Source organism: Chiloscyllium plagiosum, unplaced genomic scaffold, assembly GCF_037043375.1.
Source record: "Chiloscyllium plagiosum isolate Xiang-an unplaced genomic scaffold, Cpla_swu_hap1 HiC_scaffold_39, whole genome shotgun sequence".
NCBI classification, from domain to species: Eukaryota; Metazoa; Chordata; class Chondrichthyes; order Orectolobiformes; family Hemiscylliidae; genus Chiloscyllium; species Chiloscyllium plagiosum.
This window is the reverse complement of record NW_028270177.1, coordinates 36,155,645-36,227,733: the sequence shown is the minus strand read 5'-3', so window position 1 is coordinate 36,227,733 and position 72,089 is coordinate 36,155,645.

Sequence of the window (72,089 nt, the reverse complement as noted above, 5' to 3'; positions counted from 1 at the left end):
TCCTCCCCTCCTCCCCTCCTCCCCCTCATCCTCCCCCTCCTCCCCCTCCTCCCCCTCATCCTCACCCTCCTCCCACTCCTCCCCTCCTCCTCCCCTCCTCCCCCTCCTCCCCCTCATCCTCACCCTCCTCCCCTCCTCCACCTCCTCCTCCCCCTCCTCCCCTCCTTGCTCTCCTCCCCTCCTCCCCCTCCTCCCCTCATCCTCACTCTCCTCCCCTCTCCTCCCCTCCTCCACCTCCTCCTCCACCTCCTCCCCTCCTTGCCCTCCTCCCCTCCTCCTCCCCCTCCTCCCCTCCTCCTCCCCTCCTCCTCCCCTCCTCCCCCTCCTCCCCTCCTTGCCCTCCTCCCCTCCTCCTCCCCCTCCTCCCCTCCTCCTCCCCTCCTCCTCCCCTCCTCCCCCTCCTCCCCCTCATCCTCACCCTCTCCTCCCCCTCATCCTCACCCTCCTCCCCTCCTCCACCTCCTCCTCCCCTCCTCTGCCTCCGCCCCCTCCTCCCCTCCTCCCCCTCCTCCTCCCCTGCTCCCCCTCCTCCCCCTCCTCCCCTCCTCCCCCTCCTCCTCCCCTGCTCCCCCTCCTCCTCCCCTCCCCTTCCTCCCCCTCCTCTCCCTCCTCCACCTCCAACTCCCCTCCTCCTCTCCTCCTCCCCTCCTCCGCTCCTCCCCACCTCCTCCCCCTCCTCCCCTACTCCCCCTCCTTCTCCCCTCCTCCCCTCCTCCTCTCCCTCCTCCTCTCCCTCCTCCCCCCTTCCTCCCCTCCTCCTCCCCCCTCCCCTCCTCCTCACACTCCTCCCCTCCTCGTCCTCGTCACTCTCCTCCTCCCCTCCTCCTCCCCTCCTCCCCCTCCTCCCCCTCATCCTCACCCTCTCCTCCCCCTCATCCTCACCCTCCTCCCCTCCTCCACCTCCTCCTCCCCTCCTCTGCCTCCGCCCCCTCCTCCCCTCCTCCCCCTCCTCCTCCCCTGCTCCCCCTCCTCCCCCTCCTCCCCTCCTCCCCCTCCTCCTCCCCTGCTCCCCCTCCTCCTCCCCTCCCCTTCCTCCCCCTCCTCTCCCTCCTCCACCTCCAACTCCCCTCCTCCTCTCCTCCTCCCCTCCTCCGCTCCTCCCCACCTCCTCCCCCTCCTCCCCTACTCCCCCTCCTTCTCCCCTCCTCCCCTCCTCCTCTCCCTCCTCCTCTCCCTCCTCCCCCCTTCCTCCCCTCCTCCTCCCCCCTCCCCTCCTCCTCACACTCCTCCCCTCCTCGTCCTCGTCACTCTCCTCCTCCCCTCCTCCCCCTCCTTGTTCCCCCTCCCCCCTTCTCCCCCCTCCTCCCACTCCTCTTCCTCCTCCTCCCCTCCTCCTCTCCTCCTCCCCTCCTCCCCTCCTCATCCTCCCCTCCTCCTCCTTTCCTCCCCTCCTCGTCCTCCCCTCCGCCTCCCCCTCCTTCTCCCCTCCTCCTCTCCTTCTCACCCCCCTCACCTCCCTGCTTGATAGGGTTTCCCTTCTAATCCTCAAACACCCACCTCACTATTCTATTCCTATTTTCAGCCCTTGGCCCATAGCCCTGTACACATTGGCATCTTAATACTTCTTCAACATTATGAGGGTTTCTGCCTCTCCCACCCTAACAGTCAGTCAGTTCCAGATTCCCCACCACCCTCTGGTTGAAAATGAAACCCTCACATTCCCTCTAAACCTCTAGCTCTTTACCTTAAGTCTCTGCTCCCTGATTGACTCATACACCAGTTGGAAAACTTCCTTTCTGTCTACACCCTTCATCATCTCATACATCTCCATCTACCTCCATTTGGAATGACAAGCTGTGCGTACATGGGATACCACCACTTCCAAGTTCCCTTTCATGTCATACCCCATCCCGATGTGGAATTATTTTGATGTGGAATTATTTTGCTATTCCTTCGCAGTAGCTGGGTCAAAATCCTGGTTATCCCTGCCCAAGGGCATTGTGGGTCTAGTTTACAGCACATGGACCCCCACCTTCTCAAGGGGCACCTGGGCCCACCCAGCGACGCCTACATCCTATGAGTGAAAAAAGAGGTGACAGGACATATTGATGAAATGGTTGTTAAAAAAAACATACAAGCTTTACAGAGGCCAAGGAAGTGTTACAATGCTGACAGAAGGAGTCAGGTGGTAACCAAGTCCATGAGGTGTCCTGAAGTATTGAAGCCAATTGAAACACCAAAATAGTTAAGTGACTTGGCATTTACTTTTAACTAGGACAGGAAAAAAAAGATATTTCCACCTGGTTTCATCAATAAACACAAAACCCTATTTATTATGAGCAGACATAGTCTTTATCAACTGGTAAAATGGGTTACTAACTGCTGCAATGGAAAATTAAACTATATCCCAAATGCGCACATGTTCAAACACAGACAGGCCTAATGGCAAACATGTAACTACAGATAACGGTCTGGAAAACCCATGTAATCCACTGGTAGCCTTTGGGAAAGGACATCTGCTATCTTTACCCGGACTCTCCTGCACCAAGAGCGGTCTCTCCAATCTCTTACCTGAGGTGTTCCCGAGCTCTCTGACCAGCCTCAGCAGCACTCACCTCTCCTGCGTAACTCCAAAGCTGCCAGGCCACTGGAGGGTCTGAAAGATCTGCCCACAGTATTTCATTGGCTTGGAGACCCAGCGACACCCAATTCAGACGGCATCCTATGGATAGCAAGTAAAGACTGTGAGCTCATTTTATTGTCTCGGTGTCAGGGTGCTGAAGCCTGTGGGAAACTTCGACCCAACCAGTAGCCCCCAAATGTAAAAGATATTCTCCACCATCAGATGATGTTAAAAAGGTATTTGGTGTAACAAACTTTGTTTTAACTGGCACCTTATGAACCAGCACTCTTTATGTTAATTACGTGAACCTCTTGATCAACAGGAATATTTGGTCAACCGCTACACTCCTGGTCCATAGGTGCCAGATAATAAAAAGTTTGTTGTAAGTATTTCATGAATGGAAAATATGCAATCAGAAATGGTGATGTTGTGGTAATATCACAGGCCAGCTATCCAGAGACCCAGGGTGAAACACTGGGGACATGAGATTGAATTCCACCAGGTCACTTGATGAAATTTCAATTTGATAAGTAAGTCTGGAATTGAGAGTTGGTCTTGATAATAGTGACCGTGCAATTAGCACTCATGGAAAGAAAGCCCACCCAGTTCACTAATGTCATTTGAGACGGAAATCTCCATCTTTACCAGCCTGGTCTCAATGTGATTCCAGACCCATAGCAATGTGGTTCACTCTTAACTAACCTCTGAAAGTTGCCACACAGGTGGATAGAGTTTGTAAGAAGGCCTATGGTGTATTAGCGTTCATTAGCAGAGGGATTGAATTCAAGAGTCGTGGGGTGGTGTTGCAGCTGTACAGGACCTTGGTTAGGCCACATTTGGAGTACTGTGTGCAGTTCTGGTCGCCTCACTTTAGGAAAGATGTGGAAGCTTTGGAGAGGGTGCAGAGAAGATTTACCAGGATGTTGCCTGGAATGGAGAATAGGTCGTACGAGGATAGGTTGAGAGTGCTAGGCCTTTTCTCGTTGGAACGGCGAAGGATGAGGGGTGACTTGATAGAGGTTTATAAGATGATCAGAGGAATAGATAGAGTAGACAGTCAGAGACTTTTTCCCCGGATACAACAGAGTGTTACAAGGGGACATAAATTTAACGTGAAGGGTGGAAGGTATAGGGGGGATGTCAGGGGTAGGTTCTTTACTCAGAGAGTGGTGGGGGCATGGAATGCGCTGCCTGTGGGAGTGGTAGAGTCAGAATCATTGGTGACCTTTAAGTGGCAATTGGATAGGTACATGGATGGGTGCTTAAGCTAGGACAAATGTTCGGCACAACATCGTGGGCCGAAGGGCCTGTTCTGTGCTGTATTGTTCTATGTTCTAAATGGCCAAGCAAGCAATTTGCTTTAAGGGGCACCTAGCGTTAGGCAATTGAATGAAGAAAGTTGTGATGTCCAGGATTGTACACATTGCTCCAGATATTCAAGCCTTTGTATAATTCCCTTTACATTCCAATTTATACTCGAACTGTCTAATCAGATAAACATTGGGCTTTTGAATTATGCTTTATACCCGACCAATACATTTTCAAGATTGCTATGTACATGGCTTCTAAAGTTCCTTGATTTTCGCTGTATAAAAAGAATTTGAATGCATCCATTTTTTCTACAAAATAATGGTCTTACACCAACCAAGGAGGTAAAAACAATGACTGCAGATGCTGGAAACCAGATTCTGGTTTCCTGATGAAGGGCTTTTGCCCGAAACGTCGATTTTGCCTGTCCTCGGATTTTGCCTGTCCTCGGATGCTGCCTGAATTGCTGTGCTCTTCCAGCACTCTTACACCAACCAAGCTTAGGGACCTGTTTGCTTCAGTGTGTTACACAAAAAATATTCTGTCAGTGTCAATCTCTAATGTCACATACCCAACTGTTCTAACCAATTGAAGGTCATTGTCAAATGGGACATAAAGGCTCTCAATTTACCGAAATTGTTAATGAACCCAGTGAATAATTGAGGGGCGTCCTCATGGAATGCCAGGAGTCACATTTCCGATTTGAGGTGGGATCCTTGCTCTTTGATCTCTACTGCCAACCAATCTGTAATTTGCTTTCATTTTCATGAGTTTTAGCATATTGTTTAAAACTTATTTTAAATCAACCAGTTAGGATGTATGATGACACAGCTCCATGGCAGGTGGGATTTGAACCTGACCTCCTGGCCCTGAGTTGGGACACTAGACCCTCTTAATCACATACTTCATGTGATACCTCCCCTGATGGTCTGTGGGAGATGGTGGAGGTGACAATGCTCAGAGGTCACGACTGATTGATTGATTGATCCATCCCCCCATTTAATAGAAACCAATTTACCAATTGATGAAGATCTCTGAATAAACATAGTGTTGGTGACTAGGCTTTTAGGAAGTTTTGTCTCAGTCAGTACATTAGTATATTTATAATTCATTCCTAAACATTTCAAGTCAGAATACAGCACTCTGAGATTCAGCAATACTTGCCAATCTTTGATTCGCGATGGGGAGGAATGTGGGCAGATTATAAACTTCAGTGCTCAGTATTTATTGCTTTGTTTCAGTCCCTTTGAAAAGGCGTTCTGTCCTATTTTTCTCTGTTTTATTTAATTATTCTCATTCTCATGATACTAAGGCTTTCAACATACGGTATGTGACTGGAGTGAGGTATAGGTCAGAGATATAAGGCCAGCTCTCCTTCCTTGCTTCATTAATGAAGCAGCTGGAATCGTGAGAGAATCCAACAGATGAACAATCACTTTGGTGTTTAATGGATCGACAGACCTTTATTTCAAACTTTTTATGATCAACTTCATCCACTCTGACTGCTGTGTTGGAGTTTGATTCGTGCATCATTCCCCTCAGTCTGGTGATTCCGAGTTTCAATGACAGAGCCATTACTGTTGGCTGACACAATCAGTCACAAGGCATTGTAGAGCAAGAACACAAACGAGTGAGGGGAACAGGACCAACTCAATCAGTCAAATCCTCTAACACCTTCCCACCACACCCTCATCCAGCTGGAAACATCTTATGAATCTACAGTAGAGTCAAACATTACCAGTCCAGGACGAGTTGCCAGTCCAGACCTCCTGCAGCAACCATTACAATCTGAGTCTTTTTCCATGTTATGTTGTGGTTAAGAGCAGAGGTTACACCAGGAGCCATTCAGTGGTTACACCAGGAGACATTCAGTGGTTACACCAGGAGCCATTCAGTGGTTACACCAGGAGACATTCAGTGGTTACACCAGGAGCCATTCAGTGGTTACACCAGGAGCCATTCAGTGGTTACACCAGGAGCCATTCAGTGGCTACACCAGGAGCCATTCAGTGGTTACACCAGGAGCCATTCAGTGGTTACACCAGGAGCCATTCAGTGGCTACACCAGGAGCCATTCAGGTGGTTACACCAGGAGCCATTCAGTGGCTACACCAGGAGCCATTCAGTGGTTACACCAGGAGCCATTCAGGTGGTTACACCAGGAGACATTCAGGTGGTTACACCAGGAGCCATTCAGTGGCTACACCAGGAGCCATTCAGTGGTTACACCAGGAGCCATTCAGTGGTTACACCAGGAGCCATTCAGTGGCTACACCAGGAGCCATTCAGTGGTTACACCAGGAGCCATTCAGTGGTTACACCAGGAGCCATTCAGTGGCTACACCAGGAGCCATTCAGTGGTTACACCAGGAGCCATTCAGTGGTTACACCAGGAGCCATTCAGTGGCTACACCAGGAGCCATTCAGGTGGTTACACCAGGAGCCATTCAGTGGCTACACCAGGAGCCATTCAGTGGTTACACCAGGAGCCATTCAGGTGGTTACACCAGGAGACATTCAGGTGGTTACACCAGGAGCCATTCAGTGGCTACACCAGGAGCCATTCAGTGGTTACACCAGGAGCCATTCAGTGGTTACACCAGGAGCCATTCAGTGGCTACACCAAGAGCCATTCAGGTGGTTACACCAGGAGCCATTCAGTGGCTACACCAGGAGCCATTCAGTGGTTACACCCGGAGCCATTCAGTGGTTACACCAGGAGCCATTCAGTGGCTACACCAGGAGCCATTCAGTGGTTACACCAGGAGACATTCAGGTGGTTACACCAGGAGCCATTCAGTGGTTACACCAGGAGACATTCAGTGGTTACACCAGGAGACATTCAGGTGGTTACACCAGGAGACATTCAGGTGGTTACACCAGGAGACATTCAGTGGCTACACCAGGAGCCATTCAGTGGTTACACCAGGAGACATTCAGTGGTTACACCAGGAGACATTCAGGTGGTTACACCAGGAGCCATTCAGTGGTTACACCAGGAGACATTCAGTGATTACACCAGGAGCCATTCAGTGGTTACACCAGGAGCCATTCAGTGGTTACACAAGGAGCCATTCAGTGGTTACACCAGGAGCCATTCAGTGGTTACACCAGGAGACATTCAGTGGTTACACCAGGAGACATTCAGGTGGTTACACCAGGAGCCATTCAGTGGCTACACCAGGAGCCATTCAGTGGTTACACCAGGAGCCATTCAGTGGTTACACCAGGAGCCATTTAGTGGTTACACCAGGAGACATTCAGGTGGTTACACCAGGAGCCATTTAGTGGTTACACCAGGAGACATTCAGTGGTTACACCAGGAGCCATTCAGTGGTTACACCAGGAGCCATTCAGTGGTTACACCAGGAGACATTCAGTGGTTACACCAGGAGACATTCAGGTGGTTACACCAGGAGACATTCAGTGGATACACCAGGAGACATTCAGTGGTTACACCAGGAGCCATTCAGTGGTTACACCAGGAGACATTCAGGTGGTTACACCAGGAGCCATTTAGTGGTTACACCAGGAGACATTCAGGTGGTTACACCAGGAGCCATTCAGTGGCTACACCAGGAGCCATTCAGTGGCTACACCAGGAGACATTCAGTGGTTACACCAGGAGCCATTCAGTGGCTACACCAGGAGCCATTCAGTGGTTACACCAGGAGCCATTCAGTGGCTACACCAGGAGCCATTCAGTGGTTACACCCGGAGACATTCAGTGGTTACACCAGGAGACATTCAGGTGGTTACACCAGGAGCCATTCAGTGGGTACACCAGGAGCCATTCAGGTGGTTACACCAGGAGACATTCAGTGGTTACACCAGGAGCCATTCAGTGGTTACACCAGGAGCCATTCAGGTGGTTACACCAGGAGACATTCAGTGGTTACACCAGGAGCCATTCAGGTGGTTACACCAGGAGACATTCAGTGGCTACACCAGGAGACATTCAGTGGTTACACCAGGAGCCATTCAGTGGCTACACCAGGAGCCATTCAGTGGCTACACCAGGAGCCATTCAGTGGTTACACCAGGAGCCATTCAGTGGTTACACCAGGAGACATTCAGTGGTTACACCAGGAGCCATTCAGTGGCTACACCAGGAGACATTCAGTGGCTACACCAGGAGCCATTCAGGTGGTTACACCAGGAGCCATTCAGTGGTTACACCAGGAGCCATTCAGTGGTTACACCAGGAGCCATTCAGTGGCTACACCAGGAGCCATTCAGTGGCTACACCAGGAGCCATTCAGTGGTTACACCAGGAGCCATTCAGTGGTTACACCAGGAGACATTCAGTGGTTACACCAGGAGACATTCAGTGGTTACACCAGGACACATTCAGTGGCTACACCAGGAGCCATTCAGTGGTTACACCAGGAGCCATTCAGTGGCTACACCAGGAGCCATTCAGTGGCTACACCAGGAGCCATTCAGTGGTTACACCAGGAGCCATTCAGTGGTTACACCAGGAGACATTCAGTGGTTACACCAGGAGCCATTCAGTGGCTACACCAGGAGACATTCAGTGGCTACACCAGGAGCCATTCAGGTGGTTACACCAGGAGCCATTCAGTGGTTACACCAGGAGCCATTCAGTGGTTACACCAGGAGCCATTCAGTGGTTACACCAGGAGCCATTCAGTGGCTACACCAGGAGCCATTCAGTGGTTACACCAGGAGCCATTCAGTGGTTACACCAGGAGACATTCAGTGGTTACACCAGGAGACATTCAGTGGTTACACCAGGAGCCATTCAGTGGCTACACCAGGAGCCATTCAGTGGTTACACCAGGAGACATTCAGTGGTTACACCAGGAGACATTCAGTGGTTACACCAGGAGACATTCAGGTGGTTACACCAGGAGCCATTCAGGTGGTTACACCAGGAGACATTCAGGTGGTTACACCAGGAGACATTCAGTGGTTACACCAGGAGCCATTCAGTGGCTACACCAGGAGACATTCAGGTGGTTACACCAGGAGCCATTCAGTGGCTACACCAGGAGCCATTCAGTGGCTACACCAGGAGACATTCAGTGGTTACACCAGGAGCCATTCAGTGGTTACACCAGGAGACATTCAGTGGTTACACCAGGAGCCATTCAGTGGTTACACCAGGAGACATTCAGTGGTTACACCAGGAGACATTCAGTGGTTACACCAGGAGACATTCAGTGGTTACACCAGGAGACATTCAGGTGGTTACACCAGGAGCCATTCAGTGGCTACACCAGGAGCCATTCAGTGGTTACACCAGGAGCCATTCAGTGGTTACACCAGGAGCCATTCAGTGGTTACACCAGGAGACATTCAGTGGTTACACCAGGAGACATTCAGTGGTTACACCAGGAGCCATTCAGTGGCTACACCAGGAGACATTCAGGTGGTTACACCAGGAGCCATTCAGTGGCTACACCAGGAGCCATTCAGTGGTTACACCAGGAGACATTCAGTGGTTACACCAGGAGACATTCAGTGGTTACACCAGGAGCCATTCAGTGGTTACACCAGGAGCCATTAATTTGTTACACCAGGAGCCATTCAGTGGTTACACCAGGAGACATTCAGGTGGTTACACCAGGAGACATTCAGGTGGTTACACCAGGAGCCATTCTCTGGTTACACCAGGAGACATTCAGTGGTTACACCAGGAGACATTCAGTGGTTACACCAGGAGACATTCAGTGGTTACACCAGGAGCCATTCAGTGGTTACACCAGGAGACATTCAGTGGTTACACCAGGAGACATTCAGTGGTTACACCAGGAGACATTCAGTGGTTACACCAGGAGCCATTCAGTGGCTACACCAGGAGACATTCAGTGGTTACACCAGGAGCCATTCAGTGGTTACACCAGGAGCCATTCAGTGTCTACACCAGGAGCCATTCAGTGGTTACACCAGGAGACATTCAGTGGTTACACCAGGAGACATTCAGGTGGTTACACCAGGAGCCATTCAGTGGTTACACCAGGAGCCATTCAGTGGTTACACCAGGAGACATTCAGTGGTTACACCAGGAGCCATTCAGGTGGTTACACCAGAAGACATTCAGTGGTTACACCAGGAGACATTCAGGTGGTTACACCAGGAGCCTTTCAGTGGTTACACCAGGAGACATTCAGTGGCTACACCAGGAGCCATTCAGTGGTTACACCAGGAGCCATTCAGTGGTTACACCAGGAGACATTCAGTGGTTACACCAGGAGACATTCAGGTGGTTACACCAGGAGCCATTCAGTGGTTACACCAGGAGCCATTCAGTGGTTACACCAGGAGACATTCAGTGGTTACACCAGGAGCCATTCAGGTGGTTACACCAGGAGACATTCAGTGGTTACACCAGGAGACATTCAGTGGTTACACCAGGAGCCATTCAGTGGTTACACCAGGAGCCATTCAGTGGTTACACCAGGGGACATTCAGGTGGTTACACCAGGAGACATTCAGTGGCTACACCAGGGGACATTCAGTGGTTACACCAGGAGACATTCAGTGGTTACACCAGGAGCCATTCAGTGGTTACACCAGGAGCCATTCAGTGGTTACACCAGGAGACATTCAGGTGGTTACACCAGGAGACATTCAGTGGCTACACCAGGAGTCATTAAGTTGTTACACCAGGAGCCATTCAGTGGTTACACCAGGAGCCATTCAGTGGCTACACCAGGAGCCATTCAGTGGTTACACCAGGAGCCATTCAGTGGTTACACCAGGAACCATTCACTGGTTACACCAGGAGCCTTTCAGTGGTTACACCAGGAGACATTCAGTGGCTACACCAGGAGCCATTCAGTGGTTACACCAGGAGACATTCAGTGGTTACACCAGGAGACATTCAGTGGTTACACCAGGAGACATTCAGTGGCTACACCAGGAGACATTCAGTGGTTACACCAGGGGACATTCAGGTGGTTACACCAGGAGCCATTCAGTGGTTACACCAGGAGCCATTCATTGGTTACACCAGGAGACATTCAGTGGTTACACCAGGAGCCATTCAGGTGGTTACACCAGGAGCCATTCAGTGGTTACACCAGGGGACATTCAGTGGTTACACCAGGAGCCATTCAGGTGGTTACACCAGGAGACATTCAGTGGTTACACCAGGAGACATTCAGGTGGTTACACCAGGAGCCATTCAGTGGTTACACCAGGAGCCATTCAGTGGTTACACCAGGAGACATTCAGTGGTTACACCAGGAAACATTCAGTGGTTACACCAGGAGACATTCAGTGGTTACACCAGGAGCCATTCAGTGGTTACACCAGGGGACATTCAGGTGGTTACACCAGGAGACATTCAGTGGCTACACCAGGGGACATTCAGTGGTTACACCAGGAGACATTCAGTGGTTACACCAGGAGCCATTCAGTGGTTACACCAGGAGCCATTCAGTGGTTACACCAGGAGACATTCAGGTGGTTACACCAGGAGCCATTCAGTGGTTACACCAGGAGCCATTCAGTGGTTACACCAGGAGCCATTCAGTGGTTACACCAGGAGCCATTCAGTGGTTACACCAGGAGACATTCAGGTGGTTACACCAGGAGACATTCAGTGGTTACACCAGGAGCCATTCAGTGGTTACACCAGGAGACATTCAGTGGTTACACCAGGAGACATTCAGTGGTTACACCAGGAGCCATTCAGTGGTTACACCAGGGGACATTCAGTGGTTACACCAGGGGACATTCAGTGGTTACACCAAGAGACATTCAGTGGTTACACCAGGAGACATTCAGTGGTTACACCAGGGGACATTCAGTGGTTACACCAGGAGCCATTCAGTGGTTACACCAGGAGACATTCAGTGGTTACACCAGGAGCCATTCAGTGGCTACACCAGGAGACATTCAGTGGTTAAACCAGGAGACATTCAGTGGCTACACCAGGAGCCATTCAGTGGTTACACCAGGAGCCATTCAGTGGTTACACCAGGGGACATTCAGGTGGTTACACCAGGAGACATTCAGTGGCTACACCAGGGGACATTCAGTGGTTACACCAGGAGCCATTCAGTGGTTACACCAGGAGCCATTCAGGTGGTTACACCAGGAGCCAGTCAGTGGTTAAACCAGGAGACATTCAGTGGTTACACCAGGAGCCATTCAGTGGTTACACCAGGAGCCATTCAGTGGCTACACCAGGAGACATTCAGTGGTTAAACCAGGAGACATTCAGTGGCTACACCAGGAGCCATTCAGTGGTTACACCAGGAGCCATTCAGTGGTTACACCAGGAGCCATTCAGGTGGTTACACCAGGAGCCAGTCAGTGGTTAAACCAGGAGACATTCAGTGGTTACACCAGGAGCCATTCAGTGGTTACACCAGGAGACATTCAGTGGCTACACCAGGAGCCATTCAGTGGTTACACCAGGAGACATTCAGGTGGTTACACCGGGAGCCATTCAATGGTTACACCAGGAGACATTTAGTGGTTACACCAGGAGACATTCAGTGGCTACACCAGGAGCCATTCAATGGTTACACCAGGAGACATTTAGTGGTTACACCAGGAGACATTCAGTGGTTACACCAGGAGCCATTCAGTGGTTACACCAGGAGACATTCAGTGGTTACACCAGGAGCCATTCAGTGGTTACACCAGGAGACATTCAATGGTTACACCAGGAGCCATTCAGTGGTTACACCAGGAGCCATTCAGTGGTTACACCAGGAGACATTCAGTGGTTACACCAGGAAACATTCAGTGGTTACACCAGGAGACATTCAGTGGTTACACCAGGAGACATTCAGTGGTTACACCAGGGGACATTCAGGTGGTTACACCAGGAGACATTCAGTGGCTACACCAGGGGACATTCAGTGGTTACACCAGGAGACATTCAGTGGTTACACCAGGAGCCATTCAGTGGTTACACCAGGAGCCATTCAATGGTTACACCAGGAAACATTCAGTGGCTACACCAGGGGACATTCAGTGGTTACACCAGGAGACATTCAGTGGTTACACCAGGAGCCATTCAGTGGTTACACCAGGAGACATTCAATGGTTACACCAGGAAACATTCAGTGGTTACACCAGGAGACATTCAGTGGTTACACCAGGAGCCATTCAGTGGTTACACCAGGGGACATTCAGGTGGTTACACCAGGAGACATTCAGTGGCTACACCAGGGGACATTCAGTGGTTACACCAGGAGACATTCAGTGGTTACACCAGGAGCCATTCAGTGGTTACACCAGGAGCCATTCAGTGGTTACACCAGGAGACATTCAGGTGGTTACACCAGGAGACATTCAGTGGCTACACCAGGAGCCATTCAGTGGCTACACCAGGAGCCATTCAGTGGTTACACCAGGAGCCATTCAGTGGTTACACCAGGAGACATTCAGGTGGTTACACCAGGAGCCATTCAGTGGTTACACCAGGAGCCATTCAGTGGTTACACCAGGAGCCATTCAGTGGTTACACCAGGAGACATTCAGTGGTTACACCAGGAGCCATTCAGTGGTTACACCAGGAGACATTCAGGTGGTTACACCAGGAGACATTCAGTGGTTACACCAGGAGCCATTCAGTGGTTACACCAGGAGCCATTCAGTGGTTACACCAGGAGACATTCAGTGGTTACACCAGGAGACATTCAGTGGTTACACCAGGAGCCATTCAGTGGTTACACCAGGGGACATTCAGTGGTTACACCAGGGGACATTCAGTGGTTACACCAAGAGACATTCAGTGGTTACACCAGGAGCCATTCAGTGGCTACACCAGGAGACATTCAGTGGTTAAACCAGGAGACATTCAGTGGTTACACCAGGAGACATTCAGTGGTTAAACCAGGAGACATTCAGGTGGTTACACCAGGAGCCATTCAGTGGTTACACCAGGAGACATTCAGTGGTTACACCAGGAGACATTCAGTGGTTACACCAGGGGACATTCAGTGGTTACACCAGGAGCCATTCAGTGGTTACACCAGGAGACATTCAGTGGTTACACCAGGAGCCATTCAGTGGCTACACCAGGAGACATTCAGTGGTTAAACCAGGAGACATTCAGTGGCTACACCAGGAGCCATTCAGTGGTTACACCAGGAGCCATTCCGTGGTTACACCAGGAGCCATTCAGGTGGTTACACCAGGAGCCAGTCAGTGGTTAAACCAGGAGACATTCAGTGGTTACACCAGGAGCCATTCAGTGGTTACACCAGGAGACATTCAGTGGCTACACCAGGAGCCATTCAGTGGTTACACCAGGAGACATTCAGGTGGTTACACCAGGAGCCATTCAATGGTTACACCAGGAGACATTTAGTGGTTACACCAGGAGACATTCAGTGGCTACACCAGGAGCCATTCAATGGTTACACCAGGAGCCATTCAGTGGATACACCAGGAGACATTCAGTGGTTACACCAGGAGACATTTAGTGATTACACCAGGAGCCATTCAGTGGTTACACCAGGAGCCATTCAGTGGTTACACCAGGAGACATTCAGTGGTTACACCAGGAGCCATTCAGTGGTTACACCAGGAGACATTCAGTGGTTACACCAGGAGCCATTCAGTGGTTACACCAGGAGACATTCAATGGTTACACCAGGAGACATTCAGTGGTTACACCAGGAGACATTCAGTGGTTACACCAGGAGACATTCAGTGGTTACACCAGGAGCCATTCAGGTAGTTACTCCAGGAGACATTCAGTTGTTACACCAGGAGACATTCAGTGGTTACACCAGGAGCCATTCAGTGGTTACACCAGGAGACATTCAGTGGTTACACCAGGAGACATTCAGTGGTTACACCAGGAGACATTCAGTGGTTACACCAGGAGCCATTCAGGTGGTTACTCCAGGAGACATTCAGTGGTTACACCAGGAGCCATTCAGTGGTTACACCAGGAGCCATTCAGTGGTTACACCAGGAGACATTCAGTGGTTACACCAGGAGCCATTCAGGTGGTTACACCAGGAGCCGTTCAGGTGGTTACACCAGGAGCCATTCAGTGGTTACACCAGGAGCCATTCAGTGGTTAGACCAGGAGACATTCAGTTGTTACACCAGGAGACATTCAGTGGTTACACCAGGAGCCATTCAGTGGTTACACCAGGAGCCGTTCAGGTGGTTACACCAGGAGCCATTCAGTGGTTACACCAGGAGCCATTCAGTGGTTAGACCAGGAGACATTCAGTGGTTACACCAGGAGCCATTCAGTGGTTACACCAGGAGCCATTCAGTGGTTACACCAGGAGACATTCAATGGTTACACCAGGAGCCATTCAGTGGTTACACCAGGAGACATTCAGTGGTTACACCAGGAGCCATTCAGGTGGTTACTCCAGGAGACATTCAGTGGTTACACCAGGAGCCATTCAGTGGTTACACCAGGAGACATTCAATGGTTACACCAGGAGCCATTCAGTGGTTACACCAGGAGACATTCAGTGGTTACACCAGGAGACATTCAGTGGCTACACCAGGAGACATTCAATGGTTACACCAGGAGCCATTCAGTGGTTACACCAGGAGACATTCAGTGGCTACACCAGGAGCCATTCAGTGGTTACACCAGGAGCCATTCAGTGGTTACACCAGGAGCCATTCAGTGGTTACACCAGGAGACATTTAGTGGTTACACCAGGAGCCATTCAGTGGTTACACCAGGAGCCATTCAGTGGTTACACCAGGAGCCATTCAGTGGTTACACCAGGAGACATTCAGTGGTTACACCAGGAGCCATTCAGGTGGTTACACCAGGAGCCATTCAGTGGTTACACCAGGAGCCATTCAGGTGGTTACACCAGGAGACATTCAGTTGTTACACCTGACCCGCACATCTTTGGATTGTGGGAGGAAACTGGAGCACCCGGAGGAAACCCACACAGACACATAAAGAATGTAGAAAACTCCACACAGACAGTCGCCTGAGGCTGAATAGGACCACTGAGCCACCGTGCTGCCCTCAAATTGGCCAAGGTGAATTGACCATACTAAAATTGCCCATACTGTTCAGGAATGTGCAGATCAGATGCATTAGTCAGGGGAAATGTAGGGTATTAGGGTGGGGGAATGAGCCTGAGTGAATTACTCTTCAGAGGGTCGGTGTGGACTTGTTGGGCTGAATGGCCTGTTTCCATACTGTAGGGAATCTATGATTCTTCCTCAGAAAACAAGATGAAAACTGTTATCACCTGATGAATGACCGTCGCTCCAAAAGCTAGTGTGCTTCCAATTAAACCTGTTGGACTATAACCTGGTGTTGTGTGATTTTTAACACAATACTCCAGGTATGCTCTCACCAAGGCCCAGTACAATTGCAGCAAGACATCCTCACTCCTGTATACAAAACCTTCGACTATGAAGGTGAGGAGTCTACAGACATTGAAGCATAATCTATAACGATTGAGGCATGAGCAAGATGTACATTTTTCTTTATTTTATTTGACCAACAGAAAAATATTTGAACTAGGGGAGAAGTGCAGATTGAGTTTGCAAGGCTGTTATAAGGGAGATGTCATGTTATAAAACCTTGAGGTATATGTTCTTCATTGGAATAACGAATCTGAATCCACACTCTGAATGGGAATATTTACTCTTATGGAGCAGCTTGTTACCTCAAACAACCTAACATATTTCCCACAATGAATTATTTAGCTGATGCACATTCACTTGTTTTGGAAATTATATTTTGCACATGCATTTTTAATGGAATCCATAGGAAGTTCAAACGTTCAAATCCATTGAATATTTATTCATTCACATGTTGTTGCAGAATGTTGGGACAGAATCCATTAACCGACACTGAACTCCCAAACACTTTCAGAATTTAAGTAGTTTACAGGATAAAGTACTTTCTCAAGAGTTTTGGAAACAAGCCTACAGTTAGGATGCTGAATGATTGATAAATAATTTACCCTTTTTAGAGTTACATCTGCTGCAAATTAAAGACTATACTTCCCGCTGTAACCTCCTCACTGGACTAAGAATTGTCTCGTGTTTTGCTACTGCAAGCACTTTGACTTCATCTGAGATTGACAGAAAGGACATTAAAAAGTACAAGTAGCAGTTTGTTCGATTTGATACATTCCCTGTCCAATATCTGGGACTTGCTGAGCACGGATTCCTTCCAATTCAATAATGCGAAGATCAATCTCACAGGATGCAAGGGTCAGGCTGGTATGGGCTATGGTGAGATTCATGGCAGAGTCAAGTGAGAGGCTTATCGATGTCCAACTCAATTTTGGGAGCACTGCTTTCCATCCTTTAGGTTTTTTGCGAGTGGTCAGACGGGTTCCTCGTGAAGTGGTGGTGGGTTTCCAATTAAGGGGATTACAGCTTTTAAACGTCACGGCCCAATTCACCTCATTAATGTTTAGCTTTCCATGCTCCCAAGCAAGTTAAACATGGCAAAAACCTGATCTGGAAAGCAGACTAGTAACTAGCCATCCTGCTCGCTCCGAAGGATTTCCATGTTACTTTGGAGGAGAAGGCATAGAATCCCTATGGGGGTGGAAGCAGGCCATTCAGTCCATCTATTCTACACCGACCTTCCAAACAGCATCCAATCAGACCCACACTCCCAACCTATCCCTGTAACCCTGCATTTCCCCTGACTAATCCACCCAGCCTGCAGATCCCTGGGCACTATGGGCAATTTTGTATGGCCAGCTCACCTGACCTGCACATCTTTGGATCGTGGGAGGAAACTGGAGCACCTGGAGGAAACCCACGCAGACACAAACTCCCAAGACAGTCACCCAAGGCTGAAGTTGAACCACTGAGCCACCATGCCATCCAAAAAGGACACTAGCCTTGTGCACCCTTCATCCACAGATATTGGCATTCAGTACCTCATGACCCCTCATGGCCCTCAAAACCATTTGATGTGGGTCTGGGACAGGAATGGGTTCCAACCACAGGAGGCAGTACCTTTATGATGTGATGTGGCTGTCCCTCAGCTGACACAGCACCTTCACTAAGCTGGTACACTGGGTGTTACTGAGGCTGAGAGAATGATGGAAACATGGTCCTTGCCATCAGGGGACTACATGTCTCATTGTCTGCAGGAGTGTGCAACCCTCATCTTACTCTTGTGAGATCTAAAAACCTCTTTTGCTCCTTCTGTTTCCAATATCAGTCACTGAGAAACTTGTGCCCCTTTCTGGTCTCTGTGGCTACTTTCTGAAGGAAGATAAGGTGGATGCAGGAGGACCAGGGCTCAGGAAAAGCAGTAGATCCCAGAGAGGCATGAGGAGCATCCAACTCAGGGACTGAGGCCTTCACGATGTGAGGGATTCACAGGAGTTTCTTGGTCCACAGTCCATTGCCTGGGGATAAGTGAGGTGCCGAGTCAATGCAGGCTGTGTATGTCCCAGGACACTGTGCCCAATGCTGGAGTGTGAGACTGGGAAGTGAAGGAGTGGGAGGCCATCGTTTCCCGATTGTTGTGAAGGTAGCAACCATTTGGAGACTCTAAGCAATTGGCTCCTTTCAGAGAGTGATAGATGATCCTGTGTGGGATCTCTCAGTCGTGCTCCCACAATGCATCAGGACAGTGCCTGTTGCCATCTGTGTGAGGTCACTGGCTCATTCCGTTCCCACATGTCAAGATCAGTGCTGCAGCACGGGCAGCAGGATTTGGAAACATAGCTGGGCTCCACCAGGGGCAGCGTGCCATCAACTGCTCACACATGGCACTGAGGGGGGCTCTATCACATCACCATGAATTAATTAAAGGGGAGAGATTCTGTTTCGTTCATGTTCGGATGAACTGTGATCACTGTTACCTCTTCCTGAAGGGTATGTGCCCACTACCCTGGCAGCTGGCGTGACTCCCCCATCCTGGAGCACTCTGGTAGATGCGGTGTGTTTGAGATGCCTCATCAGGCTGGTCATTGTGGTCACCCGGGCTACCCGCTGTGACCATGTCTCATCACACCACTGTACAATCCCCTGAATAATGTAGATCACAGATACAATCCTGCCTAGGCCTTTGCCAGGGCTGAGGTGGAGCAGACAATAGGGCTTCTAAAGGTGTGGTTCCATTGCGTGGACCAGGTCTGTAGGGTGGAAGAGTTTCTCCAGTACGGACAGAGAGTGCTACATCTTGTCCTGTGCGCAATCAGAAGAGGCAGTGAGGTGCTGTGATAGACTCTGAGGAACTGGGGAATGGGAGTAGTCCTGAAGGAAGAGGATGGGACATTGGTTTGGAGGAAGCTCTACTTGACCATGGCAGAGCTCAGGGGTGTCGGGTGATACAAACCAGACAGGACCTGGTTCCGGCTGATGAGAGCTGGGTGCAGCAGACCGTCATGGAATGTACAATAGAGATTGGGCACCATGCCAGCATGTAGTTTGCACTGTTGGATAAACTCCAACCTCTACTGGTTTTGTTTTCGTTCTCTGTGAACAAAAGCTCATGACTGCATTTGTCTGAACACTTACCATCGTGGGTAAAGTTAAAAATCACCCAACACCAGGTTATAGTCCAACAGGTTTATTTGGAAGCACACTAGCTTTCGGAGTGTTGCTACTCTGTCAAGAAGAACTTACTTTAAACCAATGGCCCATCCTCCTCCTTGGAAGACTGCTCCCATTCCCCGGTTCCTCAGTGTCTATCACATCACCTCGCTGGCTGTTCTGATGGCACATAACACAGGATGCCAGAATGATTTAGCGTAGTCTGTCCATACCTGATGAAGGAGCAAAGCAGCTGTATAGGACACTAGTTAGGCCACTACTGGAGTACTGTATTCAGTGCTGGTGTCCATGCTGTGGGAAGGATGTTGTGAAACTTGAAAGGGTTTACAAGAATCTTGCCAGGGTTGGAGGGTTTTGAGCTATAGGGAGAGGCTGAATAGACTGGGGCTGTTTTCCCTGAAGCGTCAGAGGCTGAGGGCTGATCTTACAGAAGTTTATAAAATCATGAGGAACATGGATAGGGTGAATAGTCAAGATCTTTAAATCGCTAACATAACACCCCTGTTTAAAAAATGAGTAAGGCAGAAGACAGAAAATTACAGATCAATTAGCCTAACCTTGATCATAAGTAAGATCCTGGAATCCATTGTGAAGGATGAGATTTTTGAATACTTGGAAGTGTATGGTAAAATAGGGCAGTCTGCACGGTTTCATCAAGGACAGGTCATGCCTGACAAATCTGCTTGAATTCTTTGAGGAAGTAACAAGCAGATTAGACCAAGGAGAGCCAATGGATGTTATCTACCTGGACTTCAAGAAGGCCTTTGACAAGGTGCCACACAGGAGGCTACTGAGTAAGATAAGGGCCTATGGTATCAGAGGCCAGATACTAGCATGGACAGAAGTTTGGCTGTCTGACAGAAAGCAGAAAGTACAGATAAAAGGGTCCTTCTCAGGATGGCAGCCGGTGACAAGAGGTGTTCCACAAGGCTCAGTGTTGGGACCACAACGTTTCCCTTTATACATTAACAATCTAGATGAAGGAACTGAGGGCATTCTGGCTACATTTGCAGATGGTACAAAGATGGGTAGAGGGACAGGTAGCATTGAGGAGGTGGGGAGACTGCAGAAGGATTTGGACAGGTTCGGAGAATGGGCAAAGAGGTGTCAGATGGAGTACAATGTGGGAACATGTGAGATCATGCACTTTGGTAGGAAAAATAGAGGCATGGACCATTTTCTAAATGGCGAGAAAATTCAGAAGACTCAAGTACAAAGACACTTAAGAGTTCAATACCAAGATTCTCTCAAGGCAAACTTGTATGTTGAATCAGTAGGTAGGAAAACAATAACAATAATGGCATATATTTTGCTAGGACTTGAATATAAAAGCAGGGATGTACTTCTGAGGCTCTATAAGGCTCTGGTCAGGCCACATTTGGAGTATTGTGTGCAGTTTTGGGCCCCATATCTCTGGAAGGATGTACTGGTCTTGGAGCATGTTCAGAGGAGACTCACGAGAATGGTCCCAGGAATGAGCAGCTTACCCCGACCTCACTATCAAACCGGCAGACAAGGGAGGTGCGGTGGTAGTTTGGCGCACTGATCTTTACACCGCTGAGGCTAAACGCCAACTCGCGGACACCTCCTCCTACTGCCCTCTTGACCATGACCTCACCTCCCACCATCAAACCATCATCTCCCAGACCATCCATAACCTCATCACCTCAGGGGATCTCCCATCCACCGCCTCCAACCTCATAGTCCCACGACCCCGCACCGCCCGTTTCTACCTCCTGCCCAAAATCCACAAACCTGACTGCCCCGGACGACCCATTGTCTCAGCCTGCTCCTGGCCCACCAAACTCATCTCTACCTACCTCGACACTGTTCTGTCCCCCTTAGTCCAAGAACTCCCCACCTACGTTCAGGACACCACCCACGCACTCCACCTCCTCCATCATTTTCACTTCCCTGGCCCCCAACGCCTTATCTTCACCATGGACATCCAGTCCCTGCACACCTCCATCCCCCATCACGAAGGACTCAAAGCCCTCTGCTTCTTCCTTTCCCGCCGTACCAACCAGCACCCTTCCACTGACACCCTCCTTCGACTGACTGAACTGGTCCTCACCCTGAACAACTTCTCTTTCCAATCCTCCCACTTCCTCCAAACCAAAGGAGTAGCCATGGATACCTGCATGGGCCCCAGCTATGCCTGCCTCTTCGTAGGATATGTGGAACAGTCCAACTTCCGCAGCTACACTGGCACCACTCCCCACCTTTTCCTCCGCTACATCGATGACTGTATCGGTGCTACCTCGTGCTCCCACAAGGAGGTTGAACAGTTCATCCACTTTACTAACACCTTCCACCCTGATCTCAAATTCACCTGGACCGTCTCAGACTCCTCCCTCCCCTTCCTAGACCTCTCAATTTCTATCTCGGGCGACCGAATCAACACGGACATTTACTATAAACCGATCGACTCCCACAGCTACCTAGACTACACCTCCTCCCACCCTGCCCCCTGTAAAAACACCATCCCATATTCCCAATTCCTTTGCCTCCGCCACATCTGCTCCCAGGAGGACCAGTTCCAATACCGAACAACCCAGATGGCCTCCTTCTTCAAAGACCACAATTTCCCCTCAGATGTGGTTAACGATGCCCTCCACCGCATCTCCTCCACTTCCCGCTCCTCCGCCCTTGAGCCCCGCCCCTCCAATCGCCACCAGGACAGAACCCCACTGGTCCTCACCTACCACCCCACCAACCTCCATATACAGCGTATCATCCTTCGTCATTTCTGCCACCTCCAAACGGACCCCACCACCAGGGATATATTTCCCTCCCCTCCCCTATCAGTATTCCGAAAAGACCACTCCCTCCGTGACTCCCTCGTCAGGTCCACACCCCCCACCAACCCAACCTCCACTCCCGGCACCTTCCCCACAATCGCAAGAAATGCAAAACTTGCACCCACACCTCCTCCCTTAATTCCCTCCAAGGCCCCAAGGGATCCTTCCATATCCGCCACAAATTCACCTGCACCTCCACACACATCATCTATTGCATCCGCTGCACCCGATGTGGCCTCCTCTATATTGGGGAGACAGGCCGCCTACTTGCGGAGCGTTTCAGAGAACACCTCTGGGACACCCGGACCAACCAACCCAACCACCCCGTGGCTCAACACTTCAACTCCCCCTCCCACTCCACCAAGGACGTGCAGGTCCTTGGACTCCTCCATCGCCAGACCTTGGCAACACGACGGCTGGAGGAAGAGCGCCTCATCTTCCGCCTAGGAACCCTCCAACCACAAGGGATGAACTCAGATTTCTCCAGTTTCCTCATTTCCCCTCCCCTCATCTTGTCTCAGTCCCAACCTTCGAACTCAGCACCACCTTCCTAACTGCAATCTTCTTCCTGACCTCTCTGCCCCCACCCCCACTCTGGCCTATCACCCTCACCTTAACCTCCTTCCACCTATCGCATTTCCAACGCCCCTCCCCCAAGTCCCTCCTCCTTACCTTTTATCTTAGCCTGCTGGACACACTTTCCTCATTCCTGAAGAAGGGCTCATGCCCAAAACGTTGATTCTCCTGCTCCTTGGATGCTGCCTGACCTGCTGCGCTTTTCCAGCAACACATTTTCAGCTTAACATATGAAGGTTTGAGGACTCTGGGTCAATACTCGATGGAGATTAGAAGGATGAGGGGGGATCTAATTAAAACATACAGAATACTGAAAGGCCTGGACAGAGTAGATATTGGGAAGATGTTTCCATTGATAGGAGAGACTAGGACCCGAGGGCACAGCCTTAGGGTAAAGGGAAAACTCTTTAGAACAGAGATAAGGAGAGACCTCTTTAGCCAGAGAGTGATGAATCTTTGGAATTCACTGGCACAGAAGGCTGTGGAGGCCAGGTCATTGAATGTAATTAAGACAGAGATAGGTAGGTTCCTGAATATCAAGGGGATCAAGGATTACAGGGAGAAAGCTGGAGAATGGGGATGAGAAACTTATCAGCCATGATTGAATGGTGGAGCAGACTCAATGGGCTGAATGGCCTCATTTCTTATGTCTTATGGTTTTATGGCCTTTTCCCCTGGAATCCAAAACTAGAGGCCACAGGTTTAAGATAAGAGAGGAAAGATTTAAAAGGGATCTAGGGGGTAGCTTCTTCTCACAGAGGGTGGTATGTGTGTATGGAATGAGCTGCCAGAGGAAGTGGTGGAGGCTGGTACAATTACAGCATTCAAAAGGCATCAAAATGGATACATGATTAGGAAGGGTTTAGAAGGATATGGGTCAAGTGCTGGCAAATGGGACTAGATTAATTTAGGATATTTGATCAGCATGGATGAGTTGGACCGAAGGACTGACAATCGACTCTATGACTCTAACCACATCGTGGCTAGACTTCTAACAATGGCGTTTACCCCTACTACCCCTGTATCATTTGATATCTTTAATATTAGGCACTATACCATCCATGTTTTCAATGACCCACATTGACTCCAGTATTGCCTTGAGTTAAAAATTGAATGCCTCATGTTTAATTCCCTGCACACTCTCCCCTCCTCAAATACCTTCAACCACCTTCAGCCTGACAAATATCCATGTTCCCTGTACACCTCTAATTCAGGCCACTTTTCCTGATATTCATGGTTTCAGCATTAGTAGTTGAACTATTGGTTCCTGAATCCTTAAGTTCTGGGACTTGCATCCGAAGTAGCTCCACCACTCTGTCCTCTGTGTGACATTCCTTGAAGCCAATATCTTTAGCCTAAAGTTTAGACATTGTATAGTTTGCCAAATGTAATAGATGGCAGTGATAGCTGTGTCCAAAATCTCTATTGCATTAATCCCACAGTTACTAGGATGGTTGCAGGGTCTGATGATATAGTTGACTATTATCACTCTCGGTTTAACTAGATCTATGTACTGTGATGATGGATTGAAGGTCAGAGGTGGAAGGGTAAGAGGAGAGCTGACAGGAAAACCTTTCACTCAGAGTCTGGAACTCACCTCTTGCAAAACTGACTGAGTCAGAAACTCTTTGTAACGTTTTAAGCTGTCTTTGGATATTCACTTGTGTTGTCAAAGACTCCAGGGCTTTGGGCTAGGAAATGGGATGAGGGTAGTCAGATCTTTGTTGACCAGGACAGACATGATTGACTAAATGGCCACCTTCAGTGGTGTAAATATGTGTGAGCCCATGATCCTATGAGAATCGCAGTCCCGTGGATAAATAACAATGCAGAGTATGACACAATCCAACAGTTGCTCAGCAACCAGTCGGTTGTGAATTTGTAAAGATAATTTTCGAAAAGATATTTAGGAAAGCGTTAGCGGTACCTCAGCATAAATCGATATATTCATATGCACACATTCCAGTAGGAAGCAATTTAGATAATGTACCTGAAAATGAAGTCCTTAAAATTGGGGTTATCAGGAGCAGCTAATCTTAGCAGGCTATTTTAAAAATAATTGAGCAAACTATGGTCTATTCAACTTATCAAGGCTTTTTGTGTGAGTAAATTACTTCTGGCTTGATGGATTTTTTTGCAAACGGAATGGTCTGCAGTACAGGGCTATTCAGTGAGAATGATTCAAAATGGCCACCTTCAGTGAATGTAAGACACCATCTTTGTCAGATATATTCTGTATCTAATACACAAACTGCTTACTCCAGTGAGTTATTAAATCAAATATTTACTCAATTGGTAGAAAATATAACAAGAAAGTAAACTTTTCCTCCAATTAAGCATATCACAGATGCCTTAACTTACAAAACGAATTAGTAACGAGGAAGGAAGGTAACATGTGGCTGAAGCTTTTCATTTTGTAGCCAACAGGATGCATGCAAGAATGCCAAATTTCAAAGGAAGCGACTACTGATTCTGCCTGAGAAAAAGCATGCTGATTGGTTGGCAAGTTGGTTTTGATTGGCTGTGGTATTGCCAGGGAGAATATACTAAGAAACTGTTGATAGTGAAGCATTTTTTTTAAGTTTAAAAAAGACTCCATGCCCAAACACATTCCTTTTGCGTATATATTGTAGCACGGTGGCACAGTGGTTAGCACTGCTGCCTCACAGCACCAGAGACCCGGGTTCAATTCCCACCTCAGGTGACTGACTGTGGAGTTTGCACATTCTCCCCGTGTCTGCGTGGGTTTCCTCCGGGTGCTCCGGTTTCCTCCCACAATCCAAAACATGTGCAGGTTAGGTGAATTGGCCATGCTAAATTGCCCGTAGTGTTAGGTGAAGGGGTAAACATAGGGGAATGGGTCTGGGTGGGTTGCGCTTTGCGGGTCGGTGTGGACTTGTTGGGCCGAAGGGCCTGTTTCCAGCCAGACTACTGCGACCACTAGAACTTATAACAGCACACAAACCAACAGCCACACTCAGACAACAACTCACCAGAACGAAGGACCCGATACCCAGCATGAGCAAAACTAATGTAGTGTACAAAATCCATGCAAGGACTGCACAAAACACTACATAGGACAAACAGGAAGACAGCTAACGATCCGCATCCACGAACATCAACTAGCCACGAAACGACACGACCAGCTATCCCTAGTAGCCACACACGCTGACGACAAGCAACATGAATTTGACTGGGACAACACTACCATTATAGGGCAAGCGAAACAAAGAACAGCCAGGGAATTCCTAGAAGCTTGGCACTCATCCACAAACTCCATCAACAAACACATCGACCTGGACCCAATATACCGGCCACTACAGCGGACAGCTGAAACTGACAACCGGAAGCGGCAGGGACAGGCCACTATAAACACCGGAGGAAACACCACAGAAGCGCTTCACAGGAGGCTCCCAAGCACTGAGGATGTCACCCAGACAGGGGACGAAATGTTTGCAACAAAAACTTCCAGCTCGGCGAACAGAACCACAGCTGTTTCCACACTGTAAGTAATCTAATCTAATCAAAGTGAACCACATTGCAGCCGAATAATCTTTAAACTATTGTGAGTCCTTAGCAAACTCAGGACAGTTAATGAATGCTATCCAAATACAGAATTGCACTTAATATTAGATATCATGCCCTTAGTTTTGCAAGGAGGCTCTGGTTGAGAACAGCTGAGATTCTGCCTGTTATGAGACGTGCTGATTTAATCAATCCATCATCATTGGGATATACAGCCTACATACCTGGCACAACACCAAGACAGAACATAGAACAGCACAGGAACAGGTCCTTCCCTCCACCATGTCGATTAGGATCCCATTCTAAGCTAACCCTATCGGCCTGCTCATGATCGTTATCCCTCTATTCTCTGCCTGTTTATGTGTCTGTCTAAATGCCTCTTAAACATTGTTATCGCAAGGCAGTAAAATGAACTGAAGTTACCTCAGAAATGAATGGACAAACCAAAGTTGGATTTATAAAATGCAATTTGCATTTTATTAAATTTATCATGTTTCGGAAAGTATACAGAATATACATGTGGAGGCAATGCAGCGGATGATGTGGATAAGGATTGTTGAAAAAAGTCCACAAAGGCTGGTATCCCATCACCAAGTCATTCTTTATTTACACCTGTGTAGGACATGACACTGACCCGACTAGCACAAAGCTGGCTCCTAGAGTGAGCAGAACCCCAGACACTCCCGTTTATATCTGTCAGCCAGGGCTCCCTGATTGGACCAGGTTAACAGCCCCAATCAGGGAATTCATGTTCTATGAGGTCCACCTGGCTGACCTTGTTCCAAATATTACAAGTGTCAGAGAACAATCAATTCATTTAGATATTTTTAAATCAACCTGTCCAGGAAAGGCATGACGGATCACTGGGATTGGTGGGACTCAAACCTAGGTCTTCTCACCCAGAGATAAGGACATTACCAGAGCATCCCAAGAACTCTTCAATTTATTTAGATTGCTCACAAGTTATTTCTGGGAATCAGAGTCACCTACCAACGTAATCAGTGACTCGCCATTCTCTACAATCTAGAATGTTCCTATTTCCGTCTTACTGTTAACTAAACAGTAGCAAAACTGGAACTAACGGTAGACTCTTTACACTTGCTCTACAAGTGGCAGTTAGGGAAGTTTAAACCTTCAATTGCTTTTATTTTACATGAAATGGATAAATAAAGAGGATGCAGCTTCTTCTAAAGTGAATGCAACTGGTTTCCTCACTTGTTTTACCCAGGAAGAATCAGCAGCAAAATAACTTGCATTACATAGCGCCTTTTGTGTCTAGAAACATCTACAGCTCCTTAGCCAACAAGTGATGCAAAGCAGCAGAGATGGAAGACAAAGAGGTGGCAGGGTGAAAGTGGAGAGCTCCGCTGTAGACTGCAAAGACAGCTGAAGACAGAGTGATGGCGCAGCAGGTATGGGACAAAGACAACAGATCAGAACATAGAGGAACACAATTGTTTTTTTTAATGGAGAATTGTAAGGCTGAAGAAGATCACAGAGATAGGGAGAAGGCAAGATGATTAGGAGATTTAAACATGAGGCTAGGAAAATTGGAGCAGAAGCATTGGAAGTTGTAGAGATGGTATAGTTCAGTGGTGATAGGGGAAATCATATTGTTCAGTAATAGGATACAGGCTACAGAGAATGATAAGCTAAAGTTTAATGCAGACTGGAGGCCACCAGGAAAGCAATGGGACAGTTGAACTCGCAATGGAAAAAAAACTCGGACAATTCTTTTTTCTGCTGGGATAGTTATGGGCCTAGACAAGGCCATAGAGGTGGAAGTAGGAACATAGGAATAGGAGGAGACCATTCAGTTATCAGACCTGCCCTACCATTCAATATGATCAGGGCTGATCAAATGGTTTTAATGGTTTTTACCTAAGTCAATTCCCATAAACCTTGTACACCACTTGTAATCAGGTCTACCCAGTCGATAAGTCTCTAGATAGAGCCTGCCAATGTGAAAACCACCCATTCCTAATTACTCCCTATTTTCTGTCTGTTAGCCAATCATTAGTCCACACCAGAACATTACATCCTATCCCAATGATTTAATCAAACCCGTGTCTTGTGGGGGATTTTCTCTAAAGCCATCTGAAAGTTGATATTCATAGCCATCAGCTCGTCTTTATCAATTTTGTTTGTAATATTTTCAAGAAGTTCCAACTATTTCACCAAGCCTGATTTTCCATGTGCAAATCCATGCTGATCATACCCAAAAACAGTATTATCATTCTGGTGTCTATTTATCTCATTCTTTGTAATAGATGCTAGCACGTTTCACACTATCGATATAAAGCAAACAGGTCTGTAGTTCCCTGTTTTCTCTCTTGCTGCCTTCTCTGAGTGATATTTGTTACCTATCAATCCACAGGAATCATTCCAGAATCTATAGGATCTTGGAAGATAACAACACATTGATTATTTCTATAGTCATCTCTGTTTACACACTGGGATGTAGACCATCACATACATCCTGGGGACATACCAAGCTTTAGTGCTGTTAATTTCTCCAGTACAATTCTGGTCTCCTTCCTATCGGAAAGATGTTGTGAAATTTGAAAGGGTTCTGAAAATATTTACAAGGATGTTGCCAGGGTTGGAGGATTTAAGCTATGGGGAAAGGCTGATCAGGTTAGGGCTGTTTTCCCTGGAGCGTCGGAGGCTGAGGGGTGACCTTATAGAGGCTTGCAAAGTTATGAGGGGCATGGATAGGGTAAATAGGCAAGGTCTTTTCCCTGTGGTGGGGGAGTCCAAAACTAGAGGGCATAGGCTTAGGGTGAGAGGGGAAAGGTATAAAAGAGACCTAAGGGGCAGCCTTTTCACACAGAGGGTGGTATGTGTATGGAATGAGCTGCCAGGGGAAGTGGTGGAGGCTGGTACAATTGAAACATTTAAGAGGCATTTGGATGGGTATATGAATAGGAAGGGTTTGGAGGGATATGGGCCGGGTGCTGGCAGGTGGGACTAGATTGGGTTGGGATATCTGGTCGGCATGGACGGGTTGGACCGAAGGGTCTGTTTCCGTGCTGTACATCTCTATGACTTTATGACTCTATGACCCTATGACCCTATGACCCTATGACCCTATGACTCTAACTGATGCCAATTTCCTTCAACTCCTTATTCTCCCTAACACTTGGAGCTCCAGTTCTGGGACATTCTGTGATTTTTGGCAACTTTATCGGCCTTTCCTTTTCATTTGAACTCCCACGTTAGCTGTGATTGTCTGACTTTTTTTTTGAGTTTTTGCATCCTGAAGAAACGTTTCGTTGCCATAAGCCATGCATTAGTTCTCCAGGGATTATCCATTGCCTTTGTACAGTCAGTCTTATAATGTAGTTTTCCAATCCTTTACAGCTTTTATTTTACCCCATGCCTTCATAATTTCTCTTACTCAAATTTAACACCCTTCCTTAGGGATTGAACTGTTTCATTTACAAACATCTGGTAAAATTACATCATATTGCAATCACTCATCCCCAAAGGTTCTTTAACAAGATTGTTAATTTGCCCTTTCTCTGAGTAATACTAAATCGACAGTAGCAGATCCTCATGTTGAGTCCGCAACGTGCTGCTCTAGAAAACCATCCCTAACATACTCCAGAAACCTGTCCTCCACTGCTTTCGAGCTCAAATGGTCTACCCAGTCTATATACAGATTGCAGTCACCCACGGTCACTCTGCTGCCCATGCTACATGTTTTTCTCATCTCGTGATGCCCCACACTATCACCACTACTTGGAGGCCTATAAATAACTTCAGGGCGAAAATGAGGACTGCAGATGCTGGAGATCAGAGCCGAGAGTGTGGTGCTGGGAAAACACAGCAGGTCAGGCAGCCTCTGAGGAGCAGGAGAGTTTGACGCACTTTCTTGACTGCACCCAAACAGATTTCACATATGGATCTTCTGATCTGAGATCCTCACTTACTGATGCACTAATCCCATCAACACCACTTTCTTGCCTGTATTGTATAAATTCCAAACATCCTGAATGTGTAGTTCCCAGTCCTGATCACCACGCAGCCATGTTTCTGAATGGCAATGAATTCATACCTATGAATTTATACCATATCTTTAGCTCGCCTACCTTGTTGTGAATGCTGTGTGCATTCAGAGAGTCCCCTTAATCTCGTCTTTTTAACATTGTTCTGCTTTCAAAGCATACTAAATGCTTAACTTTGTTCCTCCTGCCATCTCATCTCCCTACCATCTCTAGTGATTGTAACGAGGTCAGCCAGGGAGACCTTATAGGCTGTGAGTTCACTGAATGAGGCTGTTAATCTGGTCCAATCAGGAAGCCCTGTCTGACAGGTATAAACAGGAGGGAGCACTACTGCAATAAGGCGGTAGTGTGGGGGCAAGAAAAATACAGGAGTGTCAGAGGTTCTGTTCACTCTGAGAGCTGGCTCTGAGGGAGCTGGACCAGTGTTAAGAACTCTCCGCGTGTGAAACAAGGAAAACAAAATAAGCAGGAGGGAGCACTACTGCAATTAGGCGGTAGTGTGGGGGTTTAAAAAAAAGAAAAAGAGAACAAAAAAATTAAAAAGGAAAAAAAAGAAAAAAGAAAAAAAATAGGAAATTTTTTTTAAAAATGTAACCAGGACGTAAGCACTACTGCAGCTAGGCGGTAGTGTGGCAGTAAAACATGAAAACACAAACAGAAGATGGGTTTTGAGGTTTTTTAAAAAAAGAAAAATATATCAACAGGAGGGTCAGATATTGTGTTCAGTCTGAGAGCTGGGTCTGAGGAAGAAGGATCAGTGTCAAGGACTCTTCATGTGTAAATAAAGGGTGACTTGGTGACAGGATACTCACCTATTTCGCCATCGTTTTGACTTCCTGATACAAATTTTACCTCCTCCTGATTTGGGTGACCCCTGAGGGTCTCATCGTCCTGACAAGCTAGTTTAAACCCACCCCAAAGACACTAGCAATCTCCCCGTGAGGGTATCAGCCCTGGCCCCATTGAGGTATGACCCATTTATCTTGCACAGGTACCTGTCCCAGAACTGATCCCAGTTCCTCAGAAATCTGATCCCCTCCCTCCCACAGCAGATCTCCCTGCCTTGTGTTCAATCAATTGAACCTTCTGTTCCGATCTCAGTAGCATATGGCAGTGGGAGCAAACCTGAAATTGTAGCTCGTGAGGTCCTGGTTTTTAATTTCCCTCAACTCTCTGAATTCTGTTTGAGGACCACAGCCCCATTCCTAATTACGCCATTGGTATCAATGTGGACCATGGCTGACAAACCCTTTCCCAGAAGGGTGTCCTGGTACCAAGGAAACAACACAGCATCCTGGAGCCAGGTTTGTTGCCGTGGGAACACCTGCGCTATCCCAGAATCCCCTGTGGCTATTGTTTCCCCATTCACATGTCCTCCTCCCCCAGCAGCTGAGATGCCCTTTGTACCATGTTTCATTTCTGGCTGCACTCCCAAAGTGCCATCCCCTCACTCATTTTAAAATGGAATACTGATTGGGTAAGCGTGAACAGACTCAGGGGACTCCTGCACAAGCTGCCTGGTACTCTTCGATTTATTGATAGACACCCATTCCCTCTTTGCTTGTGCTCTCCTTATTTCCCTACACGTGCTGTTCATATGCCTTGTGGTTACACACTCAATCTGCAAATATCACATGTTAAGATGGTTTGGAAATCAGACATGAACGTGCCACTGAACCCCAGAGCTCAAACATCTTTAGCTGCTTCTTGTAGCTGGGGCTAACTATAAGTCCATGACCTCTCACAAACTGCAGGTTGAACGGTCCATTCAACCCTTCTCACTTGCTACCCATTACCTTTACAATAAGTATGGACGTACTCTGAAATGTGGACAGATGTTATGATGCAGAGAATATGAGGCCCGTCTGGTTCTGAAACTCTTTGGAATGTCCTGTACTTTGAAAATTGCCCTGGAAACGTTGTCATCCTGGACTGTATTTAGCACTGTAACAATCAGTCTTCTGCTCATTCGATTTTATTCCCCACAGCTTTTCCAAATGAAGGTCACATGGCCAATTACAGAATAGTACTCAATCTGCCCTGACATCAAATCAAGACCAGGCACCCATTTGTATGATTTTTTTCTGGTAAAACTTTCTTCAAAAGCCAAGGGGCTGAATCCTATATTTCTTTTGGTAAAGAGTGAGTTGCATTGGGGTTTTAGAGGGATTATGGCTGCAAGGCCCAATGGGATTCCTTTCTGTAACCAATCAAACCCACTTCATTAACCACCTATACTGGTTCAGTGGCACGTTCATGTCTGATTTCCAAACCATCTTAACATGTGATATTTGCAGATCATCCTGCCAGTCAATGGATACCTTGTAATTCACCAGCATCCCTGACACGAGCAGCATCTTTATAAGCCCATCGTGCACCCAGGCTAGAGCCATCAGTGCGGAGCTGTCCTGCACATTTCCCGACATTTGCCTGGATATGGAGGACAGGATGACTCGGTGCCTTGTATTGAGAGCAGGGTACTGGAGATGTCGCTGGATGGGATGGTACAGACCTGGGGCCTCCTCTTCCTTTGGGGCGGCCGGTGGAGGCTGTGATGCCAGCTCATGCCAGCTTACTCTGAGGTTGCCACCTGGGTTGAAGACGTCTCAGCTGCCCAAAGGAGTGCCCAGCAGTGCAGGAAATAGACCACTGATCCTCTCCGCTCTGTCAGAGTCAGTGCCAATGTCTTTTCTCTGATATCTCACACTCACTCCATCTCTGCTACTTACCCACCTTCCAATAAGACTCACGCCCAACCACTCTCACTATTGAGTGCCACATCTTCCCTCACTCACTCTCACCCACCCTAACCCTGACAGCACTCACCTTGGGTAGCCCTCTGCACTGCCTGCTCACCCACTCAGGACATCTCTCCACATGCACCAACTGTACCACCTGTGCCACCCGCATCCATCTCCCTTAATACCCACCCTCGCTCATTCCAAGAAGAAAACAGACCACACCAGGGCAGAAAGAGGTAAGATGGGGAGTGGGCGGTTCTACAATCAGCTCCTTCCCCCTTGTGGGTGGGGAGCATCATGATCCTGACTCCCCAGAGAGGCTGGCTGACTGTGTCCAAGTCTCCAGCCCGCGTCAGTAGCTGCCATTGACTACTGCACCAGCATTCCCAGAGTGAAAGCTGCCCCCTCCTTGACCTGACAGAGAGCAGCGGAGATTCCTGACCAGCTTCCTGGTTTTGTGCCCGTGCTAAATGGCGCACCAAACAGCAGAAGTATGAGCCTAATATCTCCGGCTGAGGGGGTAAAGTGCATAAGGCAATGTCAAGCAGGGAAGCTATGAACATCCAGGTACGTTCAGAGACAGTGAACACTGAACAGGAACAAAGAGCCTGAGCTGGGTGTGTGTCCCTCAGCACACAGCATCATATTGAGAATTACTGGGGCAGCCTGACGCACAGCATTAAAGTGATAAAGTGGAGTAGGGTAAGTAGATTGCAGACGTGCCAGCACAGATGGCACATCGCACGTGTCAATGTCAGTGGATGTGGGGTATGTGTGTCCAGTGCCCATGGAACATGTCCTGAGATGTTGGTACCCAGTGCCCAACACCAAGGTGGTGAGCTGAATTCTCCAGGAGGCGTGATCTGATTTCCATATCACGTTGTCCTGACAATGAACTTGTTGGCCGAGTTTGGTAAGATAGGAAGCTGGGTATTGATGGGGTGAGCTGAGGTGTTTAACAAATGTTAATCCGGTTTAATTGACATCTGAACGCTGCCCAGAAAGAGCACCATTGCAATAAGCATAACAGATGGAATGTGATATTTCCACCACTGAGATGGGTCTTCACTCCTGCCACAAGTTTTGCCATAGCCCACGTCACTCCAACCCCAGATAATTTTCTGTCGATATCAGCGAAGGCTTCTTCCTGCAGAGGGCAGCATCTCACCATCTCTCCTCCCTGCAGTTAGCTGGAGAGAAAGGCTGTTAGATTTACACATGATTCAGTTTTTAGTCTGAGGGTTCCTGATTTAAGATTGGAATCAGGATTAGGTTGATTGTCATGTACAGGAGTACCGTGAAGAGTTTACCTCATGGTGCCAAAGAGTCATAGAGTCCAAAACCACGGAGATGGGCTCTATGGTCCAAACCGCTGACCAAAATGTCCGTCCGCGCTAACCCCATTTCCCTGCACTTGGCCCATATCTTTCTCGCCCTTTATAATTCATTTATTTGTCCAAATGCCTTTTAAATGTTGTTAATGTACCTGCCTCAACAACCTCTGCTGGCAGCTCATTCCACATACGTACCACCCTCTGTGTGAAAAAGTTGCCCCTCAGGTTCCATTTTATTCTTTCCCCTCTAACCTTAAACTGATGCCCTCTAGTCCTCGATTCCCCAACCCTGGGGAAAAGACTGAGTGCATTCACCCTATCCATGCCTCTCGGGATCTTATACCATTCCATAAGATCCCCCCTCAGTCCCCTACGCTCTAAAGGAATAGGTCCTAACTTGTCCAACCTTTCCCTATAACTCTGACCCTTGAGGCCTAGCAACATCTTTGTAAATTTCTTTTGCAATCTTTCCAGTTTAGTAACATTCTTCCAATAACAAGGTGACCAAAACTGAACACAGTACTCAAAGTGACTTCACAAATGTTCTGCACAATTGCAACATAACTTCCCAACTTTTTTATTCAATGACTGTCTGCTTGTGACCCTACTTTCCAAAAACTGTGCACCTGAACTCCAAGGTCCCTCTGTTCCACTGCACTCCTTCAGGCCCTACCATTCACCATGAAACTCCTACTTTGATCTGACTTTCCAAAATACAAGACCTCACTCTTATCGATATTAAACTCCATTTGCCATTTCTCAACCCACTTCCCCAACTGATCAAAGTCCTGCTGCAATTACTAATAACCTTCCTCACTGTCTATGATACCAATTATTTTAGTATCATCAGCAAACTTACTAATCATGCTCATCCAAATCATTGATATAGATAACAAACAATATTGGGCTCAGCACTGATCCCTGAGGCACTCCACTAGTCACAGGCCTCAGTCCGACAAACACCTTCCACTATTACCCTCTGCTTCCTACCATCAAGCCAACTGTGTATCTAATTTGCCAGCTCCCTCTGGATTCCATGTGATCTAACCTTCCAGAGCAGCCTACAATGTGGAACCTTATCAAAGGCCTTACTGGAACCCAGATAGACCACATCTACTGCCCTGCCCACATCAACCTTCCTGGTCACTTCATCAAAGCACTCTAACATATTTGTGAGGCATGGTCTCCCACTCACAAAGCCATGCTGAATGCTCCTAATCAAACCCTGTCCTTCCGAACGCATATATATCTTAATCCTCAGAATCTTCTCAAGTAACAACCACCACAGATGTTAAACTTATTGATCTATGGTTCCCAGGTTTTTCTTTAGAGCCCTTCTTGAATAATGGCACAACATTCGCTACCCTCCAGTCTTATGGGACCTCACCCACGATTGATGATGATGCAAAAATATCAGCCAGGCCCCTCGCAAATTCTTCACTTGCCTCTTCCACTGTTCTTGGCCATCTTACGTACAATGTACCTAGGTATAAATCTTAGGAAAAAAAGAGAAATAGAGGAAAAAGAGAGTTACATTACCTCACAGTTATTTATTGTGTAAGTTAGAAATGCAAGAAATAAAGTTAAAAGGAGAAACATTACAATCTTTCAATAAAGGGCCTCCAGTAGATCAATCCATGTACACTGGCTGTCCCACTCCCCTCCATGTACACTGGCTGTCCCACTCCGCTCCATGTACACTGGCTGTCCCACTCCCCCCCCATGTACACTGGCTGTCCCACTCCGCTCCATGTACACTGGCTGTCCCACTCCCCCCCATGTACACTGGCTGTCCCACTCCGCTCCATGTACACTGGCTGTCCCACTCCCCCCCATGTACACTGGCTGTCCCACTCCGCTCCATGTACACTGGCTGTCCCACTCCCCCCCATGTACACTGGCTGTCCCACTCCGCTCCATGTACACTGGCTGCCCCACTCTGCTCCAGGTACACAAGCTGTCCCACTCCCCTCCATGTACACTGGCTGTCCCACTCCGCTCCATGTACACTGGCTGTCCCACTCTGCTCCAGGTACACAAGCTGTCCCACTCCCCTCCATGTACACTGGCTGTCCCACTCCGCTCCGTGTACACTGGCTGTCCCACTCTGCTCCAGGTACACAAGCTGTCCCACTCCCCTCCAGGTACACTGGCTGTCCCACTACGCTCCATGTACACTGGCTGTCCCACTCCCCCCCCCATGTACACTGGCTGTCCCACTCCGCTCCATGTACACTGGCTGCCCCACTCTGCTCCAGGTACACAAGCTGTCCCACTCCCCTCCATGTACACTGGCTGTCCCACTCCGCTCCATGTACACTGGCTGTCCCACTCTGCTCCAGGTACACAAGCTGTCCCACTCCCCTCCATGTACACTGGCTGTCCCACTCCGCTCCGTGTACACTGGCTGTCCCACTCTGCTCCAGGTACACAAGCTGTCCCACTCCCCTCCAGGTACACTGGCTGTCCCACTCTGCTCCATGTACACTGGCTGTCCCACTCTGCTCCAGGTACACAAGCTGTCCCACTCCCCTCCATGTACACTGGCTGTCCCACTCTGCTCCAGGTACACAAGCTGTCCCACTCCCCTCCATGTACACTGGCTGTCCCACTCCGCTCCATGTACACTGGCTGTCCCACTCTGCTCCAGGTACACAAGCTGTCCCACTCCCCTCCAGGTACACTGGCTGTCCCACTCTGCTCCATGTACACTGGCTGTCCCACTCTGCTCCATGTGCACTGGCTATCCCACTCCACTCCATGTACACTGGCTGTCCCACTCTGCTCCATGTACACTGGCTGTCCCACTCCGCTCCATGTACACTGGCTGTCCCACTCCGCTCCATGTACACTGGCTGTCCCACTCCCCTCCAGGTACACTGGCTGTCCCACTCCCCTCCATGTACACTGGCTCTCCCACTCACCTCCATGTACACTGGCTGTCCCACTCCCCCCCATGTACACTGCCTGTTCCACTCCGCTCCATGTACACTGGCTGTCCCACTCCGATCCATGTACACTGGCTGTCCCACTCACCTCCATGTACACTGGCTGTCCCACTCCGCTCCATGTACACTGGCTGTCCCACTCCGCTCCAGGTACACAAGCTGTCCCACTCCACTCCAAGTACACTGGCTGTCCCACTCCGCTCCATGTACACTGGCTGACCCACTCCCCTCCATGTACACTGGCAGACCCACTCCCCTCCATGTACACTGGCTGTCCCAATCTGCTCCAGGTACACTGGCTGTCCCACTCCGCTCCAAATACACTGGCTGTCCCAATCTGCTCCAGGTACACTGGCTGTCCCACTCTGCTCCAGGTACACTGGCTGCCCCACTCCACTCAATATACACTGGCTGTCCCACTCCCCCCCATGTACACTGGCTGTCCCACTCCCCCCCATGTACACTGGCGGTCCCACTCCCCTCCATGTACACTGACTGTCCCATTCTGCTCCATGTACACTGGCTGTCCCAATCTGCTCCATGTACACTGGCTGTCCCACTCCCCCCCAGGTACACTGGCTGCCCCACTCCACTCAATGTACACTGGCTGTCCCACTCTCCCCCAGGTACACTGGCTGCCCCACTCCACTCAATATACACTGGCTGTCCCACTCTCCTCCAGGTACACTGGCTGTCCCACTCTGCTCCATGTACACTGGCTGTCTCACTCCCCTCCATGTACACTGGCTGTCCCACTTTGCTCCAGGTACACTGGCTATCCCACTCTGCTCCATGTACACTGGCATTACCACTTTGCTCCATGTACACTGGCTGTCCCACTCCCCTCCATGTACACTGGCTATCCCACTCTGCTCCATGTACACTGGCTGTCCCAATCTGCTCCAGTACACTGCCCCTCCCAATCTGTTCCATGTACACTGGCTGTCCTACTCACCTCCAAGTACACTGACTGTCCCACTCACCTCCATGTACACTGGCGGTCCCACTCTGATCCATGTACACTGGCTGTCCCACTCTGCTCCATGTACACTGGCTGTGCCACTCTGCTCCAGGTACACTGCCCCTCCTAATCTGCTCCATATACACAGGCTGACTTACTCGCCTCCAAGTACACTGACTGTCCCATTCACCACCAGGTACACTGGCTGTCCCACTCCCCTCCAGGTACACTGGCTGTCCCACTCCCCTCCATACACCAGCTGCCCCACTCCGCGCCATGTACTCTGGCTGTCCCACTCCCCCCCATGTACACTGGATGTCCCACTTCACCCCATGTACACTGGCTGTCCCACTCCACTCCACGTACACTGACTGTCCCACTCTGCTCCATTTACACTGACTGTCCCACACTGCTCTATATACACTGGCTGTCCCACTCTGCGCCATGTACACTGGCTGTCGCACACACCCCCATGTACACTGGCTGTCCCACTTCACTCCATGTACACAGGCTGTCCCACTCTGCGCCATGTAAACTGGCTATCCCACTCCCCACCATGTACACTGGCTGTCCAACTCCACTCCATGTACAAAGGCTGTCCCACTCTGCGCTATGTACACTGGCTGTCCCACTCCCCCCCATGTACACTGGCTGTCCCACTCCACTCCATGTACACTGGCTGTCCAACTCCCCTCCATGTACACCAGCTGTCCCACTCTGCGCCATGTACACTGGCTGTCGCACACACCCCCATGTACACTGGCTGTCCCACTTCACTCCATGAACACTGGATGTCCCACTCTGCTCCATGTACACTGGCTGTCCCACTTCACTCCATGTACACAGGCTGTCCCACTCTGCGCCATGTACACTGGCTGTCCCACTCCCCACCATGTACACTGGCTGTCCAACTTCACTCCATGTACACAGGCTGTCCCACTCTGCACCATGTACACTGGCTGTCCCACTCCCCCCCGTGTACACTGGCTGTCCCACTCCACTCCATGTACACTGGCTGTCCAACTCCCCTCCATGTACACCAGCTGTCCCACTCTGCGCCATGTACACTGGCTGTCGCACACACCCCCATGTACACTGGCTGTCCCACTTCACTCCATGAACACTGGATGTCCCACTGCACTCCATGTACACTGGCTGTCCCACTCTCCTCCATGTACACTGGCTGTCCCACTCTGCTCCGTGTACACTGGCTGTCCCATTCCCCACCATGTACACTGGCTGTCCAACTTCACTCCATGTACACTGGCTGTCCCACTCCGCCCCATGTACACTGGCTGTCCCACTGCACTCCATGTACACTGGCTGTCCCACTCCTCTCCATGTAACCGGCAGTCCCACTCTGCGCCATGTACACTGGCTGTCCCAATCCCCCCCCCCCCCCCCCCCCCATGTACACTGGCTATCCAGCACCTCTCCATGTACACTGGCTGTCCAACTCTTCTCCAGGTACACTGGCTGTCCCACTCCCCTCCATGTACACTGGCTGTCCCACTCCACTCCATGTACACTGGCTGTCCCACTCCCCCCCATGTACACTGACTGTCCCACTCTGCACTATATACGCTGGCTGTCCCACTCTGCTCCATGTACACTGGCTGTCCCACTCCCCTCCAGGTACACTGGCTGTCCCACTCCCCTCCATGTACACTGGCTGTCCCACTCTGCTCCAGGTACACTGGCTGTCCCACTCCCCCCCATGTACACTGGCTGTCCCACTTCACTCCATGTACACTGGCTGTCCCACTCACCTCCATGTACACTGGCATTCCCACTCTGCTCCATGTGCACTGGCTGTCCCACTCCTCCCCATGTACACTGGTGGTCCCACTCTGCTCCAGGTACACTGGCTGTCCCACTCCCCCCCATGTACACTGGCTGTCCCACTTCACTCCATGTACACTGGCTGTCCCACTCCCCACCATGTACACTGGCTGTCCCACTCCCCATCATGTACACTGGCTGTCCCACTTCACTCCATGTACACTGGCTGTCCCAATTCACTCCATGTACACTGGCTGTCCCACTCTGCGCCATGTACACTGGCTGTCCCACTCCCCCCCATGTACACTGGCTGTCCCACTTCACTCCATGTACACTGGCTGTCCCACTCCCCCCATGTACACTGGCTGTCCCACTCCACTCCATGTACACTGGCTGTCCAACTCCCCTCCATGTACACCAGCTGTCCCACTCTGCACCATGTACACTGGCTGTCGCACACATCCCCATGTACACTGGCTGTCCCACTTCACTCCATCAACACTGGATGTCCCACTCTGCTCCATGTACACTGGCTGTCCCACTTCCCTCCATGTACACTGGCTGTCCAACTCCCCTCCATGTACACCGGCTGTCCCACTCTGCGCCATGTACACTGGCTGTCCCACTCCCCACCATGTACACTGGCTGTCCAACTTCACTCCATGTACACTGGCTGTCCCACTCTGCGCCATGTACACTGGCTGTCCCACTCCCCCCATGTACACTGGCTGTCCCACTCCACTCCATGTACACTGGCTGTCCAACTCCCCTCCATGTACACCAGCTGTCCCACTCTGCGCCATGTACACTGGCTGTCGCACACACCCCCATGTACACTGGCTGTCCCACTTCACTCCATCAACACTGGATGTCCCACTCTGCTCCATGTACACTGGCTGTCCCACTTCCCTCCATGTACACTGGCTGTCCAACTCCCCTCCATGTACACCGGCTGTCCCACTCTGCGCCATGTACACTGGCTGTCCCACTCCCCACCATGTACACTGGCTGTCCAACTTCACTCCATGTACACTGGCTGTCCCACTCTGCGCCATGTACACTGGCTGTCCCACTCCCCCCCATGTACACTGGCTGTCCCACTCCACTCCATGTACACTGGCTGTCCCACTCCACTCCATGTACACTGGCTGTCCAACTCCCCTCCATGTACACCGGCTGCCCCACTCCGCTCCGTGTACACTGGCTGTCCCACTCTGCTCCAGGTACACAAGCTGTCCCACTCCCCTCCAGGTACACTGGCTGTCCCACTCTGCTCCATGTACACTGGCTGTCCCAATCTGCTCCAGGTACACAAGCTGTCCCATTCCCCTCCATGTACACTGGCTGTCCCACTCTGCTCCAGGTACACAAGCTGTCCCACTGCCCTCCATGTACACTGGCTGTCCCACTCCGCTCCATGTACACTGGCTGTCCCACTCTGCTCCAGGTACACAAGCTGTCCCACTCCCCTCCAGGTACACTGGCTGTCCCACTCACCTCCATGTACACTGGCTGTCCCACTCACCTCCATGTACACTGGCTGTCCGACTCCCCCCCCCCATGTACACTGGCTGTCCCACTCTGCTCCAGGTACACAAGCTGTCCCACTCCCCTCCAGGTACACTGGCTGTCCCACTCTGCTCCATGTACACTGGCTGTCCAACTCCCCTCCATGTACACCGGCTGTCCCACTCCGCTCCGTGAACACTGGCTGTCCCACTCTGCTCCAGGTACACAAGCTGTCCCACTCCCCTCCAGGTACACTGGCTGTCCCACTCTGCTCCAGGTACACAAGCTGTCCCACTGCCCTCCATGTACACTGGCTGTTCCACTCCGCTCCATGTACACTGGCTGTCCCACTCTGCTCCAGGTACACAAGCTGTCCCACTCCCCTCCAGGTACACTGGCTGTCCCACTTTGCTCCATGTACACTGGCTGTCCCACTCTGCTCCATGTACACTGGCTATCCCACTCCCCTCCATGTACACTGGCTGTCCCACTCTGCTCCATGTACACTGGCTGTCCAACTCCGCTCCATGTACACTGGCTGCCCCACTCTGCTCCATGTACACTGGCTGTCCCACTCCCCTCCAGTTACACTGGCTGTCCGACTCCCCCCCATGTACACTGGCTGTCCCACTCTGCTCCAGGTACACAAGCTGTCCCACTCCCCTCCAGGTACACTGGCTGTCCCACTCTGCTCCAGGTACACAAGCTGTCCCACTCCCCTCCAGGTACACTGGCTGTCCCACTCTGCTCCATGTACACTGGCTGTCCGACTCCCCCCCCATGTACACTGGCTGTCCCACTCTGCTCCAGGTACACAAGCTGTCCCACTCCCCTCCAGGTACACTGGCTGTCCCACTCTGCTCCATGTACACTGGCTGTCCCACTCCGCTCCATGTACACTGGCTGTCCCACTCCCCTCCATGTACACTGGCTGTCCCACTCTGCTCCAGGTACACTGGCTGTCCCACTCCCCCCATGTACACTGTCTGTCCCACTCTGCGCCATGTACACTGGCTGTCCCACTCCCCCCCATGTACACTGGCTGTCCCACTCCACTCCATGTACACTGGCTGTCCCACACCACTCCATGTACACTGGCTGTCCAACTCCCCTCCATGTACACCGGCTGTCCCACTCCGCTCCGTGTACACTGGCTGTCCCACTCTGCTCCAGGTACACAAGCTGTCCCACTCCCCTCCAGGTACACTGGCTGTCCCACTCTGCTCCAGGTACACAAGCTGTCCCACTGCCCTCCATGTACACTGGCTGTCCCACTCCACTCCATGTACACTGGCTGTCCCACTCTGCTCCATGTACACTGGCTGTCCCACTCCGCTCCATGTACACTGGCTGTCCCACTCCGCTCCATGTACACTGGCTGTCCCACTCTGCTCCATGGACACTGGCGTCCCACTACCTCCAGGTACACTGGCTGTCCCACTCCCCTCCATGTACACTGGCTGTCCCACTCTGCTCCAGGTACACTGGCTGTCCCACTCCCCCCATGTACACTGTCTGTCCCACTCTGCGCCATGTACACTGGCTGTCCCACTCCCCCCCCATGTACACTGGCTGTCCCACTCCACTCCATGTACACTGGCTGTCCCACACCACTCCATGTACACTGGCTGTCCAACTCCCCTCCATGTACACCGGCTGTCCCACTCCGCTCCGTGTACACTGGCTGTCCCACTCTGCTCCAGGTACACAAGCTGTCCCACTCCCCTCCATGTACACTGGCTGTCCCACTCTGCTCCAGGTACACAAGCTGTCCCACTGCCCTCCATGTACACTGGCTGTCCCACTCCACTCCATGTACACTGGCTGTCCCACTCTGCTCCAGGTACACAAGCTGTCCCACTCCCCTCCAGGTACACTGGCTGTCCCACTCTGCTCCATGTACACTGGCTGTCCCACTCTGCTCCATGTACACTGGCTATCCCACTCCCCTCCATGTACACTGGCTGTCCCACTCTACTCCATGTACACTGGCTGTCCAACCCCGCTCCATGTACACTGGCTGTCCCACTCCGCTCCATGTACACTGGCTGTCCCACTCCCCTCCAGGTACACTGGCTGTCCCACTCCCCTCCATGTACACTGGCTGTCCGACTCCCCCCCATGTACACTGGCTGCCCCACTCTGCTCCAGGTACACAAGCTGTCCCACTCCCCTCCAGGTACACTGGCTGTCCCACTCTGCTCCATGTACACTGGCTGTCCCACTCTGCTCCATGTACACTGGCTATCCCACTCCGCTCCATGTACACTGGCTGTCCCACTCTGCTCCATGTACACTGGCTGTCCCACTCCCCTCCAGTTACACTGGCTGTCCCACTCCGCTCCATGTACACTGGCTGTCCCACTCCCCTCCAGGTACACTGGCTGTCCCACTCCCCTCCATGTACACTGGCTCTCCCACTCACCTCCATGTACACTGGCTGTCCCACTCACCTCCATGTACACTGGCTGTCCGACTCCCCCCCCCCATGTACACTGGCTGTCCCACTCTGCTCCAGGTACACAAGCTGTCCCACTCCCCTCCAGGTACACTGGCTGTCCCACTCTGCTCCATGTACACTGGCTGTCCCACTCCGCTCCATGTACACTGGCTGTCCCACTCCGCTCCATGTACACTGGCAGACCCACTCCCCTCCATGTACACTGGCTCTCCCAATCTGCTCCAGGTACACTGGCTGTCCCACTCTGCTCCAGGTACACTGGCTGCCCCACTCCACTCAATATACACTGGCTGTCCCACTCCCCCCCATGTACACTGGCTGCCCCACTCCACTCAATGTACACTGGCTGTCCCACTCCCCCCCATGTACACTGGCTGTCCCACTCCCCTCCATGTACACTGACTGTCCCATTCTGCTCCATGTACACTGGCTGTCCCAATCTGCTCCATGTACACTGGCTGTCCCACTCCCCCCCAGGTACACTGGCTGCCCCACTCCACTCAATGTACACTGGCTGTCCCACTCCCCCCCAGGTACACTGGCTGCCCCACTCCACTCAATATACACTGGCTGTCCCACTCTCCTCCAGGTACACTGGCTGTCCCACTCTGCTCCATGTACACTGGCTGTCTCACTCCCCTCCATGTACACTGGCTGTCCCACTTTGCTCCAGGTACACTGGCTATCCCACTCACCTCCAAGTACACTGTCTCTCCAACTCTGCTCCATGTATACTGGCATTCCCACTCTGCTCCATGTACACTGGCTGTCCCACTCCCCTCCATGTACACTGGCTATCCCACTCTGCTCCATGTACACTGGCTGTCCCAATCTGCTCCAGGTACACTGCCTGTCCCAATCTGCTCCATGTACACTGGCTGTCCCACTCCTTTCCAAGTACACTGACTGTCCTACTCACCTCCAAGTACACTGACTGTCCCACTCACCTCCATGTATACTGGCTGTCCCACTCTGATCCATGTACACTGGCTGTCCCACTCTGCTCCATGTACACTGGCTGTCCCACTCTGCTCCAGGTACACTGCCCCTCCTAATCTGCTCCATATACACAGGCTGATTTACTCGCCTCCAAGTACACTGACTGTCCCATTCACCACCAGGTACACTGGCTGTCCCACTCCCCTCCAGGTACACTGGCTGTCCCACTCCCCTCCATACACCAGCTGCCCCACTCTGCGCCATGTACTCTGGCTGTCCCACTCCCCCCCATGTACACTGGATGTCCCACTTCACCCCATGTACACTGGCTGTCCCACTCCACTCCACGTACACTGACTGTCCCACTCTGCTCCATTTACACTGACTGTCCCACACTGCTCTATATACACTGGCTGTCCCACTCTGCGCCATGTACACTGGCTGTCGCACACACCCCCATGTACACTGGCTGTCCTACTTCACTCCATGTACACTGGCTGTCCCACTCTGCGCCATGTACACTGGCTATCCCACTCCCCACCATGTACACTGGCTGTCCAACTTCACTCCATGTACACAGGCTGTCCCACTCTGCGCCATGTACACTGGCGGTCCCACTCCCCCCATGTACACTGGCTGTCCCACTCCACTCCATGTACACTGGCTGTCCAACTCCCCTCCATGTACACCAGCTGTCCCACTCTGCGCCATGTACACTGGCTGTCGCACACACACCCATGTACACTGGCTGTCCCACTTCACTCCATGAACACTGGATGTCCCACTCTGCTCCATGTACACTGGCTGTCCCACTTCACTCCATGTACACTGGCTGTCCCACTCTGCTCCATGTACACTGGCTGTCTCACTCCCCTCCATGTACACTGGCTGTCCCACTTTGCTCCAGGTACACTGGCTATCCCACTCACCTCCAAGTACACTGTCTCTCCAACTCTGCTCCATGTATACTGGCATTCCCACTCTGCTCCATGTACACTGGCTGTTCCACTCCCCTCCATGTACACTGGCTATCCCACTCTGCTCCATGTACACTGGCTGTCCCAATCTGCTCCAGGTACACTGCCCCTCCCAATCTGCTCCATGTACACTGGCTGTCCCACTCCTTTCCAAGTACACTGACTGTCCTACTCACCTCCAAGTACACTGACTGTCCCACTCACCTCCATGTATACTGGCTGTCCCACTCTGCTCCATGTACACTGGCTGTCCCACTCTGCTCCAGGTACACTGCCCCTCCTAATCTGCTCCATATACACAGGCTGATTTACTCGCCTCCAAGTACACTGACTGTCCCATTCACCACCAGGTACACTGGCTGTCCCACTCCCCTCCAGGTACACTGGCTGTCCCACTCCCCTCCATACACCAGCTGCCCCACTCTGCGCCATGTACTCTGGCTGTCCCACTCCCCCCCATGTACACTGGATGTCCCACTTCACCCCATGTACACTGGCTGTCCCACTCCACTCCACGTACACTGACTGTCCCACTCTGCTCCATTTACACTGACTGTCCCACACTGCTCTATATACACTGGCTGTCCCACTCTGCGCCATGTACACTGGCTGTCGCACACACCCCCATGTACACTGGCTGTCCTACTTCACTCCATGTACACTGGCTGTCCCACTCTGCGCCATGTACACTGGCTATCCCACTCCCCACCATGTACACTGGCTGTCCAACTTCACTCCATGTACACAGGCTGTCCCACTCTGCGCCATGTACACTGGCGGTCCCACTCCCCCCATGTACACTGGCTGTCCCACTCCACTCCATGTACACTGGCTGTCCCACTTCACTCCATGTACACAGGCTGTCGCACACCCCCCCATGTACACTGGCTGTCCCACTTCACTCCATGAACACTGGATGTCCCACTCTGCTCCATGTACACTGGCTGTCCCACTCACCTTCATGTACACTGGCTGTCCCACTCCCCTCCATGTACACTGGCTGTCCCACTCTGCTCCATGTACACTGGCTGTCCCACTCCCCACCATGTACACTGGCTGTCCAACTTCACTCCATGTACACTGGCTGTCCCACTCCGCCCCATGTACACTGGCTGTCCCACTGCACTCCATGTACACTGGCTGTCCCACTCCCCTCCATGTAACTGGCAGTCCCACTCTGCGCCATGTACACTGGCTGTCCCAATCCCACCCCCCCCCCCACCCATGTACACTGGCTATCCTGCACCTCTCCATGTACACTGGCTGTCCAACTCTTCTCCAGGTACACTGGCTGTCCCACTCCCCTCCATGTACACTGGCTGTCCCACTCTGCTCCAGGTACACTGGCTGTCCCACTCTCCTCCATGAACACTGACAGTCCCACTCTGCGCTATATACACTGGCTGTCCCACTCTGTTCCATGTACACTGGCTGTCCCACTCTGCTCCAGGTACACTGGCTGTCCCACTCTCCTCCATGTACACTGGCTGTCCCACTCCTTTCCAAGTACACTGGCTTTCCAACTCATCTCCAAATACACTGGATGTCCCACTCTGCTCCAGGTACTCTGCCCCTCCCAATCTGCTCCATGTACACTGGCTGTCCGACTCACCTCCAAGTACACTGACTGTCCCACTCACCTCCGTGTATACTGGCTGTCCCACTCTGCTCCAAGTACACTGGCTGTCCCACTCTGCTCCAGGTACACTGTCCCTCCCAACCTGCGACATGTACACTGGCTGTCCCACTCCCCCCCCCCCCCCCCCCAAGTACACTGGCTGTCCCACTTCACTCCATGTACACTGGCTGTCCCAATCCACTCCACTCCATGTACACTGGCTGACCCACTCCCCACCATGTACACTGACTGTCCCACTCTGCTCTATATACACTGGCTGTCCCACTCCACTCCATGTACACTGGCTGTCCGGCTCCTCTCCAAGTACACTGGCTGTCCCACTCTGCCCCATGTACACTGGCTGTCCCACTCCACTCCATGTACACTGGCTGTCCAACTCCACTCCATGTACACCAGCTGTCCCACTCTGCGCCATGTACACTGGCTGTCCCAATCCCCCCCCCCCCCCACCCATGTACACTGGCTATCCTGCACCTCTCCATGTACACTGGCTGTCCAACTCTTCTCCAGGTACACTGGCTGTCCCACTCCCCTCCATGTACACTGGCTGTCCCACTCTGCTCCAGGTACACTGGCTGTCCCACTCTCCTCCATGAACACTGACTGTCCCACTCTGCGCTATATACACTGGCTGTCCCACTCTGCTCCATGTACACTGGCTGTCCCACTCTGCTCCAGGTACACTGGCTGTCCCACTCTCCTCCATGTACACTGGCTGTCCCACTCCTTTCCAAGTACACTGGCTTTCCAACTCATCTCCAAATACACTGGATGTCCCACTCTGCTCCAGGTACTCTGCCCCTCCCAATCTGCTCCATGTACACTGGCTGTCCGACTCACCTCCAAGTACACTGACTGTCCCACTCACCTCCGTGTATACTGGCTGTCCCACTCTGCTCCAAGTACACTGGCTGTCCCACTCTGCTCCAGGTACACTGTCCCTCCCAACCTGCGACATGTACACTGGCTGTCCCACTCCCCCCCCCCCCCCCCAAGTACACTGGCTGTCCCACTTCACTCCATGTACACTGGCTGTCCCAATCCACTCCACTCCATGTACACTGGCTGACCCACTCCCCACCATGTACACTGACTGTCCCACTCTGCTCTATATACACTGGCTGTCCCACTCCACTCCATGTACACTGGCTGTCCGGCTCCTCTCCAAGTACACTGGCTGTCCCACTCTGCCCCATGTACACTGGCTGTCCCACTCCACTCCATGTACACTGGCTGTCCAACTCCACTCCATGTACACCAGCTGTCCCACTCTGCGCCATGTACACTGGCTGTCGCACACACCCCCATGTACACTGGCTGTCCCACTTCACTCCATGAACACTGGATGTCCCACTCTGCTCCATGTACACTGGCTGTCCCACTCACCTCCATGTACACTGGCTGTCCCACTCCCCTCCATGTACACTGGCTGTCCCACTCTGCTCCATGTACACTGGCAGTCCCACTCCCCACCATGTACACTGGCTGTCCAACTCCCCTCCATGTACACTGGCTGTCCCACTCCGACCCATGTACACTGGCTGTCCCACTGCACTCCATGTACACTGGCTGTCCCACTCCCCTCCAGGTAACTGGCAGTCCCACTCTGCGCCATGTACACTGGCTGTCCCAATCCCCCCCCCCCCCCCATGTACACTGGCTATCCTGCACCTCTCCATGTACACTGGCTGTCCAACTCTTCTCCAGATACACTGGCTGTCCCACTCCCCTCCATGTACACTGGCTGTCCCACTCTGCTCCAGGTACACTGGCTGTCCCACTCTCCTCCATGAACACTGACTGTCCCACTCTGCGCTATATACACTGGCTGTCCCACTCTGCTCCATGTACACTGGCTGTCCCACTCTGCTCCAGGTACACTGGCTGTCCCACTCTCCTCCATGTACACTGGCTGTCCCACTCCTTTCCAAGTACACTGGCTTTCCAACTCATCTCCAAATACACTGGCTGTCCCACTCTGCTCCAGGTACACTGGCTGTCCCACTCTCCTCCATGAACACTGACTGTCCCACTCTGCGCTATATACACTGGCTGTCCCACTCTGCTCCATGTACACTGGCTGTCCCACTCTGCTCCAGGTACACTGGCTGTCCCACTCTCCTCCATGTACACTGGCTGTCCCACTCCTTTCCAAGTACACTGGCTTTCCAACTCATCTCCAAATACACTGGATGTCCCACTCTGCTCCAGGTACTCTGCCCCTCCCAATCTGCTCCATGTACGCTGGCTGTCCGACTCACCTCCAAGTACACTGACTGTCCCACTCACCTCCGTGTATACTGGCTGTCCCACTCTGCTCCAAGTACACTGGCTGTCCCACTCTGCTCCAGGTACACTGTCCCTCCCAACCTGCGACATGTACACTGGCTGTCCCACTCCACGTCATGTACACTGGCTGTCCCACTCTGCACCATGTACACTGGCTGTCCCACTCTGCTCCAGGTACACTGCCCCTCCTAATCTGCTCAAGAAACACTGGCTGTCCTACTCGCCTCCAAGTCCACTGGCTGTCCCATTCACCACCATGTACATTGGCTGTCCCACTCCCCTCCAGGTACACTGGCTGTCCCACTCCCCTCCATACACCGGCTGTCCCACTCTGCTCCATGTACACTGGCGGTCCCACTCCCCCCTATGTACACTGGCTGTGCCACTCTCCTCCAGGTACACTGACTGTCCCACTCCCCTTCATGTACACTGGCTATCCCACTCCCCTCCAGGTACACTGTCTCTCCAACTCTGCTCTATGTATACTGGCATTCCCACTCTGCTCCATGTACACTGGCTGTCCTACTCCCATCCATGTACACTGGCTGTCCCGCTCTGCGCCATGTACACTGGCTGTCCCACTCCCCCCCATGTACACTGGCGGTCCCACTTCACTCCATGTACACTGGCTGTCCCACTCTGCACCATGTACACTGGCTGTCCCACTCCCCCGCATGTACACTGGCTGTCCCACTCCACTCCATGTACACTGGCTGTCCCACTCCCCCCCATGTACACTGACTGTCCCACTCTGCACTATATACGCTGGCTGTCCCACTCTGCTCCATGTACACAGGCTGTCCCACTCCACTCCATGTACACTGGCTGTCCCACTCTCCTCCATGTACACTGGCTGTCCTACTCCCCTCCATGTACACTGGCTGTCCCGCTCTGCGCCATGTACACTGGCTGTCCCACTCCCCCCCATGTACACTGGCGGTCCCACTTCACTCCATGTACACTGGCTGTCCCACTCTGCACCATGTACACTGGCTGTCCCACTCCCCCGCATGTACACTGGCTGTCCCACTCCACTCCATGTACACTGGCTGTCCCACTCCCCCCCATGTACACTGACTGTCCCACTCTGCACTATATACGCTGGCTGTCCCACTCTGCTCCATGTACACAGGCTGTCCCACTCCACTCCATGTACACTGGCTGTCCCACTCTGCACCATGTACACTGGCTGTCCCACTCCCCCGCATGTACACTGGCTGTCCCACTCCACTCCATGTACACTGGCTGTCCCATTCCACTCCATGTACACTGGCTGTCCGGCTCCTCTCCAAGTACACTGGCTGTCCCACTCTGCCCCATGTACACTGGCTGTCCCACTCTGCTCCAGGTACACTACCCCTCCCAATCTGCTCCATGTACACTGGTAGTCCTACTCACCTCCAGTACACTGACTGTCCCACTCACCTCCATGTACACTGGCTGTCCTACTCTGCTCCATGTACACTGGCTGTCCCACTCTGCTCCAGGTACACTGGCTGTCCCACTCCACGTCATGTACACTGGCTGTCCCACTCTGCACCATGTACACTGGCTGTCCCACTCTGCTCCAGGTACACTGCCCCTCCTAATCTGCTCCAGAAACACTGGCTGTCCTACTCGCCTCCAAGTCCACTGGCTGTCCCATTCACCACCATGTACATTGGCTGTCCCACTCCCCTCCAGGTACACTGGCTGTCCCACTCCCCTCCATACACCGGCTGTCCCACTCTGCTCCATGTACACTGGCGGTCCCACTCCCCCCTATGTACACTGGCTGTGCCACTCTCCTCCAGGTACACTGACTGTCCCACTCCCCTTCATGTACACTGGCTATCCCACTCCCCTCCAGGTACACTGTCTCTCCAACTCTGCTCTATGTATACTGGCATTCCCACTCTGCTCCATGTACACTGGCTGTCCTACTCCCCTCCATGTACACTGGCTGTCCCGCTCTGCGCCATGTACACTGGCTGTCCCACTCCACTCCATGTACACTGGCTATCCCACTCCCCCCCATGTACACTGACTGTCCCACTCTGCACTATATACGCTGGCTGTCCCACTCCTCCCCATGTACACTGGTTGTCCCACTTCACTCCATGTACACTGGCTATCCCGCTCCTCTCCATGTACACTGGCTGTCCAACTCTTCTCCAAGTACACTGGCTGTCCCACTCCACTCCATGTACACTGGCTGTCCCGCCCCTCTCCAAGTACACTGGCTGCCCCACTTCACTCCATGTACACTGGCTGTCCCACTCCCCCCCATGTACACTGACTGTCCCACTCTGCACTATATACGCTGGCTGTCCCACTCTGCTCCATGTACACTGGCTGTCCCACTCCACTCCATGTACACTGGCTGTCCCGCCCCTCTCCAAGTACACTGGCTGTCCCACTCTTCTCCAGGTACACTGGCTATCCCACTCCCCTCCAGGTACACTGTCTCTCCAACTCTGCTCTATGTACACTGGCATTCCCACTCTGCTCCATGTACACTGGCTGTCCCACTCCCCTCCAGGTACACTGCCCCTCCCAATCTGCTCCATGTACACTGGCTGTCCTACTCACCTCCAAGTATACTGACTGTCCCATTCACCAACAGGTACACTGGCTGTCCCACTCCGCTTCATGTACACTGGCTGTCCCACTCCCCTCCAGGTACACTGGCTGTCCCATTCCCCTCCATACACCGGCTGCCCCACTCTGTGCCATGTACACTGGCTGTCCCACTCTGTGCCATGTACACTGGCTGTCCCACTCCCCCCCATGTACACTGGCTGTCCCACTTCACTCAATGTACACTGGCTGTCCCACTCTGCACCATGTACACTGGCTGTCCCACACACCCCTATGTACACTGGATGTCCCACTTCACTCCATGTACACTGGCTATCCCACTACACTCCATGTACACTGGCTGTCCCACTCACCTCCATGTATACTGACTGTCCCACGCTGCTCTATATACACTGGCTGTCCCACTCTGCGCCATGTACACTGGCTGTCCCACTCTGCTCCAGGTACACTGGCTGTCCCACTCTCCTCCATGTACACTGGCTGTCCCACTCCTTTCCAAGTACACTGGCTTTCCAACTCATCTCCAAATACACTGGATGTCCCACTCTGCTCCATGTACACTGGCTGTCCCACTCTGCTCCATGTACACTGGCTGTCCAACTCCCCTCCATGTACACCGGCTGTCCCACTCTGCGCCATATACACTGGCTGTCCCACTCCGCACCATGTACACTGGCTGTCCAACTTCACTCCATGTACACTGGCTGTCCCACTCCCCTCCATGTACACTGGCTGTCCCACTCCCCCCCATGTTCACTGGCTGTCCCACACCACTCCATGTACACTGGCTGTCCAACTCCCCTCCATGTACACCGGCTGTCCCACTCTGCGCCATGTACACTGGCTGTCCCACTCCTCCCCATGTACACTGGTTGTCCCACTTCACTCCATGTACACTGGCTATCCCGCTCCTCTCCATGTACACTGGCAGTCCAACTCTTCTCCATGTACACTGGCTGTCCCACTCCCCTCCATGTACACTGGCTGTCCCACTCTGCTCCAGGTACACTGGCTGTCCCACTCTCCTCCATGTACACTGACTGTCCCATTCTGCTCTATATACACTGGCTGTCCCACTCCCCCCCATGTACACTGGCTGTCCCACTCTGCTCCAGGTACACTACCCCTCCCAATCTGGTCCATGTACACTGGTAGTCCTACTCACCTCCAAGTACACTGACTGTCCCACTCACCTCCATGTACACTGGCTGTCCCACTCTGCTCCATGTACACTGGCTGTCCCATTCTGCGCCATGTACACTGGCTATCCCACACACACCCATGTACACTGGCTGTCCCACACACCCCCATGTACACTGGATGTCTCACTTCACTCCATGTACACTGGCTGTCCCACTCCACTCCATGTACACTGGCTGTCCAAATCCCCTCCATGTACACCCTCTGTCCCACTCTGTGCCATGTCCACTGGCTGTCCCACTCCCCCCCCCATGTACACTGGCTGTCCCACTTCACTCCATGTACACTGGCTGTCCCACTCTGCGCCATGTACACTGGCTGGCCCACTCCCCCCCATGTACACTGGCTGTCCCACTCCACTCCATGTACACTGGCTGTCCAAATCCCCTCCATGTACACCCTCTGTCCCACTCTGTGCCATGTCCACTGGCTGTCCCACTCCCCCCCATGTACACTGGCTGTCCCACTTCACTCCATGAACACTGGCTGTCCCACTCTGCGCCATGTACACTGGCTGGCCCACTCCCCCCCATGTACACTGGCTGTCCCACTCTGCTCCAGGTACACTACCCCTCCCAATCTGGTCCATGTACACTGGTAGTCCTACTCACCTCCAAGTACACTGACTGTCCCACTCACCTCCATGTACACTGGCTGTCCCATTCTGCGCCATGTACACTGGCTATCCCACACACACCCATGTACACTGGCTGTCCCACACCCCCCCATGTACACTGGATGTCTCACTTCACTCCATGTACACTGGCTGTCCCACTCCACTCCATGTACACTGGCTGTCCAAATCCCCTCCATGTACACCCTCTGTCCCACTCTGTGCCATGTCCACTGGCTGTCCCACTCCCCCCCCCCCATGTACACTGGCTGTCCCACTTCACTCCATGTACACTGGCTGTCCCACTCTGCGCCATGTACACTGGCTGGCCCACTCCCCCCCATGTACACTGGCTGTCCCACTCTGTGCCATATACACTGGCTGGCCCACTCCCCCCCATGTACACTGGCTGTCCGACTCTGCTCCATGTACACGGGCTGTCCCACTCCCCTCCATGTACACTGGCTGTCCCACTTTGGTCCAGGTACACTGGCTGACCCACTCACCTCCATGTACACTGACTGTCCCACTCTGCTCTATATACACTGGCTGTCCCACTCCCCTCCATGTACACTGGCTGTCCCACTCTTTTCCAGGTAAACTGGCTGTCCCACTCCCCTCCATGTTCACTGGCAGTCCCACTCCTTTCCAAGTACACTGGCTTTCCAACTCATCGCCAGGTACACTGTCTGTCCCACTTCCCTCCAAGTACACTGGCTGTCCCACTCCCCTCCATGTACACTGGCTGTCCCACTCTGCTCCAGGTACACTGTCTCTCCCACTCTGCTCTATGTACACTGGCTGTCTCACTCTGCTTCATGTACACTGGCTATCCGATTCCCCTCCATGTATACTGGCTGTCCCACTCTACTCCAGGTACTCTGCCCCTCCCAAACTGCTCCATGTACACTGGCTGTCCGCCTCACCTCCAAGTACACTGACTGTCCCACCCACCTCCATGTACACTGGTTGTCCCACTCCCCTCCATGTACACTGGCTGTCCCACTCCACCCCATGTACACTGGCTGTCCCACTCCCCACCATGTACACTGGCTGTCCCACTTCACTCCATGTACACTGGCTGTCCAACTCTCCTCCATGTACACCGGCTGTCCCACTCTGCGCCATGTACACTGGCTGTCCCACTCCCCCGCCATGTACACTGGCTGTCCCACTTCACACCATGTACACTGGCTGTCCCACTCTGCGCCATGTACACTGGCTGTCCCACTCCTCCCCATGTACACTGGCTGTCCCACTTCACTCCATGTTAACTGGATGTCCCACTCTGCTCCATGTACACTAGCTGTCCCACTTCACTCCATGTACACTGGCTGTCCCACTCCACTCCATGTACACTGGCTGTCCCACTGCCCCCGATGTACACTGGCTGTCCCACTTCACTCCATGTACACTGGCTGTCCCACTTCACTCCATGTACACTGACTGTCCCACTCTGCGCCATGTACACTGGCTGTCCCACTCCCCCCCATGTACACTGGCTGTCCCACTTCACTCCATGTACACTGGCTGTCCCACTCCACTCCATGAACACTGGCTGACCCACTCCCCCCCATGTACACTGGCTGTCCCACTCTGCGCCATGTACACTGGCTGTCCCACTCCCCCTCCATGTACACTGGCGGTCTCACTCCCCACCATGTACACTGGCTGTCCAACTTCACTCCATGTACACAGGCTGTCCCACTCTGTGCCATGTACACTGGCTGTCCCACTTCACTCCATGAACACTGGATGTCCCACTCTTCTCCAAGTACACTGGCTGTCCCACTCACCTCCATGTACACTGGCTGTCCCACTCCCCTCCAAGTACACTGGCTGTCCCACTCTGCTCCATGTACACTGGCGGTCTCACTCACCTCCATGTACACTGGCTGTCCAACTCCCCTCCATGTACACCAGCTGTCCCACTCTGTGCCATGTACACTGGCTGTCCCACTCCCCACCATGTACACTGGCTGTCCAACCTCACTCCATGTACACAGGCTGTCCCACTCTGCGCCATGTACAATGGCTGTCCCACTCCCCCCCCATGTACACTGGCCGACCCAGTCCACTCCATGTACACTGGCTATACAACTCCCCTCCATGTACACCGGCTGACCCACTCTGCGCCATGTACACTGGCTGTCCCACTCCCCACCATGTACACTGGCTGTCCAACTTCACTCCATGTACACTGGCTGTCCCACTCTGCGCCATGTACACTGGCTGTCCCACTCTGCGCCATGTACACTGGCTGTCCCACTCCCCCCCATGTACACTGGCTGTCCCACTCCACTCCATGTACACTGGCTGTCCCACTCCACCCCATGTACACTGGCTGTCCCACTTCACTCCATGTACACTGGCTATCCCGCTCCTCTCCATGTACACTGGCTGTCCAACTCTTCTCCATGTACACTGGCTGTCCCACTCCCCTCCATGTACACTGGCTGTCCCACACCCCTCACACCCCATGTACACTGGCTGTCCCACTTCACTCCATGTACACTGGCTATCCCGCTCCTCTCCATGTACACTGGCTGTCCCACTCTGCTCCAAGTACACTGGCTGTCCCACTCTCCTCCATGTACACTCACTGTCCCACTCTGCTCTATATACACTGGCTGTCCCACTCTGCTCCATGTACACTGGCTGTCCCACTCAGCTCCAGGTACACTGGCTGTCCCACTCTCCTCCATGTACACTGGCTGTCCCACTCCTTTCCAAGTACACTGGCTTTCCAACTCATCTCCAAATACACTGGCTGTCCCACTCTGCTCCATGTACACTGGCTGTCCCACTCCCCTCCATGTACACTGGCTGTCTTACTCTGCTCCAGGTACTCTGCCCCTCCCAATCTGCTCCATGTACACTGGCTGTCTGACTCACCTCCAAGTACACTGACTGTCCCACTCACCTCCATGTACACTGGCTGTCCCACTCCCCTCCAAGTACACTGACTGTCCCACTCTGCTCCCTGTACACTGGCTGTCCCACTCTGCTCCAGGTACACTGTCTCTCCAACTCTGCTCTATGTACACTGGCATTCCCACTCTGATCCATGTACACTGGCTGTCCCACTCCTCCCCATGTACACTGGCTGTCCCACTCTGCTCCAGGTACACTGGCTGTCCCACTCCCCCCCATGTACACTGGCTGTCCCACTCCACTCCATGTACACTGGCTGCCCCAATCTGCTCCATGTACACTAGCTGTCCCACTCTGCTCCAGGTACACTGTCTCTCCAACTCTGCTCTATGTACACTGGCATTCCCACTCTGTTCCATGTACACTGGCTGTCCCACTCCTCCCCATGTACACTGGCTGTCCCAATCTGCTCCATGTACACTGGCTGTGCCACTCCCCCCCATGTACACTGGCTGTCCCACTTCACTCCATGTACACTGGCTGTCCCAATTCACTCCATGTACACTGGCTGTCCCACTCTGCGCCATGTACACTGGCTGTCCCACTCCCCCCCATGTACACTGGCTGTCCCACTTCACTCCATGTACACTGGCTGTCCCACTCCACTCCATGAACACTGGCTGACCCACACCCCGCCATGTACACTGACTGTTCCACGCTGCTCTATATACACTGGCTGTCCCACTCTGCTCCATGTACACGGGCTGTCCCACTCCACTCCATGTACACTGGCTGTCCTGCTCCTCTCCAAGTACAGTGGCTGTCCCACTCTGTGCCATGCACACTGGCTGTCCCACTCTGCGCCATGTACACTGGCTGTCGCACACACACCCATGTACACTGGCTGTCCCACTTCACTCCATGAATACTGGATGTCCCACTCTTCTCCAAGTACACTGGCTGTCCCACTCACCTCCATGTACACTGGCTGTCCCACTCCCCTCCAAGTACACTGGCTGTCCCACTCTGCTCCATGTACACTGGCGGTCTCACTCCCCACCATGTACACTGGCTGTCCAACTTCACTCCATGTACACAGGCTGTCCCACTCTGTGCCATGTACACTGGCTGTCCCACTTCACTCCATGAACACTGGATGTCCCACTCTTCTCCAAGTACACTGGCTGTCCCACTCACCTCCATGTACACTGGCTGTCCCACTCTGCTCCAAGTACACTGGCTGTCCCACTCTGCTCCATGTACACTGGCGGTCTCACTCACCTCCATGTACACTGGCTGTCCAACACCCCTCCATGTACACCGGCTGTCCCACTCTGTGCCATGTACACTGGCTGTCCCGCTCCCCACCATGTACACTGGCTGTCCAACTTCACTCCATGTACACAGGCTGTCCCACTCTGCGCCATGTACACTGGCTGTCCCACTCCCCCACCATGTACACTGGCCGACCCACTCCACTCCATGTACACTGGCTGTACAACTCCCCTCCATGTACACCGGCTGTCCCACTCTGCGCCATGTACACTGGCTGTCCCACTCCCCACCATGTACACTGGCTGTCCAACTTCACTCCATGTACACTGGCTGTCCCACTCTGCGCCATGTACACTGGCTGTCCCACTCTGCGCCATGTACACTGGCTGTCCCACTCCCCCCCCCCCCCCCCATGAAGACTGGCTGTCCCACTCCACTCCATGTACACTGGCTGTCCCACTCCACCCCATGTACACTGGCTGTCCCACTTCACTCCATGTACACTGGCTATCCCGCTCCTCTCCATGTACACTGGCTGTCCAACTCTTCTCCATGTACACTGGCTGTCCCACTCCCCTCCATGTACACTGGCTGTCCCACCCCCCCCACCCCCCATGTACACTGGCTGTCCCACTTCACTCCATGTACACTGGCTATCCCGCTCCTCTCCATGTACACTGGCTGTCCCACTCTGCTCCAGGTACACTGGCTGTCCCACTCTCCTCCATGTACACTCACTGTCCCACTCTGCTCTATATACACTGGCTGTCCCACTCTGCTCCATGTACACTGGCTGTCCCACTCAGCTCCAGGTACACTGGCTGTCCCACTCTCCTCCATGTACACTGGCTGTCCCACTCCTTTCCAAGTACACTGGCTTTCCAACTCATCTCCAAATACACTGGCTGTCCCACTCTGCTCCATGTACACTGGCTGTCCCACTCCCCTCCATGTACACTGGCTGTCTTACTCTGCTCCAGGTACTCTGCCCCTCCCAATCTGCTCCATGTACACTGGCTGTCTGACTCACCTCCAAGTACACTGACTGTCCCACTCACCTCCATGTACACTGGCTGTCCCACTCCCCTCCAAGTACACTGACTGTCCCACTCTGCTCCCTGTACACTGGCTGTCCCACTCTGCTCCAGGTACACTGTCTCTCCAACTCTGCTCTATGTACACTGGCATTCCCACTCTGCTCCATGTACACTGGCTGTCCCACTCCTCCCCATGTACACTGGCTGTCCCACTCTGCTCCAGGTACACTGGCTGTCCCACTCCCCCCCATGTACACTGGCTGTCCCACTCCACTCCATGTACACTGGCTGCCCCAATCTGCTCCATGTACACTAGCTGTCCCACTCTGCTCCAGGTACACTGTCTCTCCAACTCTGCTCTATGTACACTGGCATTCCCACTCTGTTCCATGTACACTGGCTGTCCCACTCCTCCCCATGTACACTGGCTGTCCCAATCTGCTCCATGTACACTGGCTGTGCCACTCCCCCCCATGTACACTGGCTGTCCCACTTCACTCCATGTACACTGGCTGTCCCACTCCCCACCATGTACACTGCCTGTCCCACTCCCCATCATGTACACTGGCTGTCCCACTTCACTCCATGTACACTGGCTGTCCCAATTCACTCCATGTACACTGGCTGTCCCACTCTGCGCCATGTACACTGGCTGTCCCACTCCCCCCCATGTACACTGGCTGTCCCACTTCACTCCATGTACACTGGCTGTCCCACTCCACTCCATGAACACTGGCTGACCCACACCCCGCCATGTACACTGACTGTTCCACGCTGCTCTATATACACTGGCTGTCCCACTCTGCTCCATGTAGACTGGCTGTCCCACTCCACTCCATGTACACTGGCTGTCCTGCTCCTCTCCAAGTACAGTGGCTGTCCCACTCTGTGCCATGCACACTGGCTGTCCCACTCTGCGCCATGTACACTGGCTGTCGCACACACACCCATGTACACTGGCTGTCCCACTTCACTCCATGAATACTGGATGTCCCACTCTTCTCCAAGTACACTGGCTGTCCCACTCACCTCCATGTACACTGGCTGTCCCACTCCCCTCCAAGTACACTGGCTGTCCCACTCTGCTCCATGTACACTGGCGGTCTCACTCCCCACCATGTACACTGGCTGTCCAACTTCACTCCATGTACACAGGCTGTCCCACTCTGTGCCATGTACACTGGCTGTCCCACTTCACTCCATGAACACTGGATGTCCCACTCTTCTCCAAGTACACTGGCTGTCCCACTCACCTCCATGTACACTGGCTGTCCCACTCCCCTCCAAGTACACTGGCTGTCCCACTCTGCTCCATGTACACTGGTGGTCTCACTCACCTCCATGTACACTGGCTGTCCAACTCCCCTCCATGTACACCGGCTGTCCCACTCTGTGCCATGTACACTGGCTGTCCCGCTCCCCACCATGTACACTGGCTGTCCAACTTCACTCCATGTACACAGGCTGTCCCACTCTGCGCCATGTACACTGGCTGTCCCACTCCCCCCCCATGTACACTGGCCGACCCACTCCACTCCATGTACACTGGCTGTACAACTCCCCTCCATGTACACCGGCTGTCCCACTCTGAGCCATGTACACTGGCTGTCCCACTCCCCACCATGTACACTGGCTGTCCAACTTCACTCCATGTACACTGGCTGTCCCACTCTGCGCCATGTACACTGGCTGTCCCACTCTGCGCCATGTACACTGGCTGTCCCACTCCCCCCCCCCCCATGTACACTGGCTGTCCCACTCCACTCCATGTACACTGGCTGTCCCACTCCACCCCATGTACACTGGCTGTCCCACTTCACTCCATGTACACTGGCTATCCCGCTCCTCTCCATGTACACTGGCTGTCCAACTCTTCTCCATGTACACTGGCTGTCCCACTCCCCTCCATGTACACTGGCTGTCCCACACACCCCACCACCTATGTACACGGGCTGTCCCACTTCACTCCATGTACACTGGATGTCCCGCTCCTCTCCATGTACACTGGCTGTCCCACTCTGCTCCAGGTACACTGGCTGTCCCACTCTCCTCCATGTACACTCACGGTCCCACTCTGCTCTATATACACTGGCTGTCCCACTCTGCTCCATGTACACTGGCTGTCCCACTCAGCTCCAGGTACACTGGCTGTCCCACTCTCCTCCATGTACACTGGCTGTCCCACTCCTTTCCAAGTACACTGGCTTTCCAACTCATCTCCAAATACACTGGCTGTCCCACTCTGCTCCATGTACACTGGCTGTCCCACTCCCCTCCATGTACACTGGCTGTCTCACTCTGCTCCAGGTACTCTGCCCCTCCCAATCTGCTCCATGTACACTGGCTGTCTGACTCACCTCCAAGTACACTGACTGTCCCACTCACCTCCATGTACACTGGCTGTCCCACTCCCCTCCAAGTACACTGGCTGTCCCACTCTGCTCCAGGTACACTGTCTCTCCAACTCTGCTCTATGTACACTGGCATTCCCACTCTGCTCCATGTACACTGGCTGTCCCACTCCTCCCCATGTACACTGGCTGTCCCACTCTGCTCCAGGTACACTGGCTGTCCCACTCCCCCCCCATGTACACTGGCTGTCCCACTCCACTCCATGTACACTGGCTGCCCCAATCTGCTCCATGTACACTAGCTGTCCCACTCTGCTCCAGGTACACTGTCTCTCCAACTCTGCTCTATGTACACTGGCATTCCCACTCTGCTCCATGTACACTGGCTGTGCCACTCCTCCCCATGTACACTGGCTGTCCCAATCTGCTCCATGTACACTGGCTGTCCCACTCCCCCCCATGTACACTGGCTGTCCCACTTCACTCCATGTACACTCGCTGTCCCTCTCCCCACCATGTACACTGCCTGTCCCACTCCCCATCATGTACACTGGCTGTCCCACTTCACTCCATGTATACTGGCTGTCCCAATTCACTCCATGTACACTGGCTGTCCCACTCTGCGCCATGTACACTGGCTGCCCACTCCCCCCCATGTACACTGGCTGTCCCACTTCACTCCATGTACACTGGCTGTCCCACTCCACTCCATGAACACTGGCTGACCCACTCCCCCCCCCCATGTACACTGACTGTTCCACTCTGCTCTATATACACTGGCTGTCCCACTCTGGTCCATGTACACGGGCTGTCCCACTCCACTCCATGTACACTGGCTGTCCCGCTCCTCTCCAAGTACAGTGGCTGTCCCACTCTGTGCCATGCACACTGGCTGTCCCACTCTGCGCCATGTAGACTGGCTGTCGCACACACACCCATGTACACTGGCTGTCCCACTTCACTCCATGAACACTGGATGTCCCACTCTTCTCCAAGTACACTGGCTGTCCCACTCACCTCCATGTACACTGGCTGTCCCACTCCCCTCCAAGTACACTGGCTGTCTCACTCTGCTCCATGTACACTGGCTGTCTCACTCCACTCCATGTACACTGGCTGTACAACTCCCCTCCATGTACACCGGCTGTCCCACTCTGCGCCATGTACACTGGCTGTCCCACTCCCCACCATGTACACTGGCTGTCCAACTTCACTCCATGTACACTGGCTGTCCCACTCTGCGCCATGTACACTGGCTGTCCCACTTCCCTCCATGTACACTGGCTGTCCAACTCCCCTCCATGTACACCGGCTGTCCCACTCTGCGCCATGTACACTGGCTGTCCCACTCCCCACCATGTACACTGGCTGTCCAACTTCACTCCATGTACACTGGCTGTCCCACTCTGCGCCATGTACACTGGCTGTCCCACTCCCCCCCATGTACACTGGCCGACCCACTCCACTCCATGTGCACTGGCTGTACAACTCCCCTCCATGTACACCGGCTGTCCCACTCTGCGCCATGTACACTGGCTGTCCCACTCCCCACCATGAACACTGGCTGTCCAACTTCACTCCATGTACACTCGCTGTCCCACTCTGCGCCATGTACACTGGCTGTCCCACTTCCCTCCATGTACACTGGCTGTCCAACCCCCCTCCATGTACACCGGCTGTCCCGCTCTGCGCCATGTACACTGGCTGTCCCACTCCCCACCATGTACACTGGCTGTCCAACTTCACTCCATGTACACTGGCTGTCCCACTCTGCGCCATGTACACTGGCTGTCCCACTCCCCCCCATGTACACTGGCTGTCCCACTCCACTCCATGTACACTAGCTGTCCCACTCCACTCCATGTACACTGGCTGTCCAACTCCCCTCCATGTACACCGGCTGTCCCACTCTGCGCCATGTACACTGGCTGGCCCACTCCCCCCCCCATGTACACTGGCTGTCCCACTTCACTCCATGTACACTGGCTATCCCGCTCCCCCCCCCCCATGTAGACTGGCTGTCCCACTCCACTCCATGTACACTGGCTGTCCCACTCCACCCCATGTACACTGGCTGTCCCACTTCACTCCATGTACACTGGCTATCCCGCTCCTCTCCATGTACACTGGCTGTCCAACTCTTCTCCATGTACACTGGCTGTCCCACTCCCCTTCATGTACACTGGCTGTCCCACCCCCCCACCCCCCATGTACACTGGCTGTCCCACTTCACTCCATGTACACTGGCTATCCCGCTCCTCTCCATGTACACTGGCTGTCCCACTCTGCTCCAGGTACACTGGCTGTCCCACTCTCCTCCATGTACACTCACTGTCCCACTCTGCTCTATATACACTGGCTGTCCCACTCTGCTCCATGTACACTGGCTGTCCCACTCAGCTCCAGGTACACTGGCTGTCCCACTCTCCTCCATGTACACTGGCTGTCCCACTCCTTTCCAAGTACACTGGCTTTCCAACTCATCTCCAAATACACTGGCTGTCCCACTCTGCTCCATGTACACTGGCTGTCCCACTCCCCTCCATGTACACTGGCTGTCTTACTCTGCTCCAGGTACTCTGCCCCTCCCAATCTGCTCCATGTACACTGGCTGTCTGACTCACCTCCAAGTACACTAGCTGTCCCACTCTCCTCCATGTACACTGGCTGTCCCACTCCTTTCCAAGTACACTGGCTTTCCAACTCATCTCCAAATACACTGGCTGTCTCACTCTGCTCCATGTACACTGGCTGTCCCACTCTGCTCCATGTACACTGGCTGTCCCACTCCCCTCCATGTACACTGGCTGTCCCACTCTGCTCCAGGTACTCTGCCCCTCCCAATCTGCTCCATGTACACTGGCTGTCTGACTCACCTCCAAGTACACTGACTGTCCCACTCACCTCCAAGTACACTGACTGTCCCACTCTGCTCCCTGTACACTGGCTGTCCCACTCTGCTCCAGGTACACTGTCTCTCCAACTCTGCTCTATGTACACTGGCATTCCCACTCTGCTCCATGTACACTGGCTGTCCCACTCCTCCCCATGTACACTGGCTGTCCCACTCTGCTCCAGGTACACTGGCTGTCCCACTCCCCCCCATGTACACTGGCTGTCCCACTCCACTCCATGTACACTGGCTGCCCCAATCTGCTCCCTGTACACTGGCTGTCCCACTCTGCTCCAGGTACACTGTCTCTCCAACTCTGCTCTATGTACACTGGCATTCCCACTCTGCTCCATGTACACTGGCTGTCCCACTCCTCCCCATGTACACTGGCTGTCCCACTCTGCTCCAGGTACACTGGCTGTCCCACTCCCCCCCATGTACACTGGCTGTCCCACTCCACTCCATGTACACTGGCTGCCCCAATCTGCTCCATGTACACTAGCTGTCCCACTCTGCTCCAGGTACACTGTCTCTCCAACTCTGCTCTATGTACACTGGCATTCCCACTCTGTTCCATGTACACTGGCTGTCCCACTCCTCCCCAAGTACACTGGCTGTCTCAATCTGCTCCATGTACACTGGCTGTGCCACTCCCCCCCATGTACACTGGCTGTCCCACTTCACTCCATGTACACTGGCTGTCCCACTCCCCACCATGTACACTGCCTGTCCCACTCCCCATCATGTACACTGGCTGTCCCACTTCACTCCATGTACACTGGCTGTCCCAATTCACTCCATGTACACTGGCTGTCCCACTCTGCGCCATATACACTGGCTGTCCCACTCCCCCCCATGTACACTGGCTGTCCCACTTCACTCCATGTACACTGGCTGTCCCACTCCACTCCATGAACACTGGCTGATCCACTCCCCCCCATGTACACTGACTGTTCCACGCTGCTCTATATACACTGGCTGTCCCACTCTGCTCCATGTACACGGGCTGTCCCACTCCACTCCATGTACACTGGCTGTCCTGCTCCTCTCCAAGTACAGTGGCTGTCCCACTCTGTGCCATGCACACTGGCTGTCCCACTCTGCGCCATGTACACTGGTTGTCGCACACACACCCATGTACACTGGCTGTCCCACTTCACTCCATGAATACTGGATGTCCCACTCTTCTCCAAGTACACTGGCTGTCCCACTCACCTCCATGTACACTGGCTGTCCCACTCCCCTCCAAGTACACTGGCTGTCCCACTCTGCTCCATGTACACTGGCGGTCTCACTCCCCACCATGTACACTGGCTGTCCAACTTCACTCCATGTACACAGGCTGTCCCACTCTGTGCCATGTACACTGGCTGTCCCACTTCACTCCATGAACACTGGATGTCCCACTCTTCTCCAAGTACACTGGCTGTCCCACTCACCTCCATGTACACTGGCTGTCCCACTCTGCTCCATGTACACCGGCTGTCCCACTCTGTGCCATGTACACTGGCTGTCCCACTCCCCTCCAAGTACACTGGCTGTCCCACTCTGCTCCATGTACACTGGCGGTCTCACTCCCCACCATGTACACTGGCTGTCCAACTTCACTCCATGTACACAGGCTGTCCCACTCTGTGCCATGTACACTGGCTGTCCCACTTCACTCCATGAATACTGGATGTCCCACTCTTCTCCAAGTACACTGGCTGTCCAACTCCCCTCCATGTACACCGGCTGTCCCACTCTGTGCCATGTACACTGGCTGTCCCACTCCCCTCCAAGTACACTGGCTGTCCCACTCTGCTCCATGTACACTGGCGGTCTCACTCACCTCCATGTACACTGGCTGTCCAACTCCCCTCCATGTACACCGGCTGTCCCACTCTGTGCCATGTACACTGGCTGTCCCGCTCCCCACCATGTACACTGGCTGTCCAACTTCACTCCATGTACACAGGCTGTCCCACTCTGCGCCATGTACACTGGCTGTCCCACTCCCCCCCCATGTACACTGGCCGACCCACTCCACTCCATGTACACTGGCGGTCTCACTCACCTCCATGTACACTGGCTGTCCCACTCTGCGCCATGTACACTGGCTGTCCCACTCTGCGCCATGTACACTGGCTGTCCCACTCCCCCCCCCCATGTACACTGGCTGTACAACTCCCCTCCATGTACACCGGCTGTCCCACTCTGCGCCATGTACACTGGCTGTCCCACTCCCCACCATGTACACTGGCTGTCCAACTTCACTCCATGTACACTGGCTGTCCAACTTCACTCCATGTACACAGGCTGTCCCACTCTGCGCCATGTACACTGGCTGTCCCACTCCCCCCCCATGTACACTGGCCGACCCACTCCACTCCATGTACACTGGCTGTACAACTCCCCTCCATGTACACTGGCTGTCCCACTCTGCGCCATGTACACTGGCTGTCCCACTCTGCGCCATGTACACTGGCTGTCCCACTCCCCCCCCCATGTACACTGGCTGCCCCACTCCACTCCATGTACACTGGCTGTCCCACTCCACCCCATGTACACTGGCTGTCCCACTTCACTCCATGTACACTGGCTATCCCGCTCCTCTCCATGTACACTGGCTGTCCAACTCTTCTCCATGTACACTGGCTGTCCCACTCCCCTCCATGTACACTGGCTGTCCCACACACCCCACCACCTATGTACACTGGCTGTCCCACTTCACTCCATGTACACTGGATGTCCCGCTCCTCTACATGTACACTGGCTGTCCCACTCTGCTCCAGGTACACTGGCTGTCCCACTCTCCTCCATGTACACTGGCTGTCCCACTCCTTTCCAAGTACACTGGCTTTCCAACTCATCTCCAAATACACTGGCTGTCCCACTCTGCTCCATGTACACTGGCTGTCCCACTCCCCTCCATGTACACTGGCTGTCTCACTCTGCTCCAGGTACTCTGCCCCTCCCAATCTGCTCCATGTACACTGGCTGTCTGACTCACCTCCAAGTACACTGACTGTCCCACTCACCTCCATGTACACTGGCTGTCCCACTCCCCTCCAAGTACACTGGCTGTCCCACTCTGCTCCAGGTACACTGTCTCTCCAACTCTGCTCTATGTACACTGGCATTCCCACTCTGCTCCATGTACACTGGCTGTCCCACTCCTCCCCATGTACACTGGCTGTCCCACTCTGCTCCAGGTACACTGGCTGTCCCACTCCCCCCCCATGTACACTGGCTGTCCCACTCCACTCCATGTACACTGGCTGCCCCAATCTGCTCCATGTACACTAGCTGTCCCACTCTGCTCCAGGTACACTGTCTCTCCAACTCTGCTCTATGTACACTGGCATTCCCACTCTGCTCCATGTACACTGGCTGTGCCACTCCTCCCCATGTACACTGGCTGTCCCAATTTGCTCCATGTACACTGGCTGTCCCACTCCCCCCCATGTACACTGGCTGTCCCACTTCACTCCATGTACACTCGCTGTCCCTCTCCCCACCATGTACACTGCCTGTCCCACTCCCCATCATGTACACTGGCTGTCCCACTTCACTCCATGTATACTGGCTGTCCCAATTCACTCCATGTACACTGGCTGTCCCACTCTGCGCCATGTAGACTGGCTGTCGCACACACACCCATGTACACTGGCTGTCCCACTTCACTCCATGAACACTGGATGTCCCACTCCACTCCATGAACACTGGCTGACCCACTCACCTCCATGTACACTGGCTGTCCCACTCCCCTCCAAGTACACTGGCTGTCCCACTCCTCTCCAAGTACAGTGGCTGTCCCACTCTGTGCCATGCACACTGGCTGTCCCACTCTGCGCCATGTACACTGGCTGTCGCACATCACTCCATGAACACTGGATGTCCCACTCTTCTCCAAGTACACTGGCTGTCCCACTCACCTCCATGTACACTGGCTGTCCCACTCCCCTCCAAGTACACTGGCTGTCCCACTCTGCTCCATGTACACTGGCTGTCTCACTCCCCTCCATGTACACTGGCTGTCCAACTCCCCTCCATGTACACCGGCTGTCCCACTCTGTGCCATGTACACTGGCTGTCCCACTCCCCACCATGTACACTGGCTGTCCAACTTCACTCCATGTACACAGGCTGTCCCACTCTGCGCCATGTACACTGGCTGTCCCACTCTCCCCCATGTACACTGGCTGTCCCACTCCACTCCATGTACACTGGCTGTCCAACTCCCCTCCATGTACACCAGCTGTCCCACTCTGCGCCATGTACACTGGCTGTCGCACACACCCCCATGTACACTGGCTGTCCCACTTCACTCCATGAACACTGGATGTCCCACTCTGCTCCATGTACACTGGCTGTCCCACTCACCTCCATGTACACTGGCTGTCCCACTCCCCTCCATGTACAATGGCTGTCCCACTCTGCTCCAGGTACACTGGCAGTCCCACTCCCCACCATGTACACTGGCTGTCCAACTTCACTCCATGTACACTGGCTGTCCCACTCCGACCCATGTACACTGGCTGTCCCACTGCACTCCATGTACACTGGCTGTCCCACTCCCCTCCATGTACACTGGCTGCCCCAATCTGCTCCATGTACACTAGCTGTCCCACTCTGCTCCAGGTACACTGTCTCTCCAACTCTGCTCTATGTACACTGGCATTCCCACTCTGTTCCATGTACACTGGCTGTCCCACTCCTCCCCATGTACACTGGCTGTCCCAATCTGCTCCATGTACACTGGCTGTGCCACTCCCCACCATGTACACTGGCTGTCCCACTTCACTCCATGTACACTGGCTGTCCCACTCCCCACCATGTACACTGCCTGTCCCACTCCCCATCATGTACACTGGCTGTCCCACTTCACTCCATGTACACTGGCTGTCCCAATTCACTCCATGTACACTGGCTGTCCCACTCTGCGCCATATACACTGGCTGTCCCACTCCCCCCCATGTACACTGGCTGTCCCACTTCACTCCATGTACACTGGCTGTCCCACTCCCCCCCCATGTACACTGGCTGTCCCACTCCACTCCATGTACACTGGCTGCCCCAATCTGCTCCATGTACACTAGCTGTCCCACTCTGCTCCAGGTACACTGTCTCTCCAACTCTGCTCTATGTACACTGGCATTCCCACTCTGCTCCATGTACTCTGGCTGTGCCACTCCTCCCCATGTACACTGGCTGTCCCAATTTGCTCCATGTACACTGGCTGTCCCACTCCCCCCCATGTACACTGGCTGTCCCACTTCACTCCATGTACACTCGCTGTCCCTCTCCCCACCATGTACACTGCCTGTCCCACTCCCCATCATGTACACTGGCTGTCCCACTTCACTCCATGTATACTGGCTGTCCCAATTCACTCCATGTACACTGGCTGTCCCACTCTGCGCCATGTAGACTGGCTGTCGCACACACACCCATGTACACTGGCTGTCCCACTTCACTCCATGAACACTGGATGTCCCACTCCACTCCATGAACACTGGCTGACCCACTCACCTCCATGTACACTGGCTGTCCCACTCCCCTCCAAGTACACTGGCTGTCCCACTCCTCTCCAAGTACAGTGGCTGTCCCACTCTGTGCCATGCACACTGGCTGTCCCACTCTGCGCCATGTACACTGGCTGTCGCACATCACTCCATGAACACTGGATGTCCCACTCTTCTCCAAGTACACTGGCTGTCCCACTCACCTCCATGTACACTGGCTGTCCCACTCCCCTCCAAGTACACTGGCTGTCCCACTCTGCTCCATGTACACTGGCTGTCTCACTCCCCTCCATGTACACTGGCTGTCCAACTCCCCTCCATGTACACCGGCTGTCCCACTCTGTGCCATGTACACTGGCTGTCCCACTCCCCACCATGTACACTGGCTGTCCAACTTCACTCCATGTACACAGGCTGTCCCACTCTGCGCCATGTACACTGGCTGTCCCACTCTCCCCCATGTACACTGGCTGTCCCACTCCACTCCATGTACACTGGCTGTCCAACTCCCCTCCATGTACACCAGCTGTCCCACTCTGCGCCATGTACACTGGCTGTCGCACACACCCCCATGTACACTGGCTGTCCCACTTCACTCCATGAACACTGGATGTCCCACTCTGCTCCATGTACACTGGCTGTCCCACTTCCCTCCATGTACACTGGCTGTCCAACTCCCCTCCATGTACACCGGCTGTCCCACTCTGCGCCATGTACACTGGCTGTCCCACTCCCCACCATGTACACTGGCTGTCCAACTTCACTCCATGTATACTGGCTGTCCCACTCTGCGCCATGTACACTGGCTGTCCCACTCCCCCCCATGTACACTGGCTGTCCCACTCCCCTCCATGTACACTGGCTGTCCCACTCTGCTCCATGTACACTGGCAGTCCCACTCCCCACCATGTACACTGGCTGTCCAACTTCACTCCATGTACACTGGCTGTCCCACTCCGACCCATGTACACTGGCTGTCCCACTGCACTCCATGTACACTGGCTGTCCCACTCCCCTCCATGTACACTGGCTGCCCCAATCTGCTCCATGTACACTAGCTGTCCCACTCTGCTCCAGGTACACTGTCTCTCCAACTCTGCTCTATGTACACTGGCATTCCCACTCTGTTCCATGTACACTGGCTGTCCCACTCCTCCCCATGTACACTGGCTGTCCCAATCTGCTCCATGTACACTGGCTGTGCCACTCCCCCCCATGTACACTGGCTGTCCCACTTCACTCCATGTACACTGGCTGTCCCACTCCCCACCATGTACACTGCCTGTCCCACTCCCCATCATGTACACTGGCTGTCCCACTTCACTCCATGTACACTGGCTGTCCCAATTCACTCCATGTACACTGGCTGTCCCACTCTGCGCCATATACACTGGCTGTCCCACTCCCCCCCATGTACACTGGCTGTCCCACTTCACTCCATGTACACTGGCTGTCCCACTCCCCACCATGTACACTGCCTGTCCCACTCCCCATCATGTACACTGGCTGTCCCACTTCACTCCATGTACACTGGCTGTCCCAATTCACTCCATGTACACTGGCTGTCCCACTCTGCGCCATATACACTGGCTGTCCCACTCCCCCCCATGTACACTGGCTGTCCCACTTCACTCCATGTACACTGGCTGTCCCACTCCACTCCATGAACACTGGCTGACCCACTCCCCCCCATGTACACTGACTGTTCCACGCTGCTCTATATACACTGGCTGTCCCACTCTGCTCCATGTACACGGGCTGTCCCACTCCACTCCATGTACACTGGCTGTCCTGCTCCTCTCCAAGTACAGTGGCTGTCCCACTCTGTGCCATGCACACTGGCTGTCCCACTCTGCGCCATGTACACTGGTTGTCGCACACACACCCATGTACACTGGCTGTCCCACTTCACTCCATGAATACTGGAT